At 44.7% G+C, this 72089-nt stretch overlaps 3 protein-coding genes across 3 annotated transcripts; all 3 read left to right on the top strand.

Annotated features, from left to right (window-relative positions):
• The first annotated feature begins 23810 nt into the window (after window positions 1–23810).
• Window positions 23811–28397, top strand: LOC139460715 (probable serine/threonine-protein kinase yakA). The gene is made up of 2 exons (XM_071242191.1): window positions 23811–27054; window positions 27121–28397. The coding sequence occupies exons 1-2, from the start codon at window positions 23811–23813 to the stop codon at window positions 28395–28397; spliced, it is 4521 nt and encodes a 1506-aa protein (XP_071098292.1).
• Window positions 28398–32449: 4052 nt separating this feature from the next.
• LOC139460365 (streptococcal hemagglutinin-like) lies at window positions 32450–35042 on the top strand. The gene is made up of 2 exons (XM_071241856.1): window positions 32450–34439; window positions 34891–35042. The coding sequence occupies exons 1-2, from the start codon at window positions 32450–32452 to the stop codon at window positions 35040–35042; spliced, it is 2142 nt and encodes a 713-aa protein (XP_071097957.1).
• Window positions 35043–38781: 3739 nt separating this feature from the next.
• Window positions 38782–67249, top strand: LOC139461193 (uncharacterized). The gene is made up of 16 exons (XM_071242787.1): window positions 38782–39006; window positions 46152–46283; window positions 46830–46881; window positions 49955–49981; window positions 51148–51273; window positions 52313–52393; window positions 54836–54943; window positions 55908–56177; window positions 57987–58280; window positions 59102–59220; window positions 60204–60354; window positions 61702–61971; window positions 62881–62956; window positions 63716–63782; window positions 65176–65309; window positions 67187–67249. The coding sequence occupies exons 1-16, from the start codon at window positions 38824–38826 to the stop codon at window positions 67224–67226; spliced, it is 2130 nt and encodes a 709-aa protein (XP_071098888.1). The 5' UTR covers window positions 38782–38823; the 3' UTR covers window positions 67227–67249.
• The last annotated feature ends 4840 nt before the right edge of the window (window positions 67250–72089 follow it).

The raw sequence follows: 72089 nt of genomic DNA, 5'->3' as shown, positions 1-72089 counted from the left end.
TTTTGTATTTGCCTGAAAAAAAACCACAGGGCACAAATATACTCTCGATAGTACACCGCATTGAGTGCAGATGGCGCCTAGACAGGAAGTGAGGGGCGGTGGGGAAGCCTTGTGGTTAAAGTGTCCCCTCGTCACACCGAAGACCCTGGTTCGATTCCCCACATGGGTACAAAGTGCGAAGCCAATATTTGGTTTCTCCTGAAGTCATATTGCTGGAATATTGCTAACAACGGCGTAAAACAATACTCCGTCACTCACTCACAAACACACTCAGACAGGATGTATAACATACCCACAACAATATAACAGCGCGGCTTTATGTCTTTGCATTCGGAATTCCTCGATTATATTCGTTTTTGAGATGCTGACATCAGATATATCTGTTTGAATGCTTCGTACCTAAAGGTTAAATTTGATTTAACCTGTACCCTGAAGGAATGACCCCAGGTCTTCACGGAGAGACGATTGTAAGGTGTCGGAATATCTGATTTGAATGAGATTGGTATATCATGAATGAGATAGGTATACCATGAATATTATAGGTATATCACTGAGCTTGCTCCTTTCTCACAGGTCCCCCAGGAGGGCAAGGCCCTGAGGGTGCCCCCGGCCAGAGAGGATGGAGAGGTGAGGTGTTCTCAATAGGAGATGTTTTTTTCCAGATCTGGGTTAGAATTGGTCTTCAGCAACCCATGCTTGTCTCCCCTGTAAAGACCTGGGTTAGAATTGATCTTCAGCAACCCATGCTTGTCTCCCCGTGAAGATGTGGGTTCGAATTGGTCTTCATCAACCCATGCTTGTCTCCCCCGTGAAGATCTCGGTTAGAATTGGCCTTCAGCAACCCATGCTTGTCTCCCCCGTGAAGATCTCGGTTAGAATTGGTCTTCATCAATCCATGCTTGTCTTCCCCGTGAAGATCTCGGTTAGAATTGGCCTTCAGCGACCCATGCTTGTCTCCCCCGTGAAGATCTCGGCTAGAATTGGCCTTCAGCAATCCATGCTTGTCTCCCCCGTGAAGATCTCGGTTAGAAATGGCCTTCAGCGACCCATGCTTGTCTCCCCCGTGAAGATCTCGGTTAGAATTGGCCTTCAGCAATCCATGCTTGTCTCCCCCGTGAAGAACTCGGTTAGAATAGGTCTTCAGCAACCCATGCTTGTCTCCCCCGTGAAGATCTCGGTTAGAATTGGTCTTCATCAACGCTGGATTGTCTTGCTCAGACACGACTATTTACAGACCGCCATCATATAGTTGGAATATTGCTTGTCAAATAACGGATAGTGTTGAGGATGCGATAAACCAATCCGATAGAAATCACGATCTGATAAATATGCCACCATGGACACTTAGCTTTTAGTAAGTTTTTCACATTGATGCTTACTTGGTAAACTGTAGCGGTCGGGTAGCCTAGTGATTAAAGCATTCCTTCGTCACGGCTAAGACTCGGGTTCGATTCCCAACATGGGTACAATGTGTGAAGCCCATTTCTGGTGTCCCCCGCAGTGATATTGCTGGAATATTGCTAAAAGCGGCGTAAAATCAAACTCACTCACTCACTCTTGCTAATTTACCTACCGGCAGCATGTCTCGAGAGAGGATTCCTGCTTTTGTCATCACACATGGCTGCAAATGATAACTCTGATCACTCAGGCATTGTGTTCAAAGTTTCTAAAGTTACTTCATTTAATGAAATCGTCTCGTACACTTTATTATTTTAAAAATGAAATTATATTATAAAGATATAGTTACCCTTTCATGCTTCCGTATCGGGGATATCATATGTAATGATTTACAAATTATACGAACCGTGAAGATATCCGGGGTAGAATAGGTCTTCAGCAACCCCTGCTTGCCGAAAAAGGCGACTATACTCGTCGTAATAGGCGACTAACGGGATCGGGTGGTCAGGCTCGCTGACGTGCTTAATGTGTGTCATCGTATCCAAATTACGTGGATCGATGTCAATCACTGGATTGTCTGATCCAGATCGGATTATTTACTGACCGCCGTCATTTAGAGTGAATATTGATGAGTGCGACGATAAACAACAAACAATCAAACAAATTTGCAAATATATATTTTACTAGCCAAAGTTTATTTTGCATTCCATAATTGTGATTAATATCTATGTATGTTTTCGTGTTGCAGGATGGCGGGGGCAGCAGGGTTTGAACGGACCCCCCGGGCCTAGAGGTATGTGAGGATTGAGCTGTCACCATGTCCCCACAGGGCACATGCCGCTCAACTGTTGATAGGGACACTGAAACCGTTCATACTATATATACATATATCACATGTCACAGAATAATATGAATATACCTATCGAACGTTGAGCGTTATAGAATCATAAGCAACTCCCTAATTTAAAACGCTGCTGTCAAAAGCCCAATGAAGTGAACATGTCCGTTTTTAGATAAAACCTTTTATTCTATGTCAAGAAAATACGCCTAAGATGTAACGTGGTCGATTGCAGTCACGTACAGGGTATGAGTTCGATTCTTGACGTGGGTTCAAATCTGTCATCGATATTGAAGAATCAGTGTGTACGGTAGGCGAATACGATTCGTATCACAAAAATAGGGTAATGAATACGAATATTATTTCACGAATACAATAATAAATCAGCAGTTGATGTGTTATTTGTCATATTCAGCATGTTCAGTGAGGCAACGACAACATAAATCATTTGACATGGTTTGTTAATTATCTATATTATATATTTATATACTGCACTTGTCCAGGTACTTAGTCTTAGTATCTGCTCAAATGCTACAATGACCAGTGACCAAATTCCTGTCAAATTAAATATTATAAGAGTGTTGTCTTTAAAGAAACCTATGCATATCATACGTTCTTATGGACATTTTAGGCACAGGGTATGTAAATGCACATGATTGCATATTCATAAATATTCGATTCTAGTGGCAACGAATAACGAATTCAATTCATGAATGGATACGGTTCGATTTACCGAATACGCTTGTGAATCGTAACGGCCCTAGTGTACGGTCGGATAAAACGAATTTGATACCTGAGGAGAGATAGATGATGACATGAGGTCATTTATAACTTCCGGTTACTTTGGGTCATCACATCCTGCACTAACCCCTTGACCCATGCCCGTGGTTCTCGCGATATCAAATTATCTGCCCTTGATTTTCATTAACAGTTTACCAACCAATCAAACGTCGAGTTGAGAAAACATGTAATGGGTAAGAGAAGACTTGACACTTCCACTTCTAATGTACATGAAGACATCCTTTCCAACAGTGAGAATCAAATTGGCATTTCTTTTGCGTGTCAGTCAGTTTTTCAATGTTGAATTTTTCGCAAACACCATCGTAATGAATGGGACTGGCCGCCATGTTGTTCTTCATATCGCTGGTTTGTAACTCGCGTTCTGATTGGTCCGTTAGACTGAGTAGGGTAGCAAATCGAACTGACAAATTGAAATCAAGGGCGGGTAATTTGAGATCGCAATCACCACGGTGATACGTCCAGCTGTTAGTGTAGGTTTACTAAAATGCGAGCCCTGGAGGTATTATAGAGAGAGAGAGTGGGGTCATCGGTCAAAATTGGAACCGAGGCAATGACTGCTCGGAGTCATTTTACTGTGTCTGAGTGTATTCATGTTAAACTGCGGCATGATATCTCAGTGGGCTAGCACTAGCATTAGGCCAGACTAGAACAGGCAGCCACACACACACATGCATGCACGTCGCTAGATAAGTGTAATAATCTTGGACGCGACGTCAAACCCCATTTCACCTCACCGGTACCCATGCTTGCCGTAAAAGGTGACTACGCTTGTCGTAAAAGGCGACTAACGGGATCGGGTGGCCAGGCTCGCCTCACTATATATGTGCTGGTGTGGTGTATACAAACGAGTGAATGATGATGAAGATGATGATGATGATGATGATGATGATGATGATGATGATGATGCAACTGATTCTGTTTCCAGGGTTACCAGGCCCTTCGGGTGGACCCCAAGGAGAACCAGGTGAGTACGTGAACTTACTGGGTTGACCTGAGGACCCAATGAGAATAGGAAGGTGTCGATGTAAGGGAGACACAGTGTGAGGAAAATAGGAAAATTATCGACAAAAGGAAAATACGCTATTACAGATTAAGTCACTAATGACGGAAAACCTACAAAGCAAGTGTCAATGTTGTTTTGTTCTACTGCTGTGTGATGTGAGTTTCAAACACATTTATTTCCAAGTATGTGTATCCAAAGCTGTACAAGTAGATTCAGGTCCATGACAACGACCCGGGACATGTTCTACAGGACATGAATTTAGATGTTTCCGGGTTTGACAGAAATTATGTCTGGCGCAGTTCCTTGTACTGTTCCCGTGTTTAGGTGATCAAATGGCTTTGCATGTGTTTGTGACGGGTGACACGGATGGGGCCGGACACGCCCACCTTTTCGCAAACACCTGTATCATCACTCTTTGATAGTGATTCATATACTATATATAGTCAGAATCGTGTGATGGACCTGCTTTTATTAATAGCAGAGATTGTAATTAATATTGAAATGGTTATGTCGCTTTTATTGAGGAGTAATTGTTTTTATCGGTGTGGCTCATGTTTGTTCACCCCCACGTTCTTCCAACCCCCAGGACTGCCCGGCCCCCCAGGACCCCAGGGAATACAAGGCCCGACAGGTAGGACAAACCGTGAGTCTCGTGAGTGGTGCATGTATACTGGCAGGACAGTATGCTTTCCTTTGGTTCGCAGCCTCATAAACATTAATTGACAGACTTCTAACCAGATCAGGCCCGTGATAATCAGGGGTAGAATAGGTCTTCAGCAACCCATGCTTGCCGTAAAAGGCAACTATGCTTGTCGTAAGAGATGATTAACGTGATCGGGTGGTCAGGCTCACAGACTTGGTTGATACATGTCATCGTATCTCCATTGCGTTGATCGATGGTAATGATGTAAATCACTCGATTGTCTGGTCCAGATTCGATTATTTCCAGACCGCCGTCATATAGCTGGAATATTGCTGATTGCGGCGTTAAACAACAAACAAAACACATCTTACTAGATCAACATGATTGCTGTCATGAATATTATTCGGTAAATAGTTTCTGTACCAATCCATGATAGCTGCTTGTACACAAGGCAGGCTAGATACACATATGTCAGTGAATTTGATTTTACGCCGCTTCTAGCAATATTCCTGCAGCATCACGGCGGGGAACACCAGAAATGGGCTTCACACATTGTACCCATGTAGGGAATCGAACCCGGGTCTTCGGCGTGACGAGCGAACGCTTTAACCACTAGGCTACCCGACCGCCCCAGATGCACATCAAATTACGGTTATATGTATCATAGGCCAGTGACCTAAATTCTGAATAAAATCCGTCTATCTGTCTGACAGTGCCTGCCTGTGTGTCTGTGCCTGTCTGTCTGTCTGTCTGTCTGACAGTGCCTGCCTGTGTGTCTGTGCCTGTCTGTCTGTCTGTGTCTGCCTGTGTGTAAAGTTATAGACCTGTTATGACACGTGTGTTTCAGGCCCGCAAGGCCCGACTGGAGGCCCGAAGGGAGACAAAGGTAGGAACACGGACAAGAAACAATAATAAAACAAATACCGTATTCCACGTAATAAGCGCTCAGGGCGCTCTCAAAATTAGAAATAGGGGGCTCTTATTAGAATATTATTTTGGTGGGAAAAAAACATAGTTGAAAGATAAATTTCGGGGTTTGTGCTGACAGCCTGAAATGTTTATGTACGACTGATATATTTTTCCAGAATTTAATTGCCCATAAATAAGGGTGCATGGAACACACGAGTGCGTATTATACCGAATAAGTAAGTCTTTTGTACATTGATCAATCGGAAGTGATGCAAATTGGGCTTATTCACAAGTCAATATATCAGCAAATATCGCAGTGGGCGCTTATTAGAGCGGGCGCTTATTACGTCGAATACGGTATGTTCTTTCACCAAAATATTCGAAATTGAAAAAAGGCAAGTAGTGGTAGCGGTAGGAGTCGTTCATGGGAGATGGTTCGCAAATTCTGATCCTTCACTACTTGTGTCTCTCGGCGCAAAAGAGGTCATCCCTACCTGATGTTGTCAGAGCGTACTGGGGGTTACATGGTTAGGACGGGTAGTCTTGTTATTGACCACTAGGGTGTATGGTACCCGCTTTATTATCATGTCAGAATGATGAGATCTGATTGGTCCACATCTTACCTTACACTTGAATGTCCGACTCTGATTGGCTGAGTCCCATTCTATTATTTTCAATGGACACTTACATTGTTCCCCGCTCGAATTGTGGAAATGTGGGCGTTTCATATGTGCAAATATTAACGATGTAAAAAGATATTTTACGATATTTCCCGAATTATATAATTCTAGGGGAATAACTCTAAGTTTATTTTCTGTCTGCTGTTTGTCGATAAATGTGAAAAATGAACGAAGTTGATAAATGCCTAGCTGTGGTATTCTTGCTGACTCGGACCAAATCGTGAATGTATAAGATATACCTGCAATGTAATCAAATCATCGTCCGACAACCACCCCCCCCCCCCCCACACACACACCACCACCACCCCAGCCCCCACCTCTCCCCCCACCCCCCACCCCCTACCCCGAGACAAGTGGACAATTTATAATAACTTCACAAAGTGTGTATGTTTCTGTGCAACACGTTGTTAAGTAACAAGAACAAGTCAACATGTTAAGTTCTGAAGTCAGTCAAAGCTACCTTTATTATCAAAATTATCAGGTTACTATATATCGTGTCATGTATCGTATCGTGAACAAATTTTATCGACACAAATCGGATCGTCCACTGTGATCTACTGCAACGCTATGTTTTAACTGAATGACTCACGTGATGTTTTCTGTTGCTAGGCGACATTGGACAGCCCGGCTTTGACGGTATGACCGGCCCCCAAGGGCCTGAAGGGATGCGAGGTAAGTCCTCCACTGGGGGTGACTATGAGGGGTATTTTACTGTTGCAGAAGGGGGACATTTTTTTTTAATATGTCGGTTTATGGATTCTACCTACCTCATTAAAAAACAATGAAAGCATGTCGTATGTCACTAGTGTTTCGTGGCAATGCTGCAGTTAAAATCACTAATGCAATAAACTTGTAATAGTTGCATTTAATTTATTGTTAGTACAGGTGAGGTCAAATTGGGTTTAACGTCGCTTTCAAGATTACTTTCCTTTCTATAGCATGCTCGTATGTGTGCTCGTGCGTGCGTGCGTGCGTGCGTGCGAGTGAGTGTGTGTGCGTGCGAGTGTGTGTGCGTGCGTGCGAGTGTGTGTGTGTGCGTGCGAGTGTGTGTGCGTGCGTGCGAGTGTGTGTGCGAGTGTGTGCGTGCGAGTGTGTGCCTGTGTGCGTGCAAGTGTGTGTGCGTGCGGGCGAGTGTGTGTGCGAGTGTGTGCGTGCGAGTGTGTGCCTGTGTGCGTGCAAGTGTGTGTGCGTGCGTGCGAGTGTGTGTGTGTGCGAGTGTGTGCGTGCGTGCGAGCGAGTGTGTGTGCGTGCGTGCGAATGTGTGTGTGTGCGTGCGTGCGAGTGTGTGTGTGTGTGCGAGTGTGTGTGCGCGCGTGCATGCGAGTGTGGGTGTGTGCGTGCCTGCGTGCGAGTGTGTGTGTGTGTGCGTGCGAGTGTGTGTGAGAGTGTGTGTGTGTGCGTGCGAGTGTGTGTGCGTGTGTGCGTGCGTGCGTGCGAGTATGTGTGCGTGCGAGTGTGTGTGTGTGCGTGCGAGTGTGTGTGCGTGCGTGCGAGTGTGTGTGTGCGTGCGTTCGAGTGTGTGTGCGTGCGTGCGTGCGAGTGTGCCTGCGTGCTTGCGAGTTTGTGTGTGTGCGTGCGTGCGAGTGTGTGTGTGCGTGCGAGTGTGTGTGCGTGCGTGCTTGCGAGTGTGCGTGCGTGCTTGCGAGTGTGTGTGCGTGCGTTCGAGTGTGTGTGCGAGTGTTAGTGTGTGTGCGTGCGTGCGTGCGTGCATGCGTGCGCGTGCGTGAGTGTGTGTGTGTGTCAGTGTGTGTCTGTGTGTGTCTGTGTGTGTGTCTGATGATTCTAGTCCGGACTGATGACGATTTATAGTGCTAGCCCACTAAGATACCATGACGCAGTTTAACACGAATACCCCACTCAGACACAGTATACTGTCTCAGAGCCGACCATTCCTTGTTTAAGACCCTTAATGGCGAGCGCCAGGCAGGGTAACAACAAGTACAATCTTTTAACTTGGCCGGGATAGGACTTCATCTCTCCAGGCAGACACTGTACCCACTACATCACAGAGATGGTCATTATCCGACACACTGTCTCCTCCCAATGTCACCATCTTGTCCCAGGTTTAGGGAGTCGTCATGGACGGCGGTAACTCCACCGTTAGGTCCCCAGCAACCTGTGCTTGTCGTAAAATGCTCCATGGTTCTGTTGGTCAGTATAACCTGACGGTTTGAACATTATACCTATCACTGGTTTGGTTGGTCCCGACTCGATAATCAATGAGTATGGTTTTACGCCGCTTTTAGCAATATTCCAGCAACATCACGGCAGGGGACACCAGAAATGGGCTTCAAACATTGTACCCATGTGTGGAATCGAACCCGGGTCTTCGTCGTGACGAGTGAACGCTTCAACCACTGGGCTACCTCACTGCCTCCATTCTCGGCTGTCGTCATACTGCTGGAGTAGTGATGGCCGCGGCGTAAATAGAAATGGATTCGTCAATCCAAAAAACGTTTGTGTCATAACATCTGTCCATACTTTAATTTATCACCGATGTATTGCGGTCAGGACATGAAAAAATGCCATATATCGATACTTTCTAAAATAACAACTCAAAACAACATGTTGACTTCAGCAATAAGTGAGTAAACGAGTTGGGGTTTAACGCCGTTTTAAACGGTTTCAGTTACATCATCGCGTGTGAGTGAGTGAGTATGGTTTTACGCTGCTTTTAGCAATATTCCAGCAATATCACGGCGGGGGACACCAGAAAAGGGCTTCACACATTGTACCCATGTGGGAATCGAACCCGGGTCTTCGTCGTGACGAGCGAACGCTTTAACCACTGGACTTCCCAGCCGCCCCCCCACGACGTGTGAGCTTAATGTGGGAGGAAGCCCGAAGTGATGCAGGTCTGTATCAATTGGAACCCACGAGCACCACGATGGTGCTGCTAACCTAGAAATCGAATCAGGGCGAAGCAGGAAAGGAACCCGTGTTCATAGGTTTCTGTTGTGTCCAAGGGACGCAACTCCGCACAGCGAATTGCGGTGCCTTAGACCATCCGTGATCCCCTCACAAACAAGGAGCAGCATACATCATCTCACCTCATCCCATACGGTTATAATATTTTGTTCTCTTTACAGGATAAATGTTCAATAAATATTTACGCAATTTAAGCAATGTTTGTGAGAATTCTTTGAAATGTTTTGAAATGAGGTGAAATGGGGTTTAACGTTGCATCTGCAATTATTGCACTTATATAGCGACGTGCATGTATGTGTGTGTGTGTGGCTGCTTGTACTGGTCCGGACTGATGCCGATTTATAGTGCTAGCCCACTGAGTCACCATGCCGCAGTTAAACATGAATACCTCACTCAGACACAGTATATTGACTCTGAGCCGACCAGTTTTAGTCCCTTAATGCCGAGCGCCAGACAGGGTAAAAACAAGTACCATCGTTTTACGTCTTTTGTATGACGCGGCCGGGAATCGAACGCCTGACCTTCCGCTCTCCGAGTGGACCCTCAACTACTAGGCCACGGAGGCGGTCTGAATGTTATGAGCTATTAACAATCTTAGTTTCATGTTGTCTGACGTGTTGCTTTGTTCGCTTAGGTCTCCCGGGTCAAAAAGGTTCCTCTGGCTTGAACGGTATGTAAAAGATGAGATGCTCTGGAAGTTTTACTATTCATATATTTGTTTTTTTGTAAGTTAATAAATTCTGAATTGCAAAACAAATGGGCAAGAAAAGTAGGGTGAGGAACAAGTTGATATTTGTGTATTTCATGAAGAAAGAATTTCAGATAATTCGAGTGAGTGAGTGAGTGAGTTGGTTTTAACGCCGCTTTTAACAGTAATCCAGTTATATCGCGGCGTGTCCGCTTAATGTGGGAGGAAAGCCCGAAGTGATGCAGGTCTCCGACGTTTACCACTTCGGTGAAACCCACGAGCACGGGTATGGTACTGACAAAAATAGAAACATAATCGGGTTGGTTTCTGGCGTGTCCAAGGGACGCAACTCTGCGTAGCGAATCGCGGCGCCATAGACGACAACCACAAAATCACCCCACCTCCCCACAAACACTACATCACCCCACCACCCCACCACCCCACCACCACACTACACCACCACCACACCACCACAACACCCAACCAATCCACCACCCAATCACCCCACCACCACATCACCCCACCACCACCACACCACCACACCACCACACCACCCCACCATCCCACCATCCCATCACCCCACCACCACACCGCCCCACGACCCCACCACCCCACCACCTCACCACACAACTACCACACCGCCTCCCTACAGACTACGAACGCATGCAGGGAAGTTTCCTGTTGCCAATTCCGACTACATTATCCGCATGTGTTGATGACCTGTTTCAGGTCCTCCGGGCTCCCCAGGTCCAGCAGGTGTAGACGGAGCTCAGGGCGCTGTTGGCTACGACGGAATGGACGGTACATAGACGATTTGTAGATTGATTTATTCAGTTCCTCCATGCCATCAGACTTGCTTCAAGTATATGATTCCGCCACACAGTAGTGATCCCTGAACTTCTCTGTAACAAAGCACCCGCTGTCGCGATCTAGCCGATGTTACATATGCCATAATACGATTAATTAAGATTATTCTCGTTGTTTCTTTTTGTAGGAAAACCGGGCCCGCCAGGTAGGTTTGAATGAGTGAGTGAGTGTGTGAGGCACGACCGCAGTGTACAGTTTTATATCATGACATGCAAGCTTGATGTTGGAGGGGCGGTCGGGTAGCCTGGTGGTTAAAGCGTTCGCTCGTCACGCCGAAGACCCGGCTTCGATTCCCGACATGGGTACAATGTGTGAAGCCCATTGCTGGTGTCCCCCGCCGTGATATTGCTGGAATATTGCTAAAAGCGGCGTAAAACCATACTCACTCACTCACTTAATGTTGGAGGATACCTCAAGGGGTGTGGGTGTGGGTGTGGGTGTGGGTGTGGCTGTGGGTGTGGGTGTGGGTGTGGGTGTGGACGTGTACCCAGGCATGGTGTCATGTACGGTGGCCCATAAGGGACATGGAGTCTGTTTTTCAACATTTTTATGTTTCACTTACTTTTGTCGTTGTTACTTTTATCGTTTTATTTGTCATACAAATATGTGATAAATCATGTATAAAAAACAACCAAAAACATGGAAAATGTACTTTCAAGTAGCTATTTAGTCGCTGAAATGTGAAATATTATCACCGCGGTGGAAATAGTTTTCTGTGGTTTCATTTTAGTTTTTGACATTTTCGTTTTTGTTTTTTGACATTTTCATTTTAGTTTTTGACATTTTCGTTTCACTTTTCAGCGATTCAATATCTTCTTTACACATGATTTATCACATGTTTGTAAGGCAAATTGTGTTAATTTGCAAAAGGTAACGATAAAAGTAAGTGAAATATCAAAATATGGAAAAACAGACTCCATGTCCCTTATGGTCCACCGTAGTCATGGTTAACCACAGGAGTCTTGTACGCCGAAACGTTATGGGTGGTTGACGAGGCAGCGCTTCCTGGGAGAAGTCCCATTCGCTGTCCAGGCTTCGTATAGAGGGGGCAAGGACCCTGAGCTGATGATGAGCCTAACCAGCCTGTCTGCCAGGATCACCCAAACCCTCTTTGCTACCTTTTAATCTGCACATAATATTGATGTCAGAGCAAGAATGAATTACGTGACGTCAAGTATTAGTACTCAAGTAGAGTAAGTGCCACAATATTTATCTACTTTTGATTCAAATATTCTATGATTTCTGTATAGGCAAGCTACACTGTACATGCTTTTAAGCAGAAATGTCAAATTTTCTCTGTTGTTTTTTTATTAGGCCCAGCCGGAGAAAGGGGCTTGCAAGGATATGATGGTAAGAATAATAATAATAAACATAATATATTACTCTAATTGTAATGGGGATAATCTGTTGTGTCAAATATATTTAATATACACTTGATATATTATCAGAATCAGTTTAATGTGTTATGGAAACATGAACATATCCATATCAAAGATGAAATAGTTTTGTCTTACATGTTAGTGGACCCGTGAAGATCCGGGGTAGAATAGGTCTTCAGCACCCCATGCTTGCCGTAAAAGGCGACTATGCTTGTCGTAAGAGGCGCCCAACGGGATCGGGTGGTCAGGCTTGCTGACTTGGTTGATGCATGTCATCGATCCTAATTGCCTGGATCAATGCCCATGACGTTAATCACTGGATTGTCTGGTCCAGATTCGATTATTTTCAGACCGCCGACGTATAGCTGGAATATTGCTGAGTACGGCTTTAAACAACAACCAAAAATACCAATCTTTTTAGTGATGTGTTTTCGTGGCTTTGATTAGTATTGTTATATAACGGCGTATCAGGTTGATATCAGAGGAAACACTAGAGACAGGCTAGCAACTCACCATTGCGTCACTGGCACCGTACTTTATAACACACAATCCCATCGGCATCTATGGATGGACATGTGACATTAACATGTTAAAAAAGAAAATTCACAAACATTCCAATGATGAATAAACTGCCGGGAAAAATAAAATAATTTCATTCCTTTAAGTTTACACTGTTTCTTTCATGATGCAGTGTTTTATTGTACGATAAACAACGACCACGAGTCGTTTATTTCTTATATGATATATCAATATTATGTACAACCTCTTTAAGGATGTTGATAAAATTTACAACCTTTAGAAACAGTTACCTTAATTTCTATAATGAAATCTCCCCGAACAGAATCCGACCTTGGCAATGACGGACAAATCCATTTTATGAACAGATGGGTTACGTTTCCCACATTCTTAGCGTCGATTATCTGTATATTTTCTCCCAGTTACCGATTGTCATATCTCTCCTACTTTTTGATGCGATCGTTTATCAACGTACCACAGCTACATCTATGGGGAACAACTCACGAGACACTTCCCTCTCAAAAGTAACGTCGCCCACTAAATGAAGTCATCAAGTTGCGAGCGCATATTCGAATCTCCAGAAATGACGCCATGAAAGGGCAATTTTTTATCGTGAAATACGCCACGTTTCGTTCTCCATTGCTCTTTGCGATTTATCAGGGGGCACGGATGGCCCAGTCGTCTAAGGCGCCGTGATTCGCTGTGCAGAGTTGGGTCCCTTCGGAGCGCCAGAAACCCACGATTGTGGGTTCGAATCCCTGTTCAACCCGATTATCTTTCTAGGTTTGTCAGCACGTGGGTTTCACCGAAGTGGTAAACGTCTGAGACCTGCATCACTTCGGGCGTCCCTCCCACATTAAGCTGACACGCCGTGAAATAACTGGAATACTGTTAAAAGCGACGTTAAACCCAACTCACTCACTTTGCGATTTATCGCGTATCCTTCTTATTTTAACTTGTCTAATGTGTACTGCAATTTTTCAGGTAAACAATTCCTGATCTGACGTTTGTGTTTTTCAGGATTACCTGGACCAGATGGTCTCCCAGGTGAGAATGTCCAGCCCTGTGTTGTCACCTGTCCATTGTGATTGTTTACTGGACCTATCCTTTGATGTTGTCGCGGCGAACAGGTGGAAACAAACATCAACACGCATGTTGATTGTTGACACGAATTCGATGTAAAGTCCACTATGCGGGACACTGTCCGGATCACGAAGCTGGACATGGGGATAAATGAGAATTGTTTTCTTTCTGTTTACAATATGTGGGTTTGGTGTAACGCCGCTTTGAACAGTATTCCATTTATATCACGGCGTGTCGGCTTCATGTGGGAGGAAAGCCCGAGGTGATGCAGGTCTCGGACATTTACCACTTTGGCGAATCCCTTTGGAATCGTGCTGACAAACCAAGAACCATTATCAGGGCGAATCGGTGCCATCGGTGCCCCTATCTATGTCGGTCATATATTAGACATTCCAGCGTAGCCTGTAATGATAGTCGCCATTTTGAAATTCGTGCCGAAAAGCTCGAGAAAGCTGCTTTGTGATTGGCTGTTGACTTCCTGTTAGTCATTTCATTGGTCGGTAGACGTTCGCGAAAGGTCGTTCTGACGTGTCCTGTAATTGGATGTCCTGAGATCTTGGGTGTTCGGGACGTGAACACTAAGATCTGCTTTTAACCAGATTGTCACCCTTTTCAATTAGTATCAACCGGAAGTCTATAATCTGGATCTTACTCTATGGTATATATGAAGAAATCAAGCAGGTGTCTCATGTTTCATATTTTCTTGTTCCAGGGCTGAAGGGACAGAAAGGTGAGCCAGGTAGGCATAAATGATTTTCCCGATTTCCTCGAGATTGGTTTGTTACTTACATTTCCTTTTCAATTTCGGACTCAGCAATACTCCAGCTGTGTGACGACGGTCTGTAAATATTCGAGTCTAGACCAGGCAAATCAGCAGTGGACGTTCTGAGCAACACCCGACACTTCAGGGGTTTTATGACACCAGGGAGACGTCGGGTAGCCAAGTGGTTAAAGCGTCCGCGTTCGCGAAGACCCGGGTTCGATTCCCGACATGGTCACAATGTGTGAAGCCCATTTCTGGTGTCCCCCACCGTGATATTGCTGGAATATTGCTAAAGGCGGCGTAAAACCATACTCACTCAACCACTCACTTTTACACCGGGCAGGACCCACTGATCAAGCTTATGCCATTTTTTGGTAAAAAATAAAATGGAGCGCTAGGACCCAGTGGATGGTAGAGTGATTTCATCTAAGGTCTTCATTTGGTTCGTCTTAGGATATATTTGTTCGAGTTTTTGGAGTTACCAACATTGTGTATTAAAAACCCCATTTCTTTCACCACATACAAACGAGGTAAACGGATGTAGAGAATGAAAGGTAGATTCCATCAGGAGCCGTGACGGCTTGAGCATGTGTCTCAATCATTGTTTTCTTGTTGAAGTGGTAGTGGGTTAGCCCAGAGGTTAAGGCGTTAGCTCGTCACGTCGAAAGCCTGGGTTCGATTCCCGACATGGGTACATTGGGATATTGCTTGAATATTGCTAAAAGCGCCGTAAAGCCACAACCACTCACTCACTCATTTCTTGTTTCCAGGAACCGAAGGACTACAAGGACCAAGAGGCTATGATGGGTATCAAGGTACGAAAGGGTTTTATACCAACTCAAATCCAGTTATTATGATCATAGGGGGGACACGGGTGTCCCAGTCGTCTAAGGCGCCGCAATTCGCTGTGCAGAGTTGCGTCCCTTGGGCACGCCAGAAACCTATGATTGTGGGTTCAAATCCCGGTTCGCCACGATTATGTTTCTAGGTTTGTCAGCACCATACCCGAAGTGGTAAACGTCTAAGACCTGCATCACTTCGGGCTTTCCTCTCACATTAAGCTGACACGCCGTGATATAACTGGAATCATGTTAAAAGCGGCGTTAAACACAACTCACTCACTCACTGTTGTAATCAGATTATGTAAGTAGTATAAACATCTGCTTCCACCCGTGAAGATCCGGGGTAGAATAGGTCTTCAGCAACCCATGCTTGCCGTAAAAGGCGACAATGCTTGATCGGGTGGTCAGGCTCGCTGACTTAGTTGATGCATGTCTTCGAATCCCAATTGCATGGATCGATGATCAAGATGTCAATCACTGGAATATCTTGTCCAGATTCGATTATTTCCAGACCGCCGTCATATAGCTCGAATATTGCTGAGTGCGGCTTTAAACAACAAACAAATAAACAAACAAACAAACAAACATCTGCTTCCAGCTTTTCAGCCATGCCACGCGGAAGCATGTTGATATGACGACAAAATTCACAAGGAAGCGTTAAACTCAGCTCTACCTTTGTCTTTTGGGCACAAGTGCATCACTTATTGCCCCAATCCCTTTGTCTTTTTACCCGTGAAGATCCGGGGTAGAATAGGTCTTCAGCAACCGATGCTTGCCGTAAAAGGCAACTATGCTTGTCGTAAAAGGCGACTAACAGGATTGGGTGGTCAGGCTCGTTGACTTGCTTGATGCAAGTCATCGATCCCAATTGCGTGGATCGATGCTCAAGATGTCAATCACTGGACTGTCTTGTCCAGATTCGATTATTTCCAGACCGCCGTCATATAGCTCGAATATTGCTGAGTGCGGCGTTAAACAACAAATAAACAAACAAACAAACATCTGCTTCCAGCTTTTCAGCCATGTCACGCGGAAGCATGTTGATATGACGACAACACTCATAAGGAAGCGTTGATCCCAGCTCTCTGGAGGAAGGCGGCGATAAGTGATGCACTTGTGCCCAATACCTTTATGTTTTTGGAGAATAAAATATGTTTAATAAAGCTATCTGTTTCTTGTAGGTCCTCCCGGGTTGTCGGTGAAGGGAGATGCGGGTAACTACACCAACTATAACTCATTCAATCACTGCAAAGTCCCATGTGTCAAATTTACATCAGATATTTGAAAGCGCTTTTGCCGCTTAAAAAAAACCTTAAGATGAACTGTATTTATGTACGTGCATATATGCGTCACGCACTCCCGGTTTGGTATATACTGGTTGTTGTCACGCTCTTTTTTTTATTAACTTAAGAACTAAGAAACGAATTTTTCAACTCAAAATCCCGTCTTCTGTTGATACTCTGCCATTCATTGTGTAGGGAACATATCTTTCTCACGAAGTCATATATTTATTAATATAACATACGTGAATATTTATGGTTTAAAACATGTACTATGGTGTTCACATAGCTCAGATGTTTACTTGCATGTATGTATCGGCTCTGTATCAGTGTCTTAATCCCGATCTCACATCTTTGTTAACTCAAGGTACACCTGGCCCACAAGGATTTGCAGGTAAATATAAATTGTCAATGCAAGAAAATAACCAGTCTAGATTATCCGCCGATAGAATCCATTTGCGTAGAGAGCGAAAAAGCGACACTATATAACTGGTGACACCATTATGACACCAGGTATTTGTGAAAAGGGTATGCATGTCCTGCCCCACTGGTAGCACCCCCCATTTACAATTGGCATAAAAAATATTATATTATAAAAAAAGTATATATATAGAGGATTCATCACGAGTGTTTTTTAATATGGGAAATATCAACCGAGTCTTAGTTAATCGGTATTTGCCGAGCCTTTGGCGAGGCAAATACCGATTAACGGAACGAGGTTGATATTTCCTATATTAAAAAAACACGAGTGATGAATTCTATTTATCATTTCCACATTTTTGCTTCCCAATTAAGGAATAATTGCATTAAACATTAACATCAGCAACTTGTCGAAATCTGTCGTATAGATCGTGCGTAGTGATACATGTTTTCCATAGCCGTGTAAACCAAAATAAACAACTCCTTTATGGCATATTCCTTCGCTGAGAAAAAAAGTTCCTCGGATTATTTTAAACAAAATACTTGAACAGACTTTAGCAGAATAATTGAAATAATGTCTCCAACATCAAAGGTATCCATGTTGTTTGTAAACACCTACTCACGTGCACCGGCGAAAAAAGTCCCACTTCCGGTTATCTAATTTGCATATCTAATTTGCATACTTATGTCATTGGGGTATGACATACATGTTTTTATGTCATAAGCTCATGTCATGGATAAATGCTTTAGTTAAATGATAAATTGCCTGACACCTCTCAGCTGTAAAAACTTCCGAATCTTGCTCTGATTTAGTACATGCAGGTAATGCAAATTCAAGGAGACCCTCAGAATTCGTGCGTTTTATCGTAGATCGTTATCGTTGTACCAAACAGGCAGTTCTCATTCCTGGGATTGGAACGGTATTTGAAATAGCCTTCGTTTTATCCGCCTTCGTTATATCCGAAGTAGGCAGATGAAATAGTTAAACTGGCGTTTTTGAAGAGAGATACTGTTGTTCCGTATGGTTCCTATTCCTGCCTATATGCCTGGTTTTACGCCGCTTTTAGCAATATTCCAGCTATTTCACGGTGGGGGACACCAGAAATGGGCTCCACACATTGTACCCATGTCTGGAATCGAAGCCGGGTCTTCGGCGTGACGAGCGAACGCTTTAACCACTAGGCTACCTGACCGCCCCTCAGTGTACAAGACCAGGAACTAATTGCTAAATTGATATAACATTTAACCAATAGACAATCAAAGCGTTGTTATCAAGGACCTGTACCACCTTTACGGGGACTGTCAAATAGCAGAGCCCAGTCTTCCTTTAAGGATAGGGGGCACGGGTGGCCCAGTCGTCTAAGGCGCCGCGATTCGCTGTGCAGTTGCATCCCTTGGGCACGTCAGAAACCTATGATTGTGGGTTCGAATCCCGGTTCGCCCCGATTATGTTTCTAGGTTTGTCAGCACCATACCCGTGCTCGTGGGTTTCACCGAAGTGGTAAACGTCTAAGACCTGCGTCACTTCGGGCTTTCCTCCCACATTAAGCTGACACGCCGCGATATAACTGGAATACTGTTAAAAGCGGCGTTAAACCCAACTCACTCACTCACTCACTCCTTTAAGGATAATAGTTTTCTTTTATCAGTACATACAGATCGTCAATATTTTTAATAGAGTTTTAAGTTGTTTTTTTGCAATGTAATAATGAAATATGTATTTCTCATTTCAGGACCTGCCGGACCCATTGGGCCGCCGGGTATGTGTTGTTTACAAATCATCTCTATATTGTTTATTGTTTATTTGTTTGTTTTTATTGCCGCCTTCATATTCCAGCTCTGCTAAGACGGTCTTTGAATACTCGAACTTGGATATATATTACATTTCGTTGAGGCTAACGTCTGTATGAATCAAGGAACGGATTCAGAATCGGTCACCAAAACGAATCAAGTGTTGCAAGTGTTAAGCAATGCAACTGCAGCCTTAAACCAGTCTACGAATATGAGTTAGTTATATCACGGTGTGAGTGTGATTTAACGCCGTTTTGAACAGTATTCCTGTCTTAGCACGGCGAGTCAGCTTGCTGTGGGAGTATTTCTGTTATGTCACAGTGTGTCAGCTTGATGTGGAAGTATTTCAGTTATGTCACAGTGTGTCAGCTTGATGTGGGAGTATTAGTATTTCTGTTATATCACGGTGTGTCAGCTTGATGTGGGAGTATTTCTGTTAATCACAGTGTGTCAGCTTGATGTCGGAGTATTTCAGTTATATCACGGTGTGTCAGCTTGATGTCGGAGTATTTCAGTTATATCATGGCGTGTCAGCTTGATGTTGGAGTATTTCAGTTATATCAGTGTTTCAGTTTGATGTGGGAGTATTTCAGTTATATCACGGTGTGTCAGCTTAGTGTGGGAGTATTTCAGTTATATCACGATGTGTCAGCTTGATGTTGGAGTATTTCAGTTATATCACGGTGTGTCAGCTTGATGTGGGAGTATTTCAGTTATATCACGGTGTGTCAGCTTGATGTTGGAGTATTTCAGTTATATCACGGTGTGTCAGCTTGATGTTGGAGTATTTCAGTTATATCACGGTGTGTCAGCTTGATGTGGGAGTATTTCAGTTATATCACGGTGTGTCAGCTTGATGTTGGAGTATTTCAGTTATATCACGGTGTGTCAGCTTGATGTGGGAGTATTTCAGTTATATCATGGCGTGTCAGCTTGATGTGGGAGTATTTCAGTTATATCAGTGTTTCAGTTTGATGTGGGAGTATTTCAGTTATATCACGGTGTGTCAGCTTAGTGTGGGAGTATTTCAGTTATATCACGATGTGTCAGCTTGATGTGGGAGTATTTCAGTTATATGAGCGTGTCAGCTTGCTATGGGAGTATTTCATTTGTATTATGGTATGTCAGCTTGATGTGGGAGTGTTTCAATTATATCAGTGTGTCAGCTTGATGTGGGAGTATTTCAGTTATATCACGGTGTGTCAGCTTGATGTGGGAGTATTTCAGTTATATCAGGGTGTGTAAGTTTGATGTGGGAGTATTTCAGTTATATCACGGTATGTCAGCTTGATGTGGGAGTATTTCAGTTATATCACGGTGTGTCAGCTTGATGGAGTATTTCAGTTATATCAGTGTGTCAGCTTGATGTGGGAGTATTTCAGTTATATCACGGTGTGTCAGTTTGATGTGGGAGAAAAGCCCGAATTGACGCAGGACGTCGACACCTTGAGTCAGCTCGTTATATTCCTGCATTCATTAAATCACTGTATTTCAGGCCCTCCTGGAGGGGTGGGGCCTCTTGGTCCACAGGGAGACAAGGGACCACTAGGTAGGTTCATTATTTGTGTAAACAAATACAAATCCCAAGCTTTATATTATGTAATACACAAAGACGTCCGCTCCATTATTCATCCCATACGGAGGACACCGTAAAGTTTTCTGTAGTGAGACATTAAAAGTGTGGTTTGATTGGTGGTATGTGAATTGTGATAGTCACTGAATGACTCCCTGGTATTTCAGGCGGAGAAGGACCCCAGGGGCCCAGAGGATGGAGAGGATTTGCTGGTGAGTATTGGCTATCCACTTTCTTCATCACCTGTAACGAAATCTAAATAAGGGATGCTAATTGGGATTGTTCACTAGCCAAAATATTAGCAAATATCGCCTTGGGCGCATATTATAGCGGGCGCTTATTACGTTGAATACGGTATATTGTATTAATTTTTGCAGAACTCAGGCAAAGACTGTAAAGACATTAAAAAAATTACAATTGCAAGACATCCACATGAAATGATAGAAAAGGGAACTACTATTTCTTTTTTTTTATTGGGGTGCTGAGATTTTTTTAGGGAGGGGCAAGCTGACCTGAAACACTCTTCCTTCCTTCACAGTAAAACATGTCTGTATTATCAATGGGCGCGGTACTCTCCTACTTACTTAGGGACATGGGGTGTGGGTGTCTGCTTGTACTGGTCCGGACTCATGCCGATTTATACTGCTAGCCAACTGAGATACCATGCCACAGTTTAACATGACTACCCAACTCAGACTCAGTATACTGACTCCGAGCCGACCAGTCCTTGTTTTAACCCCTTAATGCCGAGTGCCAGGCAGCGTAACAACAAGTACCATCTTTGAACTAGTCTTTTTTATTATGCAAGTTTGTAAAGAGTAATCTGTGCCTGGGTAATTTTGTGTAAAATATACTGGTTCAATCCAGACTGGGTTAAGAAATTAATTTGCAACCACATGACCCTGACGATGTTTGAAGTTGTGTGAAAGTATTCCAAAAAAAGCAAACAAATTGATTTCAAAGTTAAGTTGTCTAAGACACCCACCAGCAGTAGTGTATTATTCGGATTTTTTAATTTATTTTTTAATTTTTTAAAAGTTTTAAGATAAATTATATTTAAAAAAAATGGAGCCTTGTAGACGTGTTCTTTGAGTGACCAGTAGAACCAGTACAGTTCAATGTTTGGACATAATATCAGTAACTTGAGATATTTTCAACTGAAATATATGATAAAAACAACTGCGAGTTGTAGTTTCTTTTGCCCCTCAGTATAATTAGAGTATTCTATTAATAAATTTGTTAATTTGTTTTTAGGATAGTCATTTAATATTTTTATATGGTCTAAGCGTAAACTATATTTGGGACAGACCCGTAAAAGATTTCTCATCGCTTAGCTTGTCATGATAATCGTTAATGGCAGAGGTCTACACTACGCTGACACGTGCGTCCAGAACGCACAAATGTACAGAATGGACGCAGATAAACTATACTGTGTCCAAGAGTCGTTCAATGACTGCAGTTGCACCTAATTATTAACAAGAAATATAAATGTCCTGTCACAAAAAAACCTCACAGAACCGTACGGACACTCTTATTTCCTATAAGAACTGTAATAATTATTATTGGGGATACCTTGGACGCCGAGTTTTGTAACTCAAGGTAAAACCATGTTAATGGAAGATGTCATGAGCGTTAAACCGCAAATTCACACTTCTGCTATTGCATATAGCGGCGAGGCTGGCGTCTCTTTGACATTGCAGTATTATAGTGAGTGAGTGAGTGAGTGAGTGAGTGAGTGAGTGAGTGAGTGAGTTGGGTTTAACGCCGCTTTTAACAGTATTCCAGTTATATCACGGCGTGTCAGCTTAATGTGGGAGGAAAGCCAGTAGTTATGCAAGTCTCAGACGTTTACCACTTCGGTGAAACCCACGAGCACGGGTATGGTGCTGACAAACCTAGAAACATAATCGGGGCGAACCGGGATTCGAACCCACAATCATAGGTTTCTGGCGTGCCCAAGGGCCGCAACTCTGCACTGCGAATCGCGGCGCCTTAGACAACTGGGCCACCCTCGCCCCCTGCAGTATTATACGATTCAGATGTTAATAGTTAAGTTTCTCAGTGAGGCGGTGCAATATGAAATACTATTTTTAAGTGCAGTTCACACGATATATGGCAATTCCGTTGGACGAGAGGTAGTTCACATGGTTGCGAAATTGGCGCTCATAAGAGTATGAACGACACAATTTGACGTTCATACGTTTTTCACTAGACCTTATTCTTCAAATGACGTAAACACAGACGGACAACATTCCCGGGGGAACCCCTGTGAAATCTAGAGCACGAATGCACAAAGAAGTGTTGTTTCTGATAATTAAGATCCTTTAATCTTAAACTTTAGTATACGTTGAGAGACTATGGCTGCATTAATGTTCACGAATATCCTCGCTACGACCCTTCCTTGTGAACAAAACGAAGAAATGCACATCAAAACTATCGCAGTATTGACTTGATCCGTGTTCAGTGATAACTAGCACATGTAACCGCCACAGGTTCATGAACAACATCGCAAATCTATGCCGTCACTGTTGTCGTGTCGGCCATTTTGACATCTTGTACTTTATGTAAATGTATTACGACGCGCGGTACTGGTGCCGGACATACTGAGGTAGTTCCTGACAGACGTTTCTCATCCAATGATGATATTATTTGAATACATTTTCTTTGACAAACTACAACAGATGTTCCTATTAAGGAAGTTGAGCTCATGTCACCTCTCAATTTGAGTTCCGCGATACTGTTGGTTGTATGACTGTCAGTGAAAACATGAAGTCACATGTACCCTTTAAATACAATTGGGTACAGGTACATCCTTCGAGGTAAAAACTAGTGACAAAAGAAATATCAGAATTGACTTTCACCTTGTGTGAGTCCATTGGAGTATGAACCTTCATAGAATGAGGGCCATATGTTCTAATGAACTCCTACAAAGCGCAAGTCAGATCTGAAATAATAACAAGAACGTGAAATACATAGTCAACTTAGACAGCTTAGAGTAAAAGACTGAACACGAATGAATGACAAATTCTCATCTCCTTGTAATGACTAATTTCATCAGAGGCCCATTTTCCAGGGTCTGGACAACTGGATAAACGGCACGGAGCCAGACCACCGATTGTCTCCCCTTGGAGGAAGTACAATAGCCAAGTGTATCGCCAACCGCCACAACCTCCAAGACGACCACAACCGCCACCACCCCCACCGCCGACATCAACAACCACTACTCCAAAGCCAACAACAACAACACCAAAATTAATTGACTCTCATGTAAGAATACGTCTAGTTTCTGAGCCTAAGCAATCAGAATCATCCATTTCAGGAACACTATATGGAAATGTTAGATCTGATCCGAGCTGGAGCAAAGATCCATTACCATCGGACGCACCGTATGGAGCAGGAGATGCGGGGATGGACGTCCCTGTAGGTGCAGACACATTCTATGGTCCAACTCCTCCTCCGTATCAGCCGGACATCACAAGGAGGCCATACGTAAACAATGGCCCAAACGACCCTGGTACAGGAGCACAATATGAACCCCGACCCAAGACTGGCCTCGGTCAGGAAATGACTAGACCACTTTATCCAACAAACGGTCCAGTTGGTCATCCTGATAATGCAGGGACGTCTGGATCAAAGACATTTTTAAATTCGGCCCAACCAGGTACGGAGCAGATGTATCCTCCAAAAGGCCCAGCCGGTCAACCCAAGAATGGGGTACCAGGTGCTGGTAACATAGAGGCAGTGTTTCCAAGAGGTATGTCCAGTGTTCCTCTGCGTAAAGAACCTAGGGTGTCAGGGCCACGAATAAAGGTAGTGGAATCTCTGTCACCAGCAGAGTTCTCTCTCCTTGAGAAAGACGCCAACGGAGTGGCTGGAAAAAAGCTTGGCGATGGTACTTTCCCTCCGGGAATGTCTTTATCTAATGACTTGAGGGTTCCAATCCAAACAACGCCGAGTCCAGTAAATACATTCAGGAAAAATGTACCCAATAAAATCCCTTTGAAGCGGATGGTAGACCCGGCTCAGTATCTTGAAAAGTCGAAAGCAAATCTTGATCAAACAGGCACGTCTGTGTCTGTGAATAACAGACCTAATGCTGACCCTAACTATGCGTCAGGGTATACAAAACCTGCTGAAGAGCCACAGTCTCAGATCAAACATGTTGTAGTTTCCCTGGCAGCCTCTTCCTCGTCCCGTTTATCCAGTTCCCCATTACGTCTTAGACATAATGAGAAAGGGGAGATAATCCACCCTTCAACATCAGGATCCAACACTCAGCAGAAGTTTCTGGGTAACAATGCACCAAAAATCAACACGGTACAGAACCAAGGACTTTCTAAACCCATTATTAGATTTTCTGGTTTGAAGACTCAAACACCACGGCCAAGTTTCAGATCCAGATCGGTGACTGTGAGGGCTCCTCTTTCAAGACCGGGTTTTAAGAAAGCTCCTTTGTTTAGGGTGAGGCAGACCAACACATCCTCATTACCTTATCGGCCACGGTTTTTACGCAGGAGGGGCCAAACAGCTACTGAGAATGATAGATCCAGTACCATGCCTGCATCCTCAGCTGCACAATCACCTGCCCGGGTCCAGTCACGTGTGCCAACACCTCAAACTGCAGCCACATCCCCGAAGACCCATTTGCCTAATTACCGCCCCAGAAGTCCTGTTCCCCGTGTTGGTACAAATGTTGGGAATCAGCCTCCTCTGCCACAGACACCAACAGACAGCATGAGAGAGTACCGAAAAACACCAAACCTCAATATCAAACCTGAACCCCAAAGTCGACCATCCAACCAGGGCATCCATGCACCATCACAGGATAGCCCTGGTTATCAGCAAGCACAGGGTACACAATCAAGTTATCAGTCGAGGTTACAGAACAATCAACAACAAGCAAACACTAAACCTTCAGTTCAAACACTTGGCCCACAACCTCCACGAAAAATTACTTTCACACTAAGACGATTTTCAGGAGGCCTTAACACGAAGAACAATAAGCCCTCTGTTCCCCAGAGTTCATATAACAACCCATCACTTCAAAACCCGCAAAATCCTCCATCTGAAATTAACGCCTATAATTCTCAATCAAATCCCCAAACTTCAAACACCTACGACAATCCACAGAAGACCCAACAGAATGTTCCTTCAAATATTCAGCAACCGTCTTCATATCAACAGTCGCAGTCATTAAGTAAACAACAACAGCAGCCAAGTTCCTACAACAAACAAGCAATAGCATCAACTCCTAATCAAGTTATGTTGCCAAAGCCTTCTCAAAGCTCAGGGTATCAAACTAACAACAATCCGGACCCACCACAGCGGTCTCAAAACTTCAACACGCAAGGACAAAATGTACAGCCTTCAAACCCTGCCTTTCAACAAGCACCTGGTTCAGTTCCTCAGAGTAACAGCTGGAAACCAGAAACCGGACAGGGTATCAACATAAACATGCCAGCTGCAAGCCTGACCTCTTATCAAAGTGGTTCAGGTACATCGTATCAGGCCCCAAAGCATCCTACTCAGCCCCAAAAGCAACAGGTTGGATATCAACAACAGTCTCAGCAGCAGCAGAAGCAACAACAGCAACAGGGGGGATATCAGCATCAGTCACAACAACAAATGCCAGGTCAACAGCAGTTATCACATCAACCACAGCAGAAGCAGGGGTATCAAAAACAATCACAGCAACAACAGCAGCATGGTGGATATCAGCAACAGCAGCAACAAAATCAAGAGTCTTATCAGTCAAAGAGTCTGCCAACACCACAGCAAAATCAGCACACAGGGAGTAACAATGGAATAGGGCAACCAGCCTTTATGCAGGTCAATACAAATATAAACAACAATGCCCGAAGTGGGCAAATGAATGGACCAGATGTACATTCCGCTAGTCAGCCCCAAAGAATGGGTTCTGCTGGGAATCAGGGAACAGGCTACGGTAGTGCCGGTGGATTAGTTCAAACACAGAACAGTCAAACTAATCAAGCCAGGTCTATGAGTCAGGGTGCACTGAAAGAGGTGGTGAACATCTTTAACCAACAGGGACAACAGCTTCATGGCCAGGTGAAGCCACAAGGCCAGACAGGAGCTACAGCATATGGTCAGTCTGCAAATAATCAACCAGGAATGCAGAACCAAAATAGCTTGGCTACAAACACAGGGGCGACTCGGTCATCAGGTTACAGTAATACTGGATCTCAAGGACAAGGTCTCGCTCAGTCTGTAAATACACAGCCCTCAATGCAGAACCAGAATCCGATAAATAGCGCAAGGTCAATCTCATATGGTGGACAACAGGGTCAAATGCCCATACAGTCATCAGCTGGTGGATCAGGCCAAAAGCTGAGTCAGAGTCTAGGACAGCCAAATATCGGGCCGAATAACCAGGCAGGTGTATCGACCTCCAACCACATCCAGGGGCAAAGTCAAATTGCTGTGAAGCCAGGGTCATCTGGTCAAAGTGGTCAGGGACAGGGTGTCAATATACAAGGAACTGTTCAGCACGGAAGTCAAGGTCAAAACCCTCAAACAGGAATTGTATCTCACTTAGGTGGTTCACCGCTAAACCAGGGTGCAATTAACTACCCTGGACTGGTGGGGAATTCCATGTCAACACAGACGAACCAAGGAATGCCAAACAGCTTAAGTCAGATTCAAAATCAGGGAGCTCAAGGTGGAGTCAATCAAGGAATGCAAAATGGAGTCAATCAAGGAATGCAAAATGGAGTCAATCAAGGAATGCAAAATGGGGTTAATCAAGGAATGCAAAATGGAGTCAATCAAGGGATGCAAAATGGAGTCAATCAAGGAATGCAAAATGGAGTAAATCAAGGAATGCAAAATGGAATTAATCAAGGAATGCAAAATGGAGTCAATCAAGGAATGCAAAATGGAGTCAATCAAGGAATGCAAAATGGGGTTAATCAAGGAATGCAAAATGGAATCAATCAAGGGATGCAAAATGGAGTCAATCAAGGAATGCAAAATGGAGTCAATCAAGGAATGCAAAATGGGGTTAATCAAGGAATGCAAAATGGAATCAATCAAGGGATGCAAAATGGTGTCAATCAAGGAATGCAAAATGGTGTCAATCAAGGAATGCAAAATGGTGTCAATCAAGGAATGCAAAATGGTGTCAATCAAGGAATGCAAAATGGTGTCAATCAAGGAATGCAAAATGGTGTCAATCAAGGAATGCAAAATGGTGTCAATCAAGGAATGCATAATGGTGTCAATCAAGGGATACAAAATGGAGCTAAACAGGTTCAGAATGGGATTAATCAAGGGGTATCAGGTAGAACCGTTCAGAGCATCACTGGTGGAACTCAGCTAAACACTGCCCGGGCAGGTAGTCTAACTGCCGGTGGAACTCTTCAGGGCGGTGTTGGTACAGTCGGTGTGGGTGGACAGATGAACATTGGTACACAAGGAGGGATCGTCCAAAATAGTATGAGTGCCACGGGAGCGGGAGGAGGGATGGCAACTGGGGGGACGATGACGGGTCCAGGCAGAGTCAGGGATCTTGTCCTTCCCTACAGGAACAAAGGAGCAGGGATGCTGGGGGCTGAACCGATTTCATTTGAGGTGGGTGTAGGTGGGAGGATGGTGATGGACCCAACAGATGCACTGAGGTACAAGGCTCAAGGAGGACTGCTGCCTATTAATGGAATGCCTGGGTCACAAGGGGCCAATGCACAGCAGGTCATTCACCTTGAAGGACAACCAGCAGGGAACATGTTCGCTCAGCCAGTTAATGGTGTGGCTCAGCGAGCAACTGCTGGAAATGTTGGGATGATCGGCACTGTTCGTAGTCAGGCGACTGTTAATCTCCCCTCGCCACCAGGAACCGCTGTCGTTGCTGGGCAGCAAAACAATCAACAACAAATTATCACCAACCAGAAACCAGCCAATCAGATCACCTTCCGAGGGAAACGATCAACGAACACCGAATTCTTTTCCAAATACAATCTAAAACCAACACGCGCCTGAGAAAAGTGCATATGTACTAGAAGTAGTAATGACATATATATCATAGATATCACGTATAAGTCTTAAGTCTGTACATGAATCTACAGATGTTTGAGCATCACCTGTGTTTGTTTAAAGTTTAAAGCCTGTATCGTTAATTATTGAGTAAACTGGATGGCCTGTCATATCCGATTCTCATAGTCCACCTCTTCAACTTTAGTCACAAGGGATATCTCTTCTGCTTACATGTTCAATACAAATGGTAACCTTTAATTCAGTTGAGATCAAATGTTGAACGACGATACACAGGATAAAGAATGCCTCACATATAATGAACTTGGATTGCGATATAGTGTATATAACAATATGACAATTCCAAGCTTCTACTCCAAGCTTTATCACTTGGGACAAATGAATCGTGATACAAAGACAGATACAATAGCATATTTTATAACCTTTTATTTGAAACTTTATTACTAAGTCGTATATATCCGTTGCTGACTTTCAAGGGTATCATGTTATCTTTAAACCTACCTTGTGTAAATTTACGTATCAGACACGCGTATACTTTCTTAAATATACATTCATTTTGCAACCCACCTGAAAATGAAACACTATTCATAAAAACTAATCATGTAAAGTTTATATATATGTTTATATGTGTATCTCGAAAAAAATACAATAAAACTCTTTTGTAATCGTTTTGTTTCTTTCGCATTTCTGTAGATCGATAATGATAGAAAAGGGTGATACATTTCCCAGAAGCAAGAAACATGGCTGAAAATTGTTTTCTCCATCCAGATAGTACATCTTTCTGACATTACTCTGTGTTATTACTTATTACTTTCTAACATTACTCTGTAATATTAGTCAACACTTTCCGAATTACTCTGTGATATTACTCAACACTTTCCGATATTACTGTGTGATATTACTCGACACTTTCCGATATTACTCTGTAATATTACTAATTACTTTCCGACATTACTCTGTGATATTACTCAACACTTTCCGACATTACTCTGTAATATTACTCATTACTTTTTAACTTTACTCTGTAATATTACTCAACACTTTCCGACATTACTCTGTGATATTACTCAACACTTTCCGACAATACTCTGTGATATTACTCATTCCTTTCTGACATTACTGTGTGATATATCTTATTACTTTCTGACATTACTCAGTGATATTACTCATTACTTTCTGACATTACTCTGTAATATTACTCAACTCTTTCTGACATTACTCTTTAATATTACTCATTACTTTTCGACATTACTCTGTGATATTACTCATTACTTTCTAACGTTACTGTGTGATATTACTCGTTACTTTCCGACATTACTGTGTGATATTACTCGTTACTTTCTAACATTACTCTGTAATATTACTCATTACTTTCCGACATTACTCTGTGATATTACTCATTGCTTTCTGACATTACTCTGTAATATTACTCATTACTTTCCGACATAACTCTGTGATATTACTCAACACTTTCCGACATTAGTGTGTAATATTACTCATTACTTTCCGACATTACTCTGTAATAATACTCAACACTTTCCGACATTACTCTGTAATATTACTCAACACTTTCCGACATTACTCTGTAATATTACTCAACACTTTCCGACCTTACTTTGTGATATTACCCATTACTTTCTAACATTACTCTGTAATTATTACTCAACACTTTCCGACATTACTCTGTAATATTACTCATTACTTTCTGACATTACTCTATGATATTACTCATTACTTTCTGACATTACCCTGCGATATAACTCATTACTTTCTGACATTACTCTGTGATATTACTCATTCCTTTCTGACATTACTCTGTGATACTACTCATTCCTTTCTGACATTGCTCTGTGATAATACTCATTCCTTTCTGACATTACTATGTGATATTACGCTTTCCTTTCTGACATTACTCTGAGGTATTACTCATTCCTCTCTGACTTTACTGTGATATTACTTATTACTTTCTGACATTACCCTGCGTTATAACTCATTACTTTCTGACATAACTGTGATATTACTCATTCCTTTCTGACTTTAATGTCTGATATTACTCATAACTTTCGTACATTACTGTATGATGCCTTCCGGACCTGTGTAGCTTTCTCTCATGACACCACCTGAGTGTGTGTCCTCACTCACTCACTCACTCTTGTTCAGTGGGCTTTAGCGCTGTCTACTCAAATAGTGCTAAACCAGTAGGTGTCTAGCAATATTCCCAAGAATATATTAGTAGAATTACACATTTTTTAAGGGGTCCACTGAACAATATACTCTGGGGGGTTAAATCAGAGGGCAAAGTATGTTTCACGGTTTTATAGAGCAAAATATTCTTTTCTCAAAAAATCTCAGCCCCGACCAGAATACCACATGGTTATTCCCTAAACAGGTTGAGCTAAGCTACAAACCTTATTGTCTTTAATCATGGCACAGAAAACAATACAGCTGGCCTGTACGGATGTCATGACGTCATAACGTTTGATGTGACGTCACTGTTACCATATTTGGTATTGTTCTGAAAATTGGATGGCGGTCATGACACAGACCTTATTGTCATATAAATATATATCACCGGAAATACGTCTTGCAACTTGTGAACTCTCAATGTTAAATCCGTTACACGTGTCATACGCTGGGCATACTGGGTTTAATGAGCTGAACGTTCGTGTGTACCCTCGTGGTGTACAATCCCATTGGCATATGTTACTTTGATGCCATTGCACCTTCAGTCAGTTGTCCTATCCCACTATTGGGGCATTGGGGTAGCCTTGTGGTTAAAGCGTTCGCTCGTCGCGCTGATGGCACGGGTTCGATTATCAATATGGATACAAGTGTGAAACCCATTTCCAGTGTCCCCCGCCGTGATATTGCAGGAATATTGCTAAAAGCGGCGTAAAACCATACTCACTCACCCTATCCCACTACTATTGATGCTGAAGTTGATCCTACAGGGTACAAATAGGATCATTCTGTCATTTTAAGGTCTACCTGGGCCGCCTGGTAAAGATGGCCTCCCAGGTGAGTACGCATGTCTTTTTTCTTGTTTCACAATTCCAAAGGACAGACATATTTCTAAACTTGGTTTACGAATCCGCCAAAACAATGAAATAAAAAAATATACAGTAGGAGTTTTATTCCGATGACCAGAAATCAGTAAATTGTTAAAACATATATTTAACTGTCGCTATCAACATAATACATTTTCTAAAATACAAAAAATAGAACTTATTGAAACTTTACCTCAAAACCTTCCGGGGTTTTTTCAAATCATATTTTCTCCCAAAATATTTCATACCTTAATAAAAAAAGCCTCCAATATACCTTTTTTCCGACCTACCGACCTGAACGTTCAGACGAAAGATCCGTAAACCAAAGACAAAGTCTGACCTAATTTACTTTGTCATTGTTATGAATTTGAGATGAAATAATATGTTTTTTTCACTTCCTTTGTGACAACAGCATCAGTACTTTTTACAAATTTAATTTGTGGCTCGGTAGTGTTCGTTGTCGAAGCCTTACCTTTGCCAAGGCAGGATGCGATCGATGATCATGGGTTTTAATCACAGGTTGTCCCTGATAATGATATGTAACACACCGCCAAAACAACCCACTGACCTTTTCACTCACGCGGGTCACGGGTTGCCTAGTCGGCTAAGGCTCCGCAATTCGGTGTGCAGAGTTGCGTCCCTTGGGCACGCCAGAAAACTATGATTGTGGGTTCGAATCCCGGTTTGCCCCGATTATGTTTCCAGGTTTGTCAGCACCAAACCCGTGCTCGTGGGTTCGACTGAAGTGGTAGAGGTCTGAGATTTGTATCACTTCGGGCTTTCATCAAGCTGACATGCCGTGATATAACTGGAATATCGTTCAAGGCGGCGTTAAACCCAACTCTCTCTCACTCACTCACTCACTCACTCATTGTAGTTCAATAAGACAATATTTCCCCAGGTTCGCCGGGCACACCAGGAACACAGAGCGCCCCAAGACCAACTGGACAAGCAACTACGTTCAGACAGGGCCACAATCATAACAGCATAGTGATGACAGGCCAACCAGTACTCCGACAGACGATGAACACAGCTCAAACACGCGTCAACCCGATTTATCGAGCTATACCCCCAGACCCCCCAGCCTCACAACAATACCCCCGCCAATTTGCCCCATCCCACTCAAGTACCCGAGCCCAGACTGTGTCCATCCGACAGCCCCGCTACCCACCAGGATCTTTCCCTCAATCTGCGGCAGCAGCCTCCGGACCAGGAGCGTCAGCGGCTGTTCCCAGATCTCTGGGCGCTAGGTTTATCGGTTCAGGTGGTTCTGGTGCTGCTAAAAATTCAGTTTCAGTTAACAGACCAAGCCCTGATAGCGGTTCCATCAACACAATACAGATAAAGACAGGCATCTCTTCCCTGGATTCCAACCCCTCGGGAAAGGACATCCAAGCTAGTGGGACAAGCCAAAACACACCTGGAAACACCAAGGCTACTCTTCCTGTTTCCAACGCTATTCTTCAAGCATTGTCATCCTCTTCTAGTTCATCTTCAAGTCGATCTACATCTATAGCAGCATCTAAACCCGCAACAGCAACTGTGACCCTAAAACGTCCTCCAGCCTCCTCACTAACCTCTTCATCTTCCAAAGCATCTGTTGTAATCTCCCGATCTTCTAAAACGGGTTCGGATTCCCCTTCTCAAAGGCCTTCAGTGACCATATCCCGGTCTGTTGTTAACAAGGCTACTGAAGCGAATCCCCGACCCACTGCCTCAATAACGATCTCCAGGCCCCCCCATGCTGGAGCAATCCGTTCAAGCTCCCAGTCCCGTCCTGATCCCATCATGGTATCCAGTTCAGCCCAGTCGACATCTGAGGCCATAGCTCGGTCCTCAGACAATTTGTCCCGCCGCAACCAATCACCTTCAATCTCAAGCCCAGCTCGAGCTTTAGTCTCAGCCTCCCGTCCGGCACCTGCAGCCTCCGTCACAATCTCCCGACAATCTCAACCCGGTTCAAACCCCTCCCCATCTCGACCCACAATCTCAATCTCCCGCCCTTCTTCGTCAGCCTCCATCACAATCTCCCGACAATCTCAATCTGGTTCAAACCCCTCCCCATCTCGACCCTCAATCTCAATCTCCCGCCCTGCTTCGCCAGCCTCCGTCACAATCTCGCGACAATCTCAACCAGGTTCAAACCCCTCCCCATCTCGACCCACAATCTCAATCTCCCGCCCTGCTTCGCCAGCCTCCGTCACAATCTCCCGACAATCTCAACCAGGTTCAAACCCCTCCCCATCTCGACCCTCAATCTCAATCTCTCGTCCTGCTTCATCCGCCACCATCACAATCTCCCAACCTTTCAAGTCAGCCTCAGTTTCTTCACCAAAAAGAGCTTCAGCCACGGTCTCCCGCCCCGTTCCCTCTATCACAATCTCCCGACAATCTCAACCAGCCTCCTCCCCCTCCTCACCTCAATCCTCACAGACAATCTCCCGACAATCTCAGACAGCTTCAATCTTTCCCCCACAAAAATCTTCAACCTCAGTCTCTCGTCTTGCTTCATCCGCCTTCGTTAATCTAGTCCGGCCTCTTCAGTCAGCATCAGTCTCCTCCCCGTCTCGACCCTCAGTCTCAGTCTCCCGTCCCTTACCTCCAGCTGTAGTCTCAGCCTCCCGTCCCATATCTTCAGCTGTAGTCCCATCTTCTCGTCCCATACCGTCAGCTGCAGTCTCAGTCTCCCGCGGAGCGTCAGCCTTCCTGAATCGACCTTCCGCGAATTTGCAAAGCCCTTCTACAGGAGGATTATTTCTGCTCAGACAGAGGCAGAGGCAGGCGGCAAGTGATGCGGCAGCCTCATCTGTTGTAGCAGGCCCAGACACGGGCCCAGTTCAGCGCCGTCGACCAAGTTTCCTGACCTACCGCATGACCGCCAACCACCGCTCCTCGAGCCCCGGGACCAACATCGCCAGTAGCATCGTCAAGCGTCCACAACCATCTCTAGGCGGAGCAGTGGGTTCAACGCAGATACGAACACGTGAGTAGAGTACAGTGAGATCTGTTTCTCAGAGAGAGAGAGAGAGAGAGAGAGAGAGAGAGAGAGAGAGAGAGAGAGAGAGAGAGAGAGATGGCCTGCTTTTAGAGAGAAACAATCAATAACATTAACGCCATAAGGATTATTTTACTCTTAAAGATTAAAGGTTGTCAATTACGAATATCTTACAAAAGATTCTGAGTGGCAATGTAATCTTGTGGCTCACCCATTTGCTCGGCAGGCCGTAGTGGATTTGGCTGTTGCAATGCATGACTTTTTTAAGATGCATCTATATATCCAAGGGTTTGAGGTAGATAGATAGATAGATAGATAGATAGATAGATTTCTATTATTATTTTTCAGCTTTCATGCGTTACCAAAGCAACAGACCTAACGCCTTAAGAAGCAGTATGTCATCTGTGCGTATTGTCCGGCATGGTAACCATGCAACAAGGGCAGGTAACCCACCAGGGCATGGTGCTGGGGGCGGGGCTGGAGGCGGAGCAGGAGGTGCTGGAGGCGGGGCAGGAGGCGCTGGGGGCGGAGCAGGAGGCGCTGGGGGTGGGGCAGAAGGTGGAGCTGGATCTGCGGCCCCGATCTCTGTAGAAATTGAAACAGAATAACCGCCATAACAGAGACTTCGTGACCCGACGACTGACCAGGTGGATCTGTGACAAACATGCTGATGGAATTCTCGAAATCTTTGACGGGCATTTAGGCGTCGGAAGAACATAAATGCATGACACTTTTCTATGGATAACACCTTTTATACACCCTTTTAAAAGACAAGAAGTAGCCCTGAAACGTCGTTACAAAGAACACAAGAAGTTGTTATCCGTGCAACGTGTAATGCATTGATGGATATCTCAAATAAAAACACCATCAGTATCTGATTAAACACACGGTGGAGAGTATCTGTTTATTGTGACACTATGTTCCAGGGTCTGTAGCCCATGGTCTGCCAAGGTCTCGAAGCTGTTGTTAATGCCTTGTATAACACTCACACATTGCCTCTGTGAATTCAGTGGACGTGAATCCAATTTGTTAGTACTAGCCGGACCTAGCCCCTTGTCTGACACTTGCCTAACCCTTGCCTGACCCTTGCCTAGCCATTGCCTAGCCCTTGCCGGGCCCTTGCCTAACCCTTGCCTGACCCTTGCCTGACCTTTGCCTAGCCCTTGCCTAGCCCTTGCCTGTCCTTTTCGTAGCCCTTGGCTAGCCCTTGCCTGACCCTTGCCTAGCCCTTGCCTAGCCCTTCCCTAGCTATTGACTGATCCTTGCCTTACCCTTGCCTAGCCCTTGCCGGACCCTTGCCTGACCCTTGCCTAGCCCTAACCCTTGCCGGACCTTTGCCAAGCCCTTGCCTAGCCCTTGCCTGGCCCTTGCCTGGCCCTTGCCTGACCCTTGCCTAACACTTGCATTACCCTTGCCTGACCCTTGCCTGGCCCTTGCCTGACCCTTGCCTAGCGCTTGCCTAGCCCTTGCCTAACCCTTGCCTGACCCTTGCCTAGCCCTTGCCTGACCCTTGCCTGACCCTTGCCTAGCCCTTGCCTGACCCTTGCCTAGCGCTTGCCTGACCCTTGCCTGATCCTTGCCTAGCCCTTGCCTGACCCTTGCCTGACCCTTGCCTAGCCCTTGCCTGACCCTTGCCTAGCCCTTGCCTGACCCTTGCCTGACCCTTGCCTAACCCTTGCCTGACCCTTGCCTGACCCTTGCCTGACCCTTGCCTAACCCTTGCCTGACCCTTGCCTGACCCTTGCCTAGCCCTTGCCTGACCCTTGCCTAGCCCTTGCCTGACCCTTGCCTAGCCCTTGCCTGACCCTTGCCTGACCCTTGCCTAGCCCTTGCCTGACCCTTGCCTAGCCCTTGCCTGACCCTTGCCTGATCCTTGCCTAGCCCTTGCCTAACCCTTGCCTGACCCTTGCCTAGCCCTTGCCTGACCCTTGCCTGACCCTTGCCTAACCCTTGCCTGACCCTTGCCTAGCCCTTGCCAACCCTTGCCTGACCCTTGCCTAGCCCTTGCCTGACCCTTGCCTAGCGCTTGCCTGACCCTTGCCTGATCCTTGCCTAGCCCTTGCCTGACCCTTGCCTAGCGCTTGCCTGACCCTTGCATAGCCCTTGCCTGACCCTTGCTTAGCCCTTGCCCGGCCCTTGCCTAGCCCTTGCCTGACCCTTGTCTAGCGCTTGCCTGACCCTTGCCTGACTCGTACCTACCCCTTGCGCGACCCTTGTCTGCCCCTTGCCTAGCCCTTGCCTGACCCTTGCCTGACTCTTGCCTGGCCCTTGCCTAGCCCTTTCCTCGCCTTTGTCTGTACCTTTAACCCATCTGTTAGCATAAAGATGTAACGGTCTATCAGCATTGCATTGCTATAAAGTTTACAGTTAAAGTGGACATTTTATGAACACTGCCCTCCATTATATCGTGTTGGTTTGGAGTAGGTTTTTGGGTGGCTCGCCCACTATTCAGTAAAGTACGGTAACGAACTCAAAGGGACTACTAATTTTAGTTCGTTATAACCGTAGTTTACTATAGTTACAGGTGCCCCCCCCCCCCCCCCCCCCCCTTCCCCCCCTCTCCATTTTTATTCTTTTCGGTATCCGCCCCTGCATCCCATGGTTGGGAATAGTGTGTATTGTCATACGGTTTAGCCTTTGGCAGGTTTTAAACAGTCCACAAAACCCCGGTGAGGCACGTGATCTGGTTGGAATTTAATTAGTTGTAAAAAAGAAAATGTAGAAATAGAACAAAATAAAATTGGGAGAATCTTTTCTGTTGTTGTGTCTACGATTTGATGTCGCCTGTTGTGTATATCTTCCCGGTGAAATAATCAATGCTACTGATACCTAACACCGTGAACTGAAGATCCTCTTGATAGTTCTATATCCTATGTTAGGGAGCTTGAGTTTCATGTACAAGTTATTAACAAACATCAGAAAATTGACCATGTAACGATAGAGCGAATATCAGAAGCTGTGTCCAAGTAATGTCTACTAAGCCTGTATATAATAAATAGATCATCATCATCATCATCATAATAATAATAATGATAATATGGGGCTCTTCGTGATAGGAATGTTTTGTGCACGTTTGCACACATTTATTTGTTTGATGATCCTCTTGTGAAGCATGTCAAGATTCATGATGAAAACAAGGCATTCCACAGTTTTCGTAAACGAGCCAACAATGTGGAATATAATCTCAATGTCAGTGTTGATTTTGTTGGTGGTTCTGTACTGCCGGACGATACAGAAATGAGTGTCAACCAAGTGAAGTGCCATATCAAATCGGCCCACACTCAAGGAGAGGCTATCTGAACGACCACTGCATGGAGTTTAGGTATAGTGTGTTTAGAAGGTCAGCAACCCTGCACAGTCCTTGGCTTGTATGAGGTCGGCTGGCCTGAAGAGTGAAACAGAAGGCTTGGTACCTCCCAATCTGTTGACTGACATTGGGAGACAAAAGGATACATCTTTTCAACCAATCAAAATCAAGCATTTTATCAATGTCGTGGGTAGAATTTGTATTATATTCTGAGGTTGCAGTTCATGCGTTACATTTCGGGCACTGCCGTATGTTATTCTTGGGTAACACTGGTTGAATGTGAATCAGGCGACAAGCTTATGAATCGTGCGTTGTTGTGACTTCCACGTGCAGATCGTGCCATGTGGAGTGTGGCGCCATCACAAATATGTTCACGGGAAGTGAAACAGCAAGTGACAACGCTATCTCCGGTTCTGTAGTACAGGAAACACACAAAATAACAACAATGTGTTCGATTATCACACAAACGACAAACGTCCACGACCTGATTCACTTGGGCTCAATGGCGCTACAATTCGCTGTGCAGAGTTGCGTCCCTTGGGAGTACCAGCGAACTATGTTCGTGAGTTGTTCAGATGACATGCAGTTAAATATTGTTCCACGGAGCGGATAGTCTAAAAATTCTGTCTCCCCTCCCTCAACAGCAACATACAATACAACCACGGTACCCATGTTCATGATGTCAGTCACTGGATTGTCTGGTCCAGACTCGATTATTTACAGACCGCTGTCATATATGTTTGTTTGTTTGTTGTTTAACGCAGCACTCAGCAATCTTCCAGCTATATGACGGCGGTCTGGAAAAAAAGGACAGTCCAGTGGTTGATATTATGAGCATCGGTCCACGCAATTGGGATACGATGACATGCATCAGCCAAGTCAGCGAGCCTGACCACCCGATCCGTTAGTCGCCTTTTACAACAAGCATGCATTAACCATATAGACGAATGGTCCTCTATCTCATGCCCACGGTATTCTCTCACTACCACATGTCACCCTCCCACCTTATCTCCACCGTCCTTCTTGCACCACGGTCAGGTCGTTGGCGGAGGAACTTCACAAAGTATGAGTGTCAAATCTCAGCCTCAAAACCACAGCCTCAAGACATGGGCGGCTGCCGTCCTTGGCGTGACGGCGTTGGTTGTGTTGGGGGTGTTCGCCTACTACCAGAACACTCAGCTGTCTCTCCTAGAAGCCAGGATTATCAGCGTGGAGAGACAAGCAGACCGCGAGAAGTCAAGAATGAGGGTAAGACCTTATCTATGTCAGTACATGTGGCATGTTTAATATCGACTACAGACCGCCTCCGTGGTCTAGTGGTAGAGCGTCCGCCCGGAGAGCGGAAGGTTCGGGGTTCGATCCCCGGCCGCGTCATACCAAAAGACGTTAAAAGATGGTACTTGTTGTTACCCTGTCTGGCGCTCGGCATCAAGGGGCTAAAACAAGGACTGGTTGGCTCGGAGTCAGTATACTGTGTTTGAGTGGGGTATTCATGTTAAACTGCGGCATGGTATCTCAGTTGGCTAGCACTATAAATCGGCATCCGGACTAGTACAAGCAGCCACACACACACACGTGCATGCACGTCGCTTTATAAGTGCAATATTCTTGGACGTGACGTTAAACTCAATTTCACCTCACCTCACCTTATATCGACTTCACAATATTGCGTTACATGTAAAGCTGGACTTTCATGGGTGAGTGAGTATAGTTTTACGCCGCTATTGCAGCAATATCACGGCGGGCGACACCACAAATGGGCTTCACACTTTACCCATGTGGGGAATCGAACCCGGTTTTAGGCATGACGAGCGAACGCGTTAACCACTGGGCTACTCCACCGCTCCTAATCTCTCATGACCAGAGTAGAGCAGAAGTTATAGTAACGTCAAAAATCCTATTGTTTTATACCGACGCTATGATCCGGGGTAGAATAGGTCTTCAGCAACCCATGCTTGCCGTAAAAGGCGACTATGCTTGTCGTAAAAGGCGACTAACGGGATCGGGTGGTCAGGCTCGCTGACTTGGTGATGCAGGTCATCGATCCAAATTGCGTGGATCGATGCTCATGATGTCAATCACTGGATTGTCTGGTCGAGACGCGATGATTTTACAGACCGCCGTCATATAGCTGTAATATTGCTGAGCGCGGCGTAAAACAACAAACCAACCAACCAACTGACGCTATGATAACGCATACTTGTGTTTTGAATCGTCATCCAAGATGTGTTATTGTGCTCACTCGAACCCGAACGTTGTTGTGTTTTATTATCACATGCCTGACTACCCGGAACATGTTAGTTACAAAATATTACAAAAAGTCAATGTGCATTTTCAAAGTGTGTCCGTATATATACACACTAAAAAAAGTTAAGCACCCCCCAGATTATTTTTGTGAAGCAAATACGAATCACGAGGTGAGGTGAGGTGAAATGGGGTTTAACGTCGCGTCCAATAGTATTGCACTTATCTAGCGACGTGCATGCACGTGTGTGTTTTGCTGCTTGTACTTGTCCGGACTGATGCCGATTTATAGTGCTAGCATACTGAGATACCATGCCAGAGTTTAACATGAATACCCCACTCAGACACAATATACTGACTCCGAGCCGACCAGTCCTTGTTTAACCCCTTAATGCCGAACGCCAGACAGGGTAACAACAAGTACCATCTTTTAACGTCTTTTGGTATGACGCGGCCTGGGATCGAACCCCGGACCTTCCGCTCTCCGGGTGGACGCCATTATACCACGGAGGCGGTCAATATAAGAATCACGAACATGATTAAATTGACAGAGTGTTGTTGGAGAAAGCATTATGTTTGTAAAAAGCAATCATCCTATAACAAACAAAACAAAAGAATTTTGAACCAGAATGAAATTTTAGATATGGTTGCCCAAACACCGGTACTGTTTGTACCACAACACAACACTCTCTATAAGTATAGCACTGCTAATCTGGAACAACGATAAATTATTGCACATATTGAATAAAATGTGTATTAACGTCCATTAATGACATTCGCTTGTCAAAAAATTTAATAACATGTGGGGCGACCGCGTTCCCGGATGACAGCCTCGACCCTTCTCCTCATCCCTCCAGTCAGACGTCGGATCATCTCAAGGGGAAATAGCGCCTATTCATGAGTCAAGCTGCTTCCAATTCATCCAGATTGTGTGGAGGAGGGTCCATTGCCTGCACTCTACGCCCAAGAATGTCCCAAATGTGCTCTATTGGGTTAAGATCACGACTCATTGCAGGCCAAGGTAGAGTTGCAATGGCGTTGCTTGCCAAATATACAGTCACAGCTCTTGATCGGTAGGGTCTAGCGTTATCGTCCATGAACAGGGGTCTTGATGCAAGAGTGTGGTTGTCAAAATGGGGAACAACAACTGGTTCCAGAACTTCCCGGATGTAACGTTCACCATTGAGATTGCCCCGTATAGTCACATGGTCTAGCTTGCAATCGTGGGTTATGCACCCCGATATCATCACGGAGCCACCACCAAACGGAACAGTTGGTTTAATGTTCTTGGCGTGTATGCCGTACATCGGTGCCTCCACATCTCCTTCGGCCATCATTCACATGCAGCTGAAACCTGCTTTCATCTAACCAATGGATACGCCACCATGTTCTGAGGTTCCACTCTTGGTGTGCCAAACGCCATTGTAATCGCAGTCTCCGATGACGTTGTTCCAGTAGGGGGCGTTTGACGACTCTTCGGGTCCTCATTCAAGCAGCTCTTAAACGATTCCGAAATGTTTGGCCAGACAGATGTCTATGGGTAACCAATTACGCCTCAGGTAGGTGCTCATCGCAAATGGATTTCTTCGCACTAATCGCAGTATTATCCTGTTTTCACGTCCTGTACGTGCCAGGCCCTTTACCGAATTGGTTTGGGCATGTTTTCGCTCTAGTCGGCTGATTACTGAGTAATGGTAACCCAGTTGACGTCCAATCGCCTTGAAAGACATCCCTGCGGCATGCATTCCATTGATTCTCCATCTTAGTGCTTCACATAATTTCCTTTGCCATTTTCAGACTTGACAACTTCACAAATCAGTTAACACTGTTTTTAGTTCCAGTATTTGCTGCGTGAACATACCGCCTTTTCTGAGTGCTAGGGAGTCATGATGCACGTGCAAAACATGGGAAATTGGGACGTCACCATCATGCATGAACGGTCACATTATTCGGACAAAACAATAGTCATTCATATCGTAATTAGTATTGCCATCAACATTAAGCATTATGGTAGTGTATTATCATACATAATATCAGGTGGTGCTTAACTTGTTTATATATATATTTGTTAAAGGTCTCACGAAAAGGCCTCGTAAGTATGACATTTGAGCCAAATTCATTGGCTTTTCGCAACAAATAATGTTGAAATAAAATTAAGGTCAGTGTTGGTTAGAAGGCCAGGATTACATTAGCAACTCAGAGTAGTAACATACAGAGTAGCAGAAAAAAAATATTCTGTACGTCCGGATGAAGGTTTCATTATCCAATGTTGGAAAAGCGCCGCAATTCGCTGTGCAAAGTTGCGCCCCTTGGGCGTGCCAGGAACCAGTGATTGTGGTTTGAAGATTAGCCCAGATAATTTGTTTCAAGGGTTACCGACAAACTTACCCCGTACGCGGGTTTCACCACAATGGCAAATATCCTGCATCACTTTGGTCGTTGCTCGCACATCAAGCTGACACGCCGTGATATAACTAAAATACGCCATCAAGCTGACACACCATGATATAACTAAAAAACTCTCACATCAAACTGACACACCATGATATAACTGAAATACTCCCACATCAAACTGACACGCCGTGATATAACTGAAATACTCCCACATCAAACTGACACACCATGATATAACTGAAATACTCCCACATCAAACTGACACGCCGTGATATAACTGAAATACTCCCACATCAAGCTGACACACCGTGATATAACTGAAATACTCACACATCAAGCTGACACACCATGATATAACTGAAATACTCCCCACATCAAGTTGCCATACCGTGATAGAACTGAAATACTCCCACATCAAGCTGACACACCATGATATAACTGAAATACTCCCACATCAAGCTGACACACCGTGATATAACTGAAATAAACTTTACGAATTTGTTGTTTACGACATGTTTCCATTGGGTGGAACTTGTTGTTACTATGGAGACCTATGCCATGACTCCATCCGTAGCAACCTTGACCAGGGCGTGAGTTGAGCGGGCCTGGTAGTAATTTAGAAGGCCACGACTCTGTAGATCTGAGTCCCCAATCGGGACAATTATTGCCGTTAATACCTAGGAGACCATCCCAACCAATCGGTCAATCCTTCCATACAAGCATGTAGGTTTGCTAAACGGTTTATAGGATATATACACATGCACAAAAGTTCAGCGCCACCATATTCATAGTCTATTGATTTCAAGTGTGGGAATCAGAAATACGAAATATGATGATGTATGACTGAATTAGGCTTCAATGGTTTCATGAACCCAAATTTGTCCAGATACCACAAGGACAGCGTGCTTTATGTGTTGCTGCAGTTCCCCTACCCTATAAATAGTGAAATTCAAGTTTCAGACACGTGGTTGCATTTTACTCCTGTGTGAGATTCCCCTTCAAATAGAGGTTGAAAATCAGCCATGGTGAGGAGAAAGTTAACGAAAGATGGCAAGTGATAGGCATGAAAAATGCTGGCATGACATGCAGGGCCATTGCAAAACAAAAGGGTCGTCATCACAGTGTTATCACTCGTTTGATTGTCAAGCGGAATCGTCTGATATTGTGTCGTACCCGTAGTCGATGGAACCTGGCCAACTGGAGAAGGATCCATTGGTCTGACGAGTGTCGAACGCTGCTATGAACTGTTGATGGTCGAATACGTGTTTGGAGGCAACGTACCACTCGTTTTGCACCAAGGAACATCCATAAGACCTTAGCATGTGGCGGGGGGTCTGTCATGATATGGGGTTGTGTTTCCTTCGGCTGCAAACTTCCGCTGGTGACAATTCGTGGAAACCTGAATGGCCAACAATACCAAGATGCCGTTCTTCGTCCAGTGGTAGTCCCTCATTTTGACAACCATCCTCTTCAGACAAGACCTGTTTACATGGACGACAATGCTAGACCACACAGATCTCGGGTGGTTTTGGCTTATTTGCGTCAAGAAGCTATTGCCACTCTTCCTTGGCGGGCCTGTAGTCCGAATCTTAATCTGATTGAGCATCTCTGGGGCATTCTTGGCCGGAAAATCAGACATCGTGATCCCCCAGTTCAAAATCTCGCTGGACCTGAAGCCGCACTTCATGAAGAATGGATCCGTTTGCCTCCAAGAAGCATTCAACGACTTGTAATGAGTATGAGGCGTAGGGTTGAAGCTGCGGTCAATGTCCTTGGATCATACACACGTTACTGACGTTTCTGTCTTGCAATAGACTCTGCACTCCCTAGGGTGTCTATGTGACACCTGATATGGTTTGGTGATATCATGACAGTTACATGACAAAAAAAAAAGAATTCAATGTTTTCTAATCCTTCAATTTCTGGTCTTCGGTAAAATTCCTTTCTGCTCATATTCTTTTGGAACACAAGATAAACTTGCTTTGAGACAACTTTTGCATCACATGAGGTTTACATATACGGCTTATAACAATCGTACATCTCGTTATAATAGTCATCATTAAGTGCCAAAAGTAACAGCTCACAAATATGGTGGGTGGCGCTTAACCTTTGTGCAGGTGTATATGTTTTTTCGGTCAATGTTTGAGGACATAAACTTTATCATATTAAGGCTTGTGTTAGTTATGCAAAATTAAACCATTCAGGTAAACTTGGCATCATGATCCTATAAATATGCAAATGAGGAACTACTTTTAAACTCCATATATCAATGCGATACCTTATTTCTTAATACACTGTTGACAACGTTCCAAATATGCATAGAAAGAGGTTTCCAATATGCCACCACTGAACAATGGCGACAAACATGACTGCGAGTGATTTAATTGACATTATATGATAAACTAGCCGGTTCACTCCAAAAGTGTATTCATGCGCAGTTTGACAGCTTCTTCATTGAGTGAATTTGCGTCTTGAACATCCGCTATTGTAAGAATATTATTACATGACACAGGCTATTACCCTCGTATGTGTCCGTATCGGAAAGGCTCTCATAATACAATTATGTTCCTGAAAAAAATATATATACGATACCGAAAAACACAGGGGTAACGATCTCTATTAATCTTTACCAGGAGGCGAAGATCAATTATAATCACAGTTCCAAAACACATTCCACTTCCACAAGACATGATCACCAAGCCTGACCACCCAGCATAGGTTGGAAATAACAGGTTACCACTGTATGAAGTTCCATGGCGTCAGAAGGACACCAGTCCTGCCTGTTTGGAGCGCTTTGGTAGCCTAGTGGTTAAAGCGTTCGCTCGTCACGCCGAGGACCCGGGTTCGATTCCCGACATGGGTACAATGTCTGAAGCCCAATTCATGTGTCTCCCGCTTTGATATTGCTGGAATATTGCTTAAGCGGCGTTAAACCACATTCATTCACTCAGGACATTCGGCGCGTCCAGTAAAAATTTGGTGTATGTGCAATTAGAGGCAAAACTGCTTCTCTAAATATTTCGTGAAACTTGTTTTTCACAGAAGTTCCCCCAGTATCAATGATCGTTCTGTGAGCTCACACGCAGCAAAGGCTAACATTAAGTCCAAGAAATAAAGTTATCTTATTTAAAACTATATATCTACAAACTCCAAAATATAATCCAAATGGAGCCCAGAACATTGCATAAGTTCAGGCATAGGCAATCGAAAATTGCCAAATCATTCTAGACTTGATTTGGATCAATTTTTGTAGGGTCTGGGAGAGGGACAAGGAGTGTAGGTGCAACATTTTGAAATAAGGTACTCGTAGTAGAACGTCAACATCATGGTGGTCATCATCTTCCTGAGTCAAGGGAATTAACTGACTTTAAAAGTCCAGTTTCCACCCTTGTCGATCTAGGCAGGAATTGTGGAACTATATTTTTGCTGGACTAACGAGTCTATGCATAGTCCAATCAATATCGCGTCACAAAATCGAAATCCGGTTCGTTAACTGCCTTACAGATATCGGTCGATTGCAGGATTTGGCGTCAGCACATATTTCCAAAATCTTTTCATGTTTTTAATCAAGGTGCTCGCGTGATTTGTGATGCACTTTGCGAGGTAAGACCCGTTTTGTTACAATATAGATTTTGGTTATTGAATCAGATCGTGGAAAATCGACTTTTACAGTCAGTTAACTCTCTTGCCTAAGGAAGATGGGTCGCGAGGGATTATTTTTGGTTTTGATTTGTGTTTTGTTTTCATCTTTGCAGAGGAATCTTGATGACCTCGAAGTTGATGTTGAGAGACTGGTGAAGCGACACATTGACCACCAGATGGACACGCGACAACTGCTGGGTCAGGGGGGAATTGAGACGCTGGTCAAGCAGATGATCGCTTCGGAGGTACGCGGTATTACCCTCGTCACGTGCTGTTACCTTTATCACGTGATAACTCATTTCATGTTTCATGTAGGCCTGAGTTTAAAATCTTGATATGAAATAACCAATGCTCATTCATTATTGATAGACTGGCCTGAATTTGGTTTGATTTTTAATTACCGTATTCGACGTAATAAGCGCCCCGCTCTAATAAGCGCCCATGGCGATATTTACACATATATTGGCTAGTGAACGATCCCAATTAGCACCCATTCTGATTGATCAATGTACACAAGACATATTTATTCTTATAATACGTATGTTATATACATCCTTAAATATGGGTACAAATTAAATTCTGGAAAAATATATCTGTCGTATATAAACATTTCAGGCTGTCAGCATAAACCACGAAATGTAAGATCTTTCAACTCTGTTGTTTTTCACCAAAATAATATTCTAATAAGAGCCCCCCATTTCTAATTTTGAGAGCGCCCTGGGCGCTTATTATGTCGAATATGTGTGACTTAGCGATTATAAATCAATCAGTGATCACGCTCTGTGTTCCAGGCCCAACTGGTTCAGTCTTACTGCGAGAACTCCACCCTAGTCTGCCCGGCCGGTGAGTGTTAAACGTCTGAAAGAAGAGTTAGTGAATTGGGTTTAACGCCGCTTTTAACATTATTCCAGTTATATCACGGCGTGTCAGCTTAATGTGGGAGGAATGCCCGAAATCATGCAGGTCTCGGACGTTTACCACTTCGGTGAAACCCACGAGCACAGGTATGGTGCTAACAAACATAGAAACATAATCGGGGAGAACCGGGATTCGAACCCACAATAATAGGTTTCTGGCGTGCCCAAGGGACGCAACTCTGCACAGCAAATCGCGGCGCCTCAGACGACTGGGCCCCCGTCTGAAAGAAGAGTCCACTTCAATGGACACTTAATTTGGGTTAATCCGCAAAAACGCTTAACTGACGGTGTGCGCACCGGTTTTACGTTAATCAATAAATGCAAAATATTGAAGTCAATACTGAAGTCAGTTCTTATAAATAAATTAACACTATTGTTACATTTGCAAATTAAATCTGTATTTTCATTGGGTGAGAAAGGTTCCCACGACCTTCCTTAAAATACGGTTTTGCCCTGCCGCGTAGAGATCAAGAATCGTATTGCCCTGTGTGATTAAGCCATTAGACTCAAGGGAATATTTTCCTCCAATCAGCGAAAACGTAACGCAAGGCTTGTTGTGCATCCTTTAACTTCCCGTGACATATGTTTTAATTATTATGTAGTAAAAACAATTATTGGCCACATCTCGGACAATGTCATATTTTATGGTCCATAAGACACGATATTGCCCTAATTGATGGTCAATAAGTAATAAGACTAATCACACAATTAACACATAAGAGCTGGACAACTGTACGAAATCAGTTATATCGATCGATCAGCGCAAAAATGCAATAAACGCCTGGCCGATTCTATTAAGCAGGAGATTGTAGTCCGCTAGAGGGCGTGGCCTAGTTTTGAGGTTTCTGGAAGCATAAACGCAAGATAAACATACCTTGATTAGCCAATCAAATGTCATGGATTCACTTCTAATTTATGTATCAGCCCATAACCACAACCGGGGATTATATGGGTTTTCCAATGACATTGATTCTGAAAAGGGAGATAAACGTTGGTGACCAAAGTAAGATTACTTCCCCTTCGGGATGTTGTTTGTATACTAGGGTACACATAACCAGTTGGTTCCCATGCACTTCTGAGGTAACGTTATCGAAAAATATTGAAATAACTAATCATTTAACAGCCATTAAAACTATCCACTGTCTTGTATTGAAGTTGCAACAAAACACAAAGTTTGTCCAGCTCAGTCAGATCCTTTTCATCTTCCCGAGGCAAGAGAGTTAACTGAGTCAGTGACTTTAAAAGTCCAGTTTCCACCCTTGCCGAACTAGGCTGGAATTCCTGGGCTCGATCGTAGCGCTACCAGTGTCTATTACGAGTTATGTCCTTTCTATGCCTCTCCTATTGACCAATCAGATTCAACCTCTCGTATCACTTGCAATTGCTTCAAACAAAACGGTGGCGCCGAGTCAAGACGATCTGATAGATAACCACGATCTATATTGTGATAAAACGATTTTGATTGGACTATGCATAGACTCGTTAGTCCAGCCAAAATGTAACTCCATATTACCAGCCTAGTTTGGCAAGGGTGGAAACTGGACTTTTATAGTCAGTTAACTTACTTGCCTCGGGAAGATGGATCCTTTTACGACTATAGGAAGCTTAACACACCAACCAAATTCAGCACCAAATGTCCTCTGCTTGAAATAATTTGTGGTCACTTTCAGCATGTTGAAAACGACTGCTCTAAATATTGAAGAAACATGGTCAGTTTTGATTTTAAACACATAAAAAAATCGTACACGAATTCATTCAATCACAGCTGCCAGATGTTTCAATCTGCTGGCAAAGCTGTTGGTACAACGATTAATTCAGATTTAGCGTAGTAGAACCTGTACGAGGCAACTAAATCGACCATATAGTCAGCCTGGACGATGGGTATCAGCGAACACTGACTGGGTAGATTGTTTCGCATGGCGCCATTCGCCATTTACCAAGTGGGGATCCCGGTTAGATACGTCACAAGTACCATGAGTTTGTTTGTTTATTTGTTTGTTCATTGGTTAGTTAACGCTGAACTCAGCAATATTCCAACTAGTGACGGCGGTCTGTAAATAATCGAGTCTGGACCAGACAATCCAGTGACTGATATCATGAGCATGGATCCACGAAATTCGGATACGATGACCGCATCAACAAAGTCAGCGAACTTGACCATCCAGTCCCGTTAGTCGCCTCTTATGGGTTGGTTAAGACCTTTTCTAAATCGGATCTTCACGGGTCAGTACCCTATGCTGGTCGTGAGAGGTGTTCAATAGATCGGGTGGTCAGTCTGTACGTGGCTCATCGTATTGATCACTGGATATCTGGCCTCGATTATTTACAGTTTGTCGTGAACAACAAGCACTCCCTGATTTGATTGGCCCTGGCTCGAGTATTGGCCACTCACCCTTTAATTCCGGGAAGTTTGCTGATTCTGGCGCAATCTCATTAAAATCAGACCTCAGTTCTCGCTACCGCTAAACAAAGATCTGAAGACATCCCATTAGTGGACACGTCAGAACGACCTTTCATCCGACCAATCAGAGCGCCGCTTACCAGATTTTGAAAGTGACAGTCGGAATGTGATTTCTAATCATGCAACCTCGAAAACTTTATTCCGAACGATAGTTACGGGTTTAACGTCTGAATCCATACAATCTAGACCATCTATTAGCCATTCCAGTATGTTCTTTTGTTCAGGTTTCAAATTTGTAATCGAGAATTTGTCAAAATATGTTTCGAAGCGTAGTCGCCAATTTGAAATTAGTGCCGTAAAGCACGAAAAAGCTGCCTTCTGATTGGTCATTCCATTGGTCAAAGTTCGCGCAAGGTCGGTCTGACGTGACTCGTAATGGGATGTCCTCAGATCTTTGTTTAGCGGTAGCGAGAACTTAGATCTGATTTTATTGAGATTGATTCTGGCATAAAACAACATTCACTCACTGTTGAATATAATGTGTTGTATGTCATACATAACTCTGGCTGCTCATAAAACGCTGTGTTTGTCCTTACAGGTGAAAAGGGAGAGAAAGGAGATCCAGGTAGGTGACCTCAGAATAACTTTCCGTGTATATCAGGTTACCTCAGAAGAACTCAGAATAGGGTCGGTATTGTCAGGCGACCTCAGAATAAGGTCGGTATTGTCAGGCGACCTCAGAATAAGGTCGGTATTGTCAGGCCAACTAAGGAGAAGGTCCGTATTGTCAGGCGACCTCAGAATAAGGTCGGTATTGTCAGGCGACCTCAGAATAGGGTCGGTATTGTCAGGCGACCTCAGAATAGGGTCGGTATTGTCAGGCGACCTCAGAATAGGGTCGGTATTGTCAGGCGACCTCAGAATAGGGTCGGTATTGTCAGGCGACCTCAGAATAGGGTCGGTATTGTCAGGCGACCTCAGAATAAGGTCGGTTTTGTCAGGCGACCTCAGAATAAGGTCGGTATTGTCAGGCGACCTCAGAATAAGGTCGATATTGTAAGGCGACCCCAGAATAGGGTCGGTATTGTCAGGCGACCTCAGAATAGGGTCGGTATTGTCAGGCGACCTCAGAATAAGGTCGGTATTGTCAGATGTTTCATTAAAAACATCGGCTTAATCCATTGTCATGCTACCCCAGACGAACTTGCTGTGTATTGCCGAGTGACCTCAGAATAACTTGTTGAGTATTGTCAGGTGATCTCATAATAATTTGTTGCGTAATGTCGATTGACCTCGGAATAACCCGAATATATGCTGATAGAGTTCAGAGGGCGATGAGTATAGGCTGATAGAGCTGAGAAGGGGATGAGTATAGGCTGATAGGCCTGAGAAGGGAATGAGTATAGACTGATGGAGCTGAGAAGGGGATGAGTATAGGCTGATAGAGCTGAGAACGGAATGAGTATAGGCTGATAGAGCTGAGAAGGGGATGAGCATAGGCTGATAGAGCTGAATTGGTGATAAGTATAGGCTGATAGGCCTGAGAACGTAATGAGTATAGACTGATGGAGCTGAGAAGGGGATGAGTATAGGCTGATAGAGCTGAGAACGGAATGAGTATAGGCTGATAGAGCTGAGAAGGGGATGAGTATATGTTGATAGAGCTGAAACGGGTTTGAGTGTAGGCTGATAGAACTGAGAAGGGTGGGATAGAATAAGAGGTAATTGTTTGCTATGCTCTGCGGTCTGTAAGAAAGACTGCCCTTGTCCTCAACGCGTTTCTTTGTGCAGGAAACAAGGGGGACCTGGGCCAGATCGGCTCACAGGGGTTCCAGGGTCTGCAGGGAATGAAGGGAGAACCCGGAAGTGCAGGATACAACGGCCCCGGCGGCCCCAAGGGAGAGATGGGGAGTCAAGGTAGTCACGTGCATATTGCCTCCTGTGATGTCTTTCTGTAAATTGTTTGTTTCTTTATTTGTTTGTTGTTTAACGCCGCCGCACAATATTCCAGCTGTATGACGGCGGTCTGTATATAATCGAGTCTGGACCAGGCAGTCCAGTGACTGACATCATCAGCCTCAATCCACGCAATTGGGATACGATGACATGCATCAACCAAGTCAGCTAGCCTGACCACCCGATCCCGTTAGTCAGACAGAAATAAACTGCAGAGCAAAAGGAAGAATATACCCATGTTTAACGGTGGCTACAAATGAAACAAACTGGAAATGGTCATTCCATGTATTGAGGATGGATGTCTTGAATACGTTTATTAACGCATGATGATAAATGAATACCTACAGTTAGAAACGTCCATTCATTCTGGCTCACGTTCATGGATCATGTGACCGCCTGCGTGGTCTAGTGGTAGAGCGTCCGCCCGGAGAAAGGAAGGTCCGGGGTTCGATCCCCGGCCGCGTCATACCAAAAGACGTTAAAAGATGGTACTTGTTGTTACCCTGTCTGGCGCTCGGCATTAAGGGGCTAAAACAAGGACTGGTCGGCTCGGCGTCAGTATACAGTGTCTGAGTGGGGTAGTCATGTTAAACTGCGGCATGGTTTCTCAGTGTGCTAGCACTATAAATCGGCATCAGTCCGGACTAGTACAAGCAGCCACACAAACACACACTCGTGCATGCATGTCGCTATATAAGTGCAACAATCTTGGACGCGACGTTAAACCCCATTTCACCTCACCTCATGGATCATGTTAAGGCTCTTGAGCACGTGGTTCTGTTTTCCAAGGTCGATCAACCCAGTCACTAACACGTACACACCGGAAGTTAAAAAAACATACAGCAAATTACAATGGGAATATTGCGGAACGAAATGTGTCCGGAAGATAATACGAAATAGGATTGCTTAACCTTATGTACTTTCTCACACGTGATTGTGATGAAATATTGTTCAAATTGGTGTTAAACCTACCCATTCTCTCGTTACTCTTATCATACAGGCACTCCAGGCACGAAGGGCGAGCCGGGCGTTAACGGTCAAAATGGTCTCGCCGGACCTAAGGGGGACAAAGGCGAAAGAGGTTTGTTTGTTTGTTTGTTTGTTTGTTTGTTTGTTTGTTTGTTTGTTAACGTCGCATTCAGCAATATTCCAGCTATATGACGGCGGTCTGACAAAAATCGAGTCTGGACCAGACAATCCAGTTATAGACATCATTTACGCAATTGGGAACCGTTGACATGCCTCAACCAAGTCAGCGAGCCTGATCACCCGATCTCGCTAATCGCCTCTTTCGACAAGCATGGTCGCCTTTGACAGCAGGCATGGGTTCCTGAAGATATGTTCTAACCCGTAACTTCGCGGTTCGCGACAAAGGTGGTATAATCGATAATATTGAACAGATTTATATGAAGGTCGAGAAATTAAGCAAAAATAAGTCGGGGCACTTGTCACCGCCGGCTATAATGGTTTTGTGGGGTTTGGTTTGTTGTTTTGCGCCGCACTCAGCATTATTCCAGCTGTATGACGGCGTTCTGTAAATAATCGAGTCTGGACCAGACAATCCAGTGATTTACATCATGAGCATCGATCCACGCAATTGGGATCGATGACATGCATCAACCAAGTCCACGAGCCTGACCACCCCATCCCGTTAGCCGCCTTTTACGACAAGCATGGGTTGCTGAAGACCTATTCTACCCCGGATCTTCACGGGTCCCAGATATAATGGACAGGAATACATCCTTTCCACCAAAAGATTTTTAGGGCTTTCTATTGCGTGTCAGTCTGTTTTTCAATGATGAATTTCTCACAAACTCTTTCGTAATCAATGGGCCTGGCCGCCATGTTGTTGATACAACCAACCCAACATTGAGGCTCGTTTGCAACTCGCGTTCCGATTGGTTCGTTAGACTGATGATAGTAGCAGCCTGAAAATGACAAATTGATTCAAGAGCAGGTAATTTGAGATCTCGGGAATCCATGGGTTATTATATCTCACCTTACATTAAAATACCAGCTTCTGATTGGTTAAGGTGCGGGCGATTATGTTCCACGTAGTTCGCTCATGAACCCTGCTGAGAAATAAATCGGAACACACCTTGCGTAACTTACTTATCTCGCAAAAGTATCGTTGAGATAAAAAGAACCGATCTTTATCCGAATGTATTGGGTAAACTCGTTTTCGTCGTCTGCTAGCAGTCAACATGGCTGAATCAAAGGTTTTTCTTTGTCGGTGAGATACATTCGTTGTCAAGAGATCTCGAGGGGTATATTATTAGTTATGGTGCCTTCAGTGGCCTTGTATACGGTGTCATATTAGTTAGCAGGAACATATTGTGCGAGGAGACACCATAACGAATTTATCATGTCGAAAGGTTTACACAATTTGGTGTCCATATTGCAAATGTCATGTCAAAGTGAAAACCGGTATTAATGACAGGACCAGTATATACTAGTATGTTTCCGAAACAATACTTTAATGTAAACTCAAACGTTAACAATGGAATATATAATGCACTACATGTGAACGGTTCAACAAGTATTAAAGCTAAAATGGATAGAACTATAATAAAACTGCCCGCATGTTAACAAAAATCTGCGGTCCACCGTAACTTGATAGCAGTCCGTGTTCCCCTGACGACGGGCTGCTATTCATAATATTGCTACGTGACGTCGTTGGCGTCACGTTTCTTGTTTGTGACATCATCCTTTTGTTAATCAGTGACCTACGTTGTAAGCTTTTTTTCTTTAATTCACGAACGTGGTTTCTTTAAAGAATAATGTATTTGCACATCACTATTAATTACATTGAAACACAAAACAATGTCGAATAACGAGTTTCGGTTCATTAATTTCCATGTGAAATATGTGAGGTGTTTGTTGGAAAATCCAAAATGGCTGTTACTGACGGTATACAGTCTCATATTAGGTCAGTAACAACCATCTTGGATTTTTAAAGACTGTATACGGGCTCATATAGGGTTAGTAGTTCTGCCCTCTTATTTGTCAATCTCACTTTGAGGCATAATAAGGGCTCATATGGGGTTAGTAATTCTGATTTCTGATTGGTCAATCTCACTTTGAGGCATAATAAGGGCTCATATGGGGTTAGTAATTCTGCTCTCTGGTTGGTCAATCTAACTTTGAGGCATAATAAAGGTTCATATGGGGTTAGTAATTCTGCTCTCTGATTGGTCAATCTCACTTTGAGGCATAATAAAGGTTCATATGGGGTGAGTAATTCTGCTCTCTGATTGGTCAATCTCACTTTGAGGCATAATAAAGGTTCATATGGGGTTAGTAATTCTGCTCTCTGATTGGTCAATCTCACTTTGAGGCATTATAATGTGTGATGTACCCCGTGTGTGAGTCTGTGCCGTCACGTCACATACTCTCGAGATCGGTTGAAAACTATGGTGTAGTTTCACCGCGGTACCCGGAGACAAAGAGGATGGCCACATCTCTCCAGGCCGGAATAACAGACTGAGTGTTTCTATGCGATATTCCCATGTTCTGTTGCCAGGCGACAGAGGGCCCACAGGGTTCTCCGGGCCTCCAGGGCCAAAAGGGGACAGCGGAGGCTTTGGGAGTGGCAACGCCCCTCTCCCCCAAGAGTGCTGTCTTCGACTTTGTGAGTAAAATAAGTCACATCTATCAATCAAGTTTTATCATTTCTTGAAGCACGTTCACACAAGTCCGACATCCTCTTGTGCTTAATTTGAATTAAAGATTAATCCTTTTTGGTATTCAACACATTTTCACTTTTGTTTAATTAAGACAAATCGAAAATTCACAGACTAGCAATGAGTCAGTTCTGTATCTATCGCATTGCCCCGCCCCTGTCTATCACTGTGCCCCGCCCCTGTTTAATTATCATTGTGCCACGCCCCTGTCTATCACTGTGCCCCGCCCCTGTTTAATTATCACATTGCCCCGTCCCTGTCTATCACTGTGCCCAGCCCCTGTTTATCACTGTGTCCCGCCCCTGTCTATCACATTGCCCCGCCCCTGTCTATCACATTGCCCCGCCCCTGTTTATCACTGTGTCCCGCCCCTGTCTATCACATTGCCCCGCCCCTGTCTATCACATTGCCCCGCCCCTGTCTATCACATTGCCCCGCCCCTGTTTATCACTGTGTCCCGCCCCTGTCTATCACATTGCCCCACCCCTGTCTATTGTTACGTTCTTATTTTCCGAGGTGTGAGACGCCAAGTATGGTAGAAAATAAATAATGATGAAGACTATATTATTTAAAAAAACCCTGAAATATTGCTGACTCACTCATGCAGAAAGTAAGATATAAAGAGTGTATCTATAATGCGACAAATCCACACCCTTAATCATGCTCAACCCGCTACATAATTATCCGGGTCAATGGATCAGTGTGCACTCGATTCTCATTCTCAGCTCCCTGGGGAGTGTACACCCCAGGCAACCTGTGAGGCGCTCGAAGGTTAACAGTCACATGAGCATATCATCCAACCGGGTACCCATCCATTGCTGGGTGTACAGATGCTGTACTAAGATGACATAGAGACAGATACAGATGTTATCAGCTGCAACTTCGTTATGAAATATTTTAAACATTTTCCAGCTTCCCCTAAACAGATTGGATCCAAGGCGTTGACTGTCTACGGTACAGTCGGTGACAATGTGCTTCTCGGTTGTAAAGAATCTGGCTATCCACCCCCAACGGTAGAATGGATCCCTCCGCTAACACAGCTTGGAGCGACTCGTTACGTACAGTCAAAGGATGGGCTCACTTTGATGGGGGCGCAGCTATCTGACAATGGAAAGGTGTTCACCTGTGAAGTGACCAACATGTTTGGTAGTTCTGTCACACGTTACCAGCTGGACATTTCAGGTCAGTGGTGTCCGTCGAGTGCAAGTTGATCGCGTAGTTACAATGTGCCATCTGTCTGAGTGTACCCTTCACCGATGGTGTGGATCTTTGCTCATGCTGTCAACCACTGGTTTGCCTAGCCCAGCAGGGTAGAACAATGTTCACTTACTTTTTCTTTTGGTTTGTTGTTTAACTCCGCACTCAGCAATAGTCCAGCTCTATAACGGCGGTCTGTAAATAATCGAATCTGGACTACACATTCCAGTGATGACATGCATCAACCAAGTCAGCGAACCTGACCACCCGATCCCGTTAGTTGCCTCTTACGACAAGCATAGTCACCTTTTACGACAAGCATGGGGTGCTGAAGACCTATTCTACCCCGGATCTTCACGGGTACGTTCACTTACTATGAACGGATTTTTATATCGGCTGCAGTGTAAAACATATTGGTGCTTATAGTGAGAGGTTGACATTGGAAACTCGGGAGTCCGGGTTTGAATTGATCACTAAAAACCTTTGTTTGTCGTAAGAGGCGACTCAATAGATCTCAGGCTCGGTGACTCGACTGATTGTGTGGCATCGTGCCCCAAATGCGTTGTTCATAATATCAATCACGAGATTGTTTTGTCCAGACTCGATTATTTACGGGCCTTCGTCATATATCTGGAATATTGTGGAGTGGGGCGTTAAACAATAAACACACATACATACACACACACACACACACACACACACACACACACACACAAAAGATGTCACGTTGCCCCAATCTTCTATGACGCCGCAATTCGTTGTGCAGAGTTGCGTCTCTTCGACGTGGCAGAATCCAATGAATATGCGTTAGAATCCAAGATTCACCACGTTCTTTGATCAGCAAAATACCTGTAGCCGTGGTAACCGTCTAGGACCTGCTTGAGTCGGGCTTTCCTCCCACATCAAGCTGACACCTTCACGCCTCAACACACCTGAAATGCTGTTCCGCGGTGTTTAATTTACTCACAAGTGACTCACTCACTTGGGTGGAGGGTAGCCCAGTGGTTAAAACGTTATCTCGTCACGCTGAAAGCCCCTGATTGAACCCCGCGTTGATACGTGTGAACCCTAATTCTTGTGTCCCCTGCTATGATATTCCTTTAATATTACTCAAATCGGCGTAAAACCACACTCACTCACTCACTAACTCACTCACTCACTCACTCACTCACTCACTCACACACACAGCTCAGCTCAGCTCAACTCAGTTCCGCTCCACTCACTCACTCACTCGCAATCGATTCACTGATAACTTCTACATGCTGCCTGTCTTACGCAAATCGGCGTAAAACCATACTCACTCACTCACTCACCCACACAGCTCAGCTCAGCTCAGCTCAACTCAACTCAATTCAACTCAGTTCCGCTCCGCTCCACTCACTCACTCACTCGCAATCGATTCACTGATAACTTCTACATGCTGCCTGTCTTACGCAAATCGGCGTAAAACCATACTCACTCACTCACTCACCCACACAGCTCAGCTCAGCTCAGCTCAACTCAACTCAATTCAACTCAGTTCCGCTCCGCTCCACTCACTCACTCACTCGCAATCGATTCACTGATAACTTCTACATGCTGCCTGTCTTACGCAAATCGGCGTAAAGCCATACTCACTCACTCACTCACTCACTCACTCACTCACTCACTCACTCACTCACTCACTCACTCACCCACCCACCCATCCACACAGCTCAGCTCAACTCAACTCAGTTTCGCTCCACTCACTCACTCACTCACTCACTGTGTAGCAATCGATTCACTGATAACTTCTACATGCCTCCTGTCTTGTAGCCCCAGTCAGCGTGTCGATTACACCGACCACCTCAAACTTCACTGAAGGCAGTCCAGGGGACATAACTCTGACGTGTTCATTCAGTGGCTACCCACGACCAACAGTGGCGTGGTTGCACGTGCAGAACAATGGTCAGACGGGGGTCGTCAACTCCAACATTGACAGCAGCAGACAGGGTGTCAGCGTCCTCACCATCCCCTCCCCCACGACGACGGATGGGGGGAGGTATGTTTGTAGGGCGGCCACAGCCAACGGGGGCAGAAAGGAGGCGTCGTCTACTCTTACTGTTTTTGGTGGGTCAAAGGTCGCAAGCAGGGTGATATATACTGAACGGTGAAGTCGGAGCACACAATGTAATAAAAATATCCCCATGATATCAATGATCCCTAACTCTTTTCGCTTAGTATATACTAATATGCGAAAATAACGCAAATATGATATGCAAATAGAATGTATCATGGATGAAAAGTGTCAAAATGGGGAAATACATATTTATTACTTTCAAAATACATAATTATTATGAAATGAATTTCATGGGTTTTGATTTCAATTCTTAGGTCTGTAGATATCAATCTCCATGTCTACACAGTTCCGGATAGCTTGACATCTCCTTCTGAAACCTCTTCAGGGGCGTGAATGAAACGAATCATATTTTGTTCACCATATACCATAGTTTTGATGTAAACATTGTAATTTTGCATTTGTCTTTGTTGTAATGGTATTAGAAATAGTAGTGGTGGTTGTAGTAGACGTAGTATGAGTAGTAGTAGCAGAAGTAGTGGTAGTTGTCGTAGTAGTAGAAGTAGTAGTAGTAGTAGTAAGAGTAATAGTAGTAGTAGTAGTAGTAGTAGTAGTAGTAGTAGTAGTAGTAGTAGTAGTAGTAGTAGTTGTAGTAGTTGTAGCAGCAGCCGTAGAAGTAGTAGTAGTAGTTGTAGTAGTAGTAGCAGCTGCAGCAGAAGTAGTAGTTGTTGTAGTGGTAGTAGTAGTAGCAGTAGAAGTTGTAGTAGTTGTAGTAGTAGCAGTAGAAGTAGAAGTTGTAGTAGTTGTAGTGGTAGTTGGAGAAGTAGTTGTAGCAGAAGTAGTAGTACATGTAGTTGCATATATTTTCTTACAGGTCCCCCTCACTTCGAGAACATCCCCCAGAACCAGAGCACGACTACTGGAACCACGATCACACTACACTGTGACGTCAACAGCGTACCTCCCGCCACCGTCACGTGGATCTACCCTCACGTGCGTACATCACGTGCACAGTATCATTGACACAGCAGCACGGCATGTAGGGTTGTCTCCCCTTCTCTACAGTGATGTAGGCCTATAGAGGGACTTGGCGTTTGTACAGATTTGCTGTTCATATTTTTTGTCATAAAGACTTGTTGCCATTTTCTATAAACAAGTTGGACTAGGTGCCAAGAGAGAGTGATGTTCGTTTTCGAAGTAGAAAAGCTAGGTCACACCGAAGCCATTTCTATACAGGCATTCAAGTCTTTCTTTCACGGAGTCGTTTAAACTGATGCGAGGGCCATGTTTCATTGGTGGAACCACACCTCCTCCAACCAACTGATCCTGGAAAGTTCTCTCGATTATCAAATTAATCACAACCCCACACACCACATCCCCACCCCCACCCCCAACCCCCTTTAAGCAGCCCGACTATTCCCCGGACACTCATCCGTTAAGCCGCCCTGTTCAAAACAATAACCTCGTTAAACCGCCCTGGTCACCACAAAAATCTCGTTAAACCGCCCTCCACTGTGCACACACCCGTTAAGCTCCCTTAAGCTTCTTAACGCAACCGACCCGTGAAGTTCCGGGATAGGATAGGTCCTCAGCAACCCATGCTTGCCGTAAAAGGCGACTATGCTTGTCGTAAGAGGCGACTAACGGGATCGGGTAGTCGGGCTAGCTGACTTGGTTGATGCATGTCATCGTATCACAATAGCGTAGATCGATGCTCATGATGATGGAATATTGCTGTGTGCGGCGTTAAACAACAAACAAACTTTACGCACCCACTCCCGTCAAGTCAATGGCCACCACCCGAATAAAACCTCTTCATCACCACGTAGCATCCGAGAAACCACCCACGCAAAAGTTGGGCCGTTCAACAACGTTCACTTTCAATCACGTTCATCAATAGTCCGGAAGATGTTGTATGATGTTCAAAGATGTTGGATATGTACAATTTCCGAACTATCAGGGTTTTGCTGTTCCAGAATGACAGCCACCCCCGGTTCAACGTCAAAGTCAACACTGACAATTCCATCACGATCAACACTGCTGACAACGAGAACGAAGGCGTGTATACCTGCATAGCTCGCAACCAATATGGCGTCATCCAGACCAAAGCGAGGCTACAGATCGTTCGTGAGTAAGCCCTGACGTCAAGTGGAGTTGGTGCGTTGGCTTTAGCGCAGCGTTTAGAACTTTCACGAATTTTATATTTAGTGGTATTTGTAATTGTGTGACATTTGATAAAGGTTGTACTTTACATAGAACGGTATTTACACAGAAAGTATTTTTGAACAATGGTACATAACGTAGAATAGTATTTGTCATTGAATGGAAGTATACATAGAGACAAAGTGTACATAGAGAGACATTTGCCAAAGAGGCTTATTTTAACAGAGGCATATATGCATAGTGAGGTATTGTAGATAAAGAGGTACTGTTCACACAGAGGTGTTATACATTGAATGGCATACACGTATCGCATTGCAGAGTATACCGGGTGAAGATCCGGGTTAAAATAGGTCTTCAGCAACCCAAACTTGTCACAAGAGGCGACCATGCTTGTCGTAAGAGGCGACTAACAGGATCGGGTGGTCAACTTCGGTGACTTGGTTGATGCATGTCATCGATCCCAATTGCGTGGATCGATGCGCATGATGACAATGACTGGATTGTCTGGTCCAGACGCGATTATTTCCAGACCGTCGTCATATAGCTGGAATATTGCTGAGTGCGGCGTTAACCAACAAACAAACTAACCATAACATTTCTGTATCTGACTCATCTTCCCGAGGCAAGGGAGTTAACTGACTATAAAAGTCCAGTTTCCACCCTTGCCGAACTAGGCTGGTATTATGGGGTTACATTTTGGCTGGACTAACGAGTCTATGCATAGTCCAATCAAAATCGCGTACCGAAATCGAAATCCGGTTCGTAAAGTGTCATGCAGATTTCGGTCGACTGCAGGATTTGCAAAACATGTGCACAGCTAACTCGTTGTCAACAGATATTTTCTATATCTTTTCATGCTTTTAATCAAGGTGCTCACGTGATTTGATGCACTTCGCGATGTAAGACTCGTTTTATCACAATATAGATCGTGATTATCAATCAGATCGTCTTGACTGGGCGCCACCGTTTTGTTTGAAGCAAATGCAAGTGATACGAGAGGTTGAATCTGATTGGTCAATAGGAGAGGAATAGAAAGGACATAACTCGTCATAGCCACTGGTGGCGCTACGACCGAGCCCAGGAATTCCAGCCTAGTTCGGCAAGGGTGGAAACTGGACTTTTATAGTCAGTTAACTCACTTGCCTCGGGAAGATGTATCTGACTATTTGTGGGCAATATTTAGGTTTGGTGAGGTCTTACATTATTGTGGAGAAAATGACGCTGATGTTTTATTACCAATGTCGATCTCTTAACAACGAATGGAGAAACCAAAAGTTTCGTTAATATAAAACCTAGTCTCGTCCTTTGTAGACAGTGTAGAGGTGACACTGACCCCTACCAGTACCTCCCTGCAGACCAGTCCCGTTGTGTCCCTGGACTGCAAGACCACGGGAGACCCCACCCCCAACACCACATGGTCCAAACTGGACTCGTCGATCGACAAGACCGACCCACGTTACATCACCCTCGGGAGGGACTTCCTGATCACGGGGGTGACTCCGGCCACACAGGACAAGGACTCTGGGGTGTACATATGCACGGGGACGAACAGCATGTCCACCGTATCCAAGAAGGCAATAGGTGTGTTCTGTGTGTGAGAGCAGCGGAACTGTTGCATTTGTGTACTGTTGCGGTATTGTTGTTGTTGCTATTCTTTTGCCATATTATTGCTGTACACTGGGATGGCGTGAGGTATTCTTATCATCTAACTGATGTTCACTGTACAAACACGATGAACACTCTTACGTCACACCACACGTACACGCCACGACCTCACGCACGCAACAACCCCTACGTCCAACCCACAGGTCCGTGCCCAACCCCCGCGCCCACGCCACGCGTACACGTCATGCTCCCACGTCCACACCACACGCCAACACCACGCTCCAACGCCCACGCGACACGTCCATGCCACGCTCCCACGCCCACACCACACGCTCACATAACGCTCCCACGCCTACACCAAACGTCCACGCCCCACTCCCATACGCAGCCCCACGCCCACGCTAGACGTACACGCTACGCTTTCACGCCCATATCATGCGCCCACACAACGCCCTCACGCCCACGCCACAGGACTACGTCACGCTCCCACGCCCACGTCACATGCCTACGCCCACGCCACACATACACGCCTACGCCCACGTCCACGCCACACGCCCCTGCCACACGTGCACGCAACACGCCCACAACCACGCCCACGACCATGCCACCTATCCATGCCACAGTCTTGTGTTGGTTGCCGTTGGTCAATGCTATAACGCACTTTTTTCCTGGGCCTCATCCTTCGTACATCCACACAAGAAATAAATGTCTGTGTTATAATTCCTGTTCGCCAACTTTAACTGCCCCCAAAACACTGTTATTCCATGACATAACAACAAGCAACACGCTGTACCCCGACACCAGTTGGCTTATCACAAAATTACATGATGTGGAACAGTTTAGGATATACACAGACTAAAAACAAGTGCTTCTCGTAATTTTCAGTTTACAAAGAAGTTCCGGTCGTGGACTGCTCGACTACGTTCCAGACGTGCACAGGGCCCATTGGCGTTGCTTGTGGGTCAGTATTTTACCTATATCTAAAGCTTGCGGGTCAGTATTTTACCTGTATCTAAAGCTTGTGGGTCAGTATTTTACCTTATCTAAAGCTTGTGGGTCAGTATTTTACCTGTATCTAAAGCTTGTGGGTCAGTATTTTACCTCATCTAAAGCTTGTGGGTCAGTATTTTACCTTATCTAAAGCTTGTGGGTCAGTATTTTATCTGTATCTAAAGCTTAGTTTGAAGCCTACATTTAATGGAGTGTTGGGTTTGGGGGCGTCAAGGGACCATACAACAATTACCTAAACGCATTGTCTTTAACATGACTACCCCACTCAGACACAGTATACTGACTCCAAACCTACCAGTCCTTGTTTTAGCCCCTTAATGCTTAAAGCCACAGTTTAACATGGATATCCCACTCAGACACAGTATACTGACTCCGAGCCGACCAGTCCTTGTTTTAGCCCCTTAATGCTTAATGCCGCAGTTTAACATGAATACCCCACTCAGACACAGTATACTGACTCCGAGCCGACCATAAATCGGCATCAGTCCGGACTAGTACAAGCAGCCACAAAATCACACACGTACATGCACGTCGCTATATAAGTGCAATAATCTTTGACCCAACATTAAACCCTATTTCACCTCACCTCACTTTCGTCGTGAGCGGGTGAGTATGTCACTAATTTCTTACTCCACTTTAACCAATTTCAGAAGAACCAGTAAACGTTTGAAACCTGAGTAGGGTCTCATTGGTGTGTTTTATCCCCCAGAGCCAAGTGCCCTGCAGGCTGTGCTTCCACGCCAGGAATGCTGTTTGGATATAAAGATTATACAGCAGTAAGATTTTTAGTTCCAACACCACCTCCTTGATGTGGCTTGTGGCCTGTGGCGTGTGATTTGTGGCGCGTGGCTTGTGGCCTGTGGCGTGTGACTTGTGGCGTGTGGCTTGTGGCGTGTGGGGTGTGGCTTGTGGCCAGTGGGGTCCGGCTTGTGTCCATTGGCGTGTTACTTGTGGCGTGTGGCTTGTGGCCTGTGGCGTGTGACTTGTGGCGTGTGGCGTGTGGCATGTGATTTGTGGCGTGTGACGTTTGGGGTATGGCTTGTGGCCTGTGGCGTGTGACTTGTGGCGTGTTGGGTGTGGCTTGTGGCCTGTGGCGTGTGACTTGTGGCGTGTGGGGTGTGGCTTGTGGCCAGTGGCGTGTGACTTGTGGCGTGTGGGATGTGGCTTGTGGCCTGTGGCGTGTGACTTGTGGCGTGTGGCGTGTGGCGTGTGGCGTGTGACTTGTGGCGTGTGGCGTGTGACTTGTGGCGTGTGGGATGTGGCTTGTGGCCAGTGGCGTGTTACTTGTGGCGTGTGGCGTATGACTTGTGGCGTGTGGGATGTGGCTTGTGGCTTTTGGCGTGTGACTTGCGGCGTGCAGCGTGTGGGGTGTGGCTTGTGGCCTGTGGCGTGCGGCGTGTGGCCAGTGGGGTGTGTCTTGTGGCCAGTGGGGTATGGCTTTCGGCCTGTGGCGTGTGACATGTGATTGGTGGCGTGTGACGTGTGGTGTGTGGGGTGTGGCTTGTGGCCTGTGGCGTGTGACATGTGATTGGTGGCGTGTGACGTGTGGTGTGTGGGGTGTGGCTTGTGGCCTGTGGCGTGTGACATGTGATTGGAGGCGTGTGACGTGTGGTGTGTGGGGTGTGGCTTGTGGCCTGTGGCGTGTGGCAAATTGCCAGTGGGGTGTGATCTGGGCCAGTGGGGTGTGGCTTGTGGCCTGTGGCGTGTGACATGTGACTTGTGGCGTGTGGCGTGAGGCGTGTGGTGTGTGGCTTGTGGCCAGTGGGGTGTTGCTTGTGGCCAGTGGAGGTGTGGCTTGTGGCATGTGGCATGTGACTTGTGGCGTGTGACGTGTGACGTGTGGAGTGTGGCTTTTGAGGATGTAGATCTCTGTAGTTCCTGGTTAGGACTCGTCCTTTGTGTATTATGTAAGGGGCGACTAAAATGATTGGGTTATCCGGCTCGGTGACTAAGTTGATGCATGCCAGCATATGACAATTGCATAGATGATGTCAATCACAGGATTACCTGGTCAAGACTCGATTATTTACAGACTGCCGTCATATATTTTAGTTTGAACATTTCTGAATGCAACGTAAACAACAAACAAACAAAAACATACATGGATACAAATCCGAAAAACAAATACACAATCTGACATGGTCTAAACAGATTTTATTCTGTCGTCAGAACTCCCGACTGTGCCAAGCCGCTATCCAATCAGGAGCTGTGACTGACGCCGGCGGGTGGGTCACGTGGTCTATGAGAGATGGGTCGTACTTGAATTTCCAGGGGGTGACACAGAACGGCATCACCAGTACCGCGTGAGTAAACCAAATCTGGCGTCCTCGTTAATCAGTGTTTATGATAGGATTAGAGCATAATAATGACAAGTTATTATAAATGTGTGAGTGAGTTCAAATTTAACGCCGCACCGGCATTATTGCAGCGATAGTGTGACGAAAACAAGTTTTTGTGTATTTAGAAGTGCGTCATGAATAGAAAGTTATATATAAAAGCACATTTGTCAAGCATATTTTAACACAACAATATTATTTATGACAGAACGGTTTGGTATGCATTTTTTAGAAGTTGAGGGATGGCAAAGTCGACACAATTTATGGATAACTATGGTTGTAAAATAAAGAAGTTGTTATCTGTAAATTGTGGCTATTTTGTTATTTACAAATGTTTAAAACACGGTCTATACGCCAGCAGTAGCCAAAGCTAGGCCACTTCGCTGGGATTGTTATAAAATTGGTTGATAGTAAATGTCATTAATGTTGAAAAAGTGGCGTTGGGTCTAATGAGTCCATGTTGTTGAATATACAAGCTTCAGAAAAGCACCTGTTAACATCCGGGTTAGAACTGATCTTCAGCAACCCATGCTTGTCGCAAGAGGCGACTAGGTGATCAGGCCCGGTAACCTGATTGATACATATCCCACCGTATCCCAGTTGCGTAGATCGATGTTCATGATGTCGATCACTGGATTGTCTGGCCCAGCGAGATCACTGTCTCATAGCTGGAATATTGCTGAGTACGTCAACAAAAAACAAAAACAATAAAGAACCCTCAGTGTGTCCCGTCTGCTAAAAAATGCACGTGCATCACGAATAAAACGTCTTTATTATGACAGCCACTCGCGATTAGTGTACATGCACTGCAACGTTCATGCTCGTGTGTGTGTGTGTGCGTGCATGCGTGCATGTGTGTGTGTACGCGTGCGTGCGTGTGTGGCTGGCTGATTGTACTGGTCCGGACTAATCCCTGTTTTATGATGCCAGCCCACTGAGATACAATGCCAGTTTAACATTGAACCCAGAATCAGACACAGAAAACGAATCTCGAGCGTGCCAGTCCTTTGTGTTATCCCCTTAATACCGAGCATAAGACGGTAACAATAGGTAGCATCTAATGACGTCCTTATTGCGTCAAGTGAATGAAGTTAGGTATTGACAGTATTCAACTTTGGTGAGTGAGAGTGATTTACGCCGTTTCAGATTTATTGCAGCAATAATCCACCATTATTCCAGCAATAATCCACCATTATTCCAGAAATAATCCACAATATTCCACCAATATTCCACCAATATTCCAGCAATGTTCCAGCAATAACCCACCAATATTCCAGCAATAATCCACCAATATTCCAGCAATAATCCACCAATATTCCAGCAATAATCCACCACTATTCCAGCAATAATCCACCACTATTCCAGCAATAATCCACCACTATTCCAGCAATAATCAACCAATATTCCAGCAATAATCAACCAATATTCCAGCAATAATCAATCAATATTCCAGCAATATGACGGCGCCACACACAAACACACGGGCTTCACACTTTGTACCAATGTGGGGAATCGAATGCATGGTTTCGACGTGACGAGCGAATGCTTTAACCGCACCTTCCTGCACTTACCAACGGGCGGCCGGGTAGCCTAGTGGTTAAAGCGTTAGCTCGTCACGCCGAAGACCCGGGTTCGATTCCCGACATGGGTACAATGTGTGAAGCCCATTTCTGGTGTCCCCCGCTGTGATATTGCTGGAATATTGCTAAAAGCGGCGTAAAACCTCACTCACTCACTCACTCACTTACCAACGATGTCTTGTATGTTCAGGGAGTCAATAAGACAGCTTCATGATAAGCTACATGACCTCCAGAATTCACTATTCTTGTCTTGCTCTATTTCAGGACTGGTCCGATCCATGCGGCAGCGACCGTGTTTGTTTGAAATATACGTCATATATAAACGTCGTTCAGAGTTGCTTAATCTGTTTAAAATTTCAATACGATATTGGTTCAACGACTGATCTAACCATGACGTGCATACTTCCTTTCAATAGGTTTTGCAATTTTTAGAGGAATTTAAAATTTTGTGGTGAACTATTGCGAACGTCTATTCTTGGTACAAGCAATATTACATCGCCATGGTTTGTTTATTCCTAAATGCAATATCACAGTTAAATGACGGCGGCCTTTATAAACATTCGAGCCTTGACCAGAGACAATCCAGTGATTGATATTGTGAACAAGGATAAAAGCTGTTTGGGTACGTTGAAATGCCATCAACCAAGACATGATCACCAAGCCTGACCACCCAGAATAGGTTGGTAGGGAACAATCCCCACGAGTCGGACACTTGGGAGCTCGAACGACCGAAATAACAGGTTACCACTGTATGACGTTCCATGGCGTCTGTAGGACACAAGTCCTGTCTGATTCTGGGCGGTCGGGTAGCCCAGTGGTTAAAGCGTTCGCACGTCACGCCGAAGACCCGGGTTCGATTCCCGACATGGGTACCATGTGTGAAGTCCATTTCTGGTGTCCCCCGCCGTGATATTACTGGAATATTGTTAAAAGCGGCGTAAAACAATACTCACTCACTCACTGTCTGGTTGTATATCCGAAACGGATCATCGGTTTCAGTGAGAAAGTGAATTGTCCTGAATGCTATTTTGAACAGTTACGATTTCGGTTTTAGCACGGCGTGTCAGCTTGATATCGGGGGAGGGCTGCAGCACTGTTTGTTTGTTGTTTAACGCCGCCCTCAGCTATATGACAGCGATCTGTCGGGACCAGAAATTCCAGTGATTGATGTCAGGAGCATCGATCCACGCCATTGGGATACGATGACATGCATAAACCAAATCAGCAAGCCTGACCACCAGATACCGTTAGTCACCTCTTACCACAACCATAGTCGCCTTTTACGGCAAGCATGGGTTTTTAAAGACCTATTCTAACCCGGATCTTCACGGGTAGCGCAGGTCATGAAGTGAAGCAAGACGATAACAACTTTAGTGAATCCCACGAGCGCAGGTATGGTGTGGAAAAACCTGGAAGCATGCTCAGTTTGAGTCTGAGATTCTTACCCACGGTCAAAACGACTGGTGTCCTGCACGTCAAAGGGAAACAACTCGTCTCGGTGAATTGCGGCCCTTTACATGACGAGGTCCAAGCTCCGCTTGTTACATTCCCGGTATCACCGTGTCCAAGCGGCCATTACTGGTATCTTGACCATTTAACCTCAAACCCAGAATTTGGTGATAATAATTTTACTGTGTATGTCTTTGAGGGTGTCATTCTCGTGGATTGGGAAATGGTCTTCGGCTGACTTACAATGATCCAAATGAATTTTCGTTTGTTTGTTGCATAAGATTGGTGAGAACTTTCAGATCAACTTCCCCCTTGCAAGTTCTCTAAACTAAATACATGCTAGTTGAAATGATATTTGTCTGCTAAGATATTTAGGGACGTTCGTATTATGAAATTAATTTTCAAAATTTGAGTTAGAATCACTGCGTAAATCGGACGTCACAGTAGGTGATGATATACCGCAGCTCATTGTTTAGGGTTTGAACTTATTTAACTTCAGATAGTCAAGATATATGCATCGGCCACAAATGAAATGCTGGTCTGGTTCTGTTCCACGGTCATAAAGACAGTCCCAAGGTGGTCATAATCTCATTAAAATCAGATCTTAGTGCTCGCTACCCCTAAACAAAGATCTGAGGACATCCCATTACGGGTCACGTCAGACCGACCTTGCGCGAACTTTGACCGACCAATGGAATGACCAATCAGAAGGCAGCTTTCTCCAGCTTTACGGCACTAATTTCAAATCGGTGACTACGCTTCGAAACATATTTTGACAAATTCTCCATTACAAATTTGAAACCTGAACAAAAGAACATTCTTGAATGGCTAATAGATAGTCTAGATTGTATGGATTCGGTCGTTAAACCCGTAACTATCGTTCGGAATACCCTGTGTTAAAGTTTTCGTGGTTGCATGATTAGAAATCACATTCCGACTGTCACTTTCATAATCTGGTAAGTGACGCTCTGATTGGTCGGATGAAAGGTCGTTCTGAGGTGACCCCAAATGGGATGTCTTCAGATCTTTGTTTAGCGGTAGCGAGAACTAATGTCTGATTTTGATGAGATTGCAGGTGATCACTGATAACCATTTTTTAGTCAGACGGTGATGAAACGGACATAAAATCTTCTCACGTCGCACGCTTCATCAACGGATGCAGGGCTTGTGAATGTTTTGTTTGTTTGTTTGTTTGTTGTTTAACGCCGCACCCAGCAATATTCCAACTATATGACGGCGGTCTGTAAATAATCGAGTATTGACCAGACAATCCACTGATTGACGTCATGTGCATCGATCTAGCAAATGGGATCGATGACGTGCCCCAACCAAGTCAGCGAGGCTGACCCCCCGATCCCGTTAGTCGCCTTTTACGACAAGCATGGTCGCCTCTTATGACAAGCATGGTTTGCTGAAGACCTATTCTAACCCGGATCTTCAGGCGTATCCCCCCCCCCCCCCCCCCCCAGTGTGATACATGTATACCATTCAATGTAACAATGCCCTCTTCATCAACGGAAACAGGGCTTGTGAATGTTTTGTTTGTTTGTTGTTTAACGCCGCACCCTGCAATATTCCAGCAACATGAATGCGGTCTGTAAATAATCGAGTATTGCTCAGACAATCCACTGATTGACATCATGTGCATCGATCCACGCAATTGGGATAGATGACATGCCTCAACCAAGTCAGCGAGCCTGACCCCCGATCCCGTTAGACGCCTCTCACGACAAGCATAGTCGCCTTTTACGGCAAGCTTGGGTTGCTTAAGACCTATTCCAACCCGGATCTTCACGGGTTGCTTGTAATTGAGTCGGTCACGACTGTCAAAATGGTGAAAAAGCATCGCTGTTCTCAGGGCTGAAATGGGTCCGCTGGCTGCCAGGAGCCACATCCTTGGTGGTTGCAATGGCCGCGCGTGATATGTTAGACTAACATCTAGTATCTGAAATGAACATATCGTACAGAAATAACAGTTGTTCAGTTATCTTAATAAAAATATAATGAAAGGGAGCTCAGTGACTCTCTTCATTTTCAGGTCCTGATACTACAGTAATCTAGACTTGCCAAACATTATAGACTTGCATGGGCTGTATTTGTAAGACAGACTAGTGATATGCGACCGTGCGTCGTGTCATGAGCTGTGCGGTGTGAGACGGGACTTCTGAGGCTTCTGGATTGTTGGTCAGAAACACGGGTTGTTGGCTGCGAGAGGTTGAGGGTTGTGGGTTGTGGGTTGTTGGTTGTGAGTGAGTAAGTATGGCTTTACGCCGCTTTTAGCAATATTCCAGCTATATTACGGCGGGGGACACCAGAATGTCGGGAATCGAACCCGGGTCTTCGGCGTGACGAGCGAACGCTTTAACCACTAGGCTACCCGACCGCCCGTTGTTGGTTGTTGGAAGTGAGATGATGACTGATGCTCGAGAGGTGTGGATTGAGGGTCCGTGATACGAGGGTTGTGGACCACTGGGAACTGTGAGACACAGGTTGTGAGACGTGAGACACGGTTTGTGTGACGTGAGACACAGGTTGTGAGACGTGAGACACGGTTTGTGTGACGTGAGACACGGTTTGTGTGACGTGAGACACGGTTTGTGTGACATGAGACACAGGTTGTGAGACGTGAGACACGGTTTGTGTGACGTGAGACACGGTTTGTGTGACGTGAGACACAGGTTGTGAGACGTGAGACACAGGTTGTTAGACGTGAGACACGGGTTATGAGACGTGAGACACGGGTTATGTGACGTGAGACACGGGTTATGTGACGTGAAACACAAGTTATGTGACGTGAAACACAGGTTATGTGACGTGAGACACATGTTGTGAGACGTGAGACACAGGTTGTGATACGTGAGACAGATTATGTGACGTGAGACACATGTAATGTGCCGTGAGACACAGGTTATGTGGCGTGAAACACAGGTTATGTGACATGAAACACAGGTTATGTGACGTGAGACACAGGTCGTGATGCGCGAGACACGGGTTGTGAAACGTGATATAATAATATTTGACTTAAGGCCCTATCGCCCTCTTAGCACTTTGTCATAAACACGTTAGATTATTAGGATAATACACAACGATATGCACTTTGACGTAAACACATTTCAAACATGTTTTATTGCGGAGAGGCGATACCTCATTTCACGTGTTTAGACCTGACAAATGTTTAGATAGGACATACCAAATGTATATTCCGTTTGCGATTTAAACACATTGTCTAGATCTAAACATATCTCGTATGTGTTTACATTCTAAACAGTGTCTGTTGAAAATTAAATGCGTATTTACTTGTCTGATATCGTTACTCTAAAATTAGGACAAAATATATCTCTAAGTTTGTTAAAGAGCAATACCCCTTTCAAACACTTATAAATCTCTTCGAGAACAATACATGTTTGAGCTTATAAATCTCTTCGAGATCCGGTAGAATAGGTCTTCAGCAACCCACGTTCGCCGTAACAGGCGACCATGCTTGTCGTAAGAGGCGACTTACGGGATCGGGGGGTCAGGCTCGCTGACTTGGTTGATGCCTGTCATCGTTTCCCAAGTGCTTGGATCGATGTCCAATATGTCAATCACTGGATTGCATGGTCCTGACACGATAATTTACACACCGCCGTCATATTCCTCGAATATTGCTGGGTGCAGCGTTCAACCACAACCAAACAAACAAATCTTCGAGAACAATAACATAGTTGTTACATGTAAC

Source organism: Haliotis cracherodii, unplaced genomic scaffold (genome assembly GCF_022045235.1).
Source record: "Haliotis cracherodii isolate W230 unplaced genomic scaffold, xgHalCrac1.p SCAF_14, whole genome shotgun sequence".
NCBI classification, from domain to species: Eukaryota; Metazoa; Mollusca; class Gastropoda; order Lepetellida; family Haliotidae; genus Haliotis; species Haliotis cracherodii.
Note: the sequence above shows the minus strand (reverse complement) of the source record. Positions and strands in the feature narration are given on the sequence as shown.

Excerpts from the sequence above, each read along its gene's own strand:
- LOC139460715 (XM_071242191.1), top strand. The coding sequence starts at position 23,811 with ATGGACGTCCCTGTAGGTGCAGACACATTCTATGGTCCAACTCCTCCT. Across the intron at positions 27,055-27,120 it reads AGGAATGCCAAACAGCTTAA|GAATGCAAAATGGAGTCAAT; the intron begins GTCAGATTCAAA and ends GAGTCAATCAAG.
- LOC139460365 (XM_071241856.1), top strand. The coding sequence starts at position 32,450 with ATGACAGGCCAACCAGTACTCCGACAGACGATGAACACAGCTCAAACA. Across the intron at positions 34,440-34,890 it reads TTCAACGCAGATACGAACAC|GGCAGGTAACCCACCAGGGC; the intron begins GTGAGTAGAGTA and ends CCATGCAACAAG.
- LOC139461193 (XM_071242787.1), top strand. The coding sequence starts at position 38,824 with ATGAGTGTCAAATCTCAGCCTCAAAACCACAGCCTCAAGACATGGGCG. Across the intron at positions 46,882-49,954 it reads CACCCTAGTCTGCCCGGCCG|GTGAAAAGGGAGAGAAAGGA; the intron begins GTGAGTGTTAAA and ends TTGTCCTTACAG. Across the intron at positions 65,310-67,186 it reads AACGGCATCACCAGTACCGC|GACTGGTCCGATCCATGCGG; the intron begins GTGAGTAAACCA and ends GCTCTATTTCAG.